General features: G+C 43.3%; 1 protein-coding gene across 1 annotated transcript; it reads right to left on the bottom strand.

Annotated features, from left to right (window-relative positions):
- Positions 1 to 25,612: 25,612 nt before the first annotated feature.
- On the bottom strand, positions 25,613 to 46,663 carry TTC8 (tetratricopeptide repeat domain 8; the record flags this gene model as incomplete). The annotated part of the gene is made up of 13 exons (XM_010191639.1): positions 25,613 to 25,800; positions 27,258 to 27,341; positions 28,028 to 28,150; positions 29,481 to 29,655; positions 30,938 to 31,077; positions 32,620 to 32,730; positions 34,923 to 35,010; positions 36,666 to 36,751; positions 39,039 to 39,083; positions 42,814 to 42,903; positions 44,158 to 44,317; positions 44,468 to 44,531; positions 46,543 to 46,663. Coding segments are annotated over 13 exons (1,404 nt in total), but the record flags the coding sequence as incomplete, so codon positions are not given.
- Positions 46,664 to 58,214: the final 11,551 nt, after the last annotated feature.

Here is a 58,214-nt window from a genome sequence, read left to right as displayed (position 1 = left end):
TGCTGTTTGAGTAGATGAAATCAAAATGACTTGTCATAAGATAAGGAAAGAAACTAGGGGAAGACTGGCATTAACTTAGGTCTTTATGACTAAACCTTTGTTCCAGGATAGAGAGCTAAACAGCATAGAAAGTTGGTGGGTACACCTTTTTGGCAGGATTTTGATGGCCATGGGATGCCTAAGAACCCCAACGCCCCAGTAATCCTCTATTGCATATGCACATCTCTAACTGTGAGTCCTGGTGTTAAGGGATGAATTCTGCCAGGGATCAGACTTCACCCTGGAAACTGCAGGTGCTAAATTCACTTCTTTGGTCTTGCCTTTGCCATCCCTGTGACACTGAATAACCTGGAACATTGTGGTTATCTGTAGGAGGAGAAGACTGCACGAGTGGATAGGTCTTTGTGAGCTCTGTATTTCTGAAGAAAAGCAGCAAATACCTTCTTCTCTCTGTGCTCTGCACACTCCTGCCTTTGGGAAAAGGAGGAACAAAGAGTCAACACAGCACCCACTTTAACAGCTACACTTAATTCACTGTCAAAAATGTTGAAGTCATGACAAAGTTACACAGTCGCATTAGGAAAAATATTGTTCCTATTTCAAAGACTGTCTCCTGAGGATGATCAGTTGTGGAATCCTGCTGCTGTAAGGGAAACCACCCCTGATGAGGGAAGAAGCAAGACGTGAGTTGCTGCACTCACCTGTCAGCCCTGTTGCTCCCTATGGGGTGGAGCAATTGGAGTGGCTTTGCTGTGCTCTGCAGGGACAGTGAGCATGAGGTGCCAGTCTGGAGAAGCCATAAGCTTGTATGGATACTTCAGAGACGTCTTCCTTTTCGACAGAAAAGTTTGAGCAGGTTGCCTGGTGTCCAGAAGGCATGGAGAAAATGTCTTCCTCATCCTGAATGCACAAGACATCACCGTCGTGTGCGTACCTTGGGCAGTTCTATGGGTGCTGCACAAAAGCTGCACCTTCCCTTTGCAACCCAGGTGAAGTACAGTGCTGTTTAGCCTGGGTAAAGGAATTGGAAAACGATCACCTGAAAATCATTTGTCTCCTTGCAGATCAATGGCTGTACCCGCTTCCACCAGCACGTAGAGCAGTCTACAAAAGCTGATACACTGAGCAATTGCCCTTGATTTTCTGTTGTGTATTACAGACAACCGATGTTGAAAACAGATGTGGTTTGAATGCACTTCTGGTAGTGAATGTGACCTCAGATATATGCCAGGTGGCAGCTGTGTTATTGGAATTTTCCAGTCATTACTTGACTTTTGAGAGTCTCGATTTTAAGTTAGTGGCAGGAGCTGCTGTCAGGTTCCTTAGTTTGTCTCTGGCACAGTGAAAGAAAGTAACAGCATTTATTATTGACTCTGCCACCTAAAAGACCAAGGTTCTGCACATGTTTTGACAGCCTCTTTGTATCTCTGGCGACGGTGGAAAACAGCACTGATGTGGATGGGAGCTCCAGCAATAAACATCAAATGTTCTTTATACCTCGCCCAGAAGAGAAGGTGAGCTTTAATGTATTTCTTGAAGCATGTGGAAAGCACTTCTGCACATCACCAGTACCCCTCATCATAAAGCTGCAGCTTTAGGCAGTACTCCATTCCTGATGATGATAATTCAAAGCTACAATGAGTTTTTTCAGACTCTCTGAGAACAGCAGCAAAAGCTCATCAGGAGCAGGAGCTCTGGACGCCCTCGAGCTTTCTTTTGAGCAGGAAACCAAGCAAGGTGTCACGTCCTGAGCTCTCTGCATTTGGTGATTTCCCTGACCTTGCAAGACAGAAGAAATAGCAGTGGTGCCCATCTGCAGGATGGCTTTTAAGGAAACACAAGGAGTAATTTTTTTACCAGTGCCTTAGCTGGGATGTAAATTATTCTGCTGCTTATCAGTAGTAATGCTGATTCCACAGGCATTCTCCTGCCTCAGTAAATAGGCGTAATTTCTGGAGGTATCTGCAGTCAGTGACTGATCAGAGTGTGGGATGGGCCTGGTACCGTGTCTAAAAGAAATGCATTTCGCTTGAGTTGATGCGATGGGGCTGGCACGGGGGTGAGGCACAGGGCTTGTGCTGCTGGGTCAGAACTGGAGCAGCGCTGCCCACTTTGATGCCCTCCCACTCTGGCCCCTGGGGTTTCACAACAAATTAATGCATCTTGTCAGATGTTGGGCCAGAGTCTTCCGTGAGGATTTCCTCCCAGCTGCTCTGGAGCTGATTTCTCATGAAACTTGCTGAGTCTCCGAGCTGTTTCAAGTGCTAAGACTGTCTTAGCTGTTGAGGGACACCCCCTGTCCCCCCAACACAGAGTGACTGTGCTGGAAGCAATGAGTTCATCACTTCAGTGGACTTCATCTAAGCTGAAGTTGTTCTTGTTCATGTGTGTGGGGACGGGAGCTGCTTGGACTTTTTTTTCTGTCTGTTAAAAGTGGGTCAAACCCAAAAAGCTGGGAGCTGCCCCACATGTTGAACATGCCAGGGTGCATGTGGTTGCCATTGGAACATGACCACATCGCATTCACACTCTGAATACTCCCCAGCATGCTCCTCCTTCTGCCTAAAAGCAGCTGGAAGTCTTTTTTTTCGTCAGGTATTGGTGGTGTTTATAGTACTGAAGTTATGTGGGTGGTTACTGAGAATGGTTCATTAAATCCCATTGCAGTGGGGCAATGTTCCATGGCAGTGAGGTACTGTATATGCAGTGAAGCTGTGGTTCAGCTGTGAAACAACACCCCCAAAAGCTGGAAGCCCAGGTACTCCCTGCTCTCCAGAATTTAACTGTGCTCCACATTACTACACTGAAGGAAGTGTTAGTGTGCAAGTGCGATGGAATTCCACATTTTCAGTTTCCCTTTCCAAGGATATTACAGGTGTCTGTTCTGCAAAAGCAATGCAGACGCATGGGACACCGAGAAGCAAGAGCTTCCCTCTCTGGGCTGTGCAGTAGCAGATGGTTCCTTTGGGATTTTCAAGCACAAAATGCAATTGAATATGCTGGGATTGCTGTCTCGTGTCCCTGACAGATCCACAGGATAGTGATGAGGAAATATAGATTATTATGGGATGGCTCATTGCAACCACTTGTGGTGATTCATGAGGCCTCTCCTGGTCTAATCTAGGGGTTCCAGGCAAAACTCTGAATACTGGCGTTTGGACAACTGACCCCATGAATGCAGGTGATGATTTCCAGTGCCATGGCAGTAATCAAAGCAATTGCCAGCTACTTCTCTTTTTTGGACACAAAGCATGCAGACAGACAAGGCAGAAATGCTTTATTGGGCTACAAAAGCATTCAGGAACTGCTCAACATGAAGGTGGTATTCAATGTGTTAAAACAGTCTGTATGAATAAAAACATTCTCCTTCCATCCAGTAACTTGGCACAGATCCTGTTACCTGCTGCACTGGGCCACATCAGCATGTGCTGCATGACCTGATGTGATGTAGCCTGAGAGCAGCGGGCACAGCACTGCTTCTCCCACCAGAGAGGTACCTTGGGTGCTTGGGCAGCAACCGCTGCAGTTGTTACCTCCTCTCTGGTACCTGCAGTTAGGCAAGTGACCCATGCTCTGGAGCATTTGTGTTTAATAGCGAATTGTTCTATTTTCTGCCAGGTTGGGGAAAGGGTTTTCTCACAGGGCACATAGGAAGTCCTGCTGTGCTGTCTGTTGGTGGCTGGCACTGGTGGGGTGCTGCAGAGACAAGGCAGAGCGAGTGTGAGCAGCCCGAGAACACCACAGCGTGGGTGTCATTCCCACTGAACGGGGCTGTTATGCTCCTCCACAGCAACAGCCAAACAAGCAAGGACAAAAACAGAAGCCTCATAGCTATCCATAGGTATTGAGAGCTCTGCACTAGCTCCTTAAAGCGTCACGTTAAACCACTGCAGGAAATAAATGTGAAAACTGTGCTAAGAGGGAACCTTTCAAATATGAAAAGTTTGGGAAACTCTTCCAGATAATGGACGCTTGGTGATTAACCCAGTCACCTCTGGGGTCACCAGCAGTATCACAGCCATGCTCCCATTGATTTAGGATATTGTATAGTTCTGTAGTTCAATAGCTTCTAGGCTGCACAATTTTTGTTATGTCTTATTCTTGTCTGATGGTGCATAAGACCTTGCCGGAAGTCAAGGGTAAATGCTACTCAGAGGTAACAGAGAAGATTGTACCTGTCCTGGTCATTATGATGCTATTTCCAGACTGTAAAAATTTATTATTCTCTAATGATAATATTGGTGTTGAAGTGGAAAAAATATCAGGGCCTGTTCCAAATCCCTTTTGACTTCATTGACGTTAGTGGACATCAAGTGAAGGTACTAGATGGCAAATGCTGCTAATGTAGTATTTTATTTAAGAACAAAAATGTGCCTCACTTTAGATATTTTATGGCTGTTGTAGGTACAGAAGAGTGCATGTAAGGAGTAATGAATGTCAGGCGTTGTAATGAGTCTCATGTGGTCAGGCTAGTGACCTCCCCAGACCTGAACTACAACCCCGAGTTTCTTGGTTCAAAACAAGTTCAGTTACTAGTTTTATTCCCTTATTTTGTTCAGAAGCCTTGATGTTGTCATCTCACCTCAAACAGTGTCTGCTCAGTGTAGCTGCCTGCTTCAATTGCAAGTCTTGCTTTATATGCTTTGAGCTCCTTGGAAGTATATAGGAGAGGAGATTGTATGGCTGCTGCCCACTGGGACCAGCATGGTAGCAGGACAGATGTGCTATGAGGCCACTGTATGAATATTTGAATCAATAATACTCTGCTATAATGAAGGCTCAAGCAATAAAAGAACAAGAGGAAGCACGCTGCACATTGCAGGAGTCAAACGAAATTCGAGGTGGAAAGCACAGACACATGCTGGGCCATAAGATTGCCCGTTTTCTCATTGTATTTGACCCTTTATAAGAAGGGGTCCATTTCTGTGTCCCAACTCCACCACAACCCCTGAGAAAGACCAAATATTCACCAGGTGGGTGCAAACCTTCAGAGGACGGAGCTGTGGCTTGGGTAAAAGTGGGCTCGATTGGAAAATAGAACAGAAGTTGCCCCTACTGTTCTCAGGCCCCATGCATGTGCCCCTCTAAGCAATGTGCATGAATTGGGCAGCTCCCTGCTGGCAGCCCTGGGTTTGTGCTCTGGGGGTGATGAGAATATGTTGGTGTTTCCTAATCAACAGCACCAGGTCTGCAGAAAAGTGAGGATCAAGCCAGGAAGGTAGCATTAGGCTACTGTAAAGGCTATGATGACTATTTTGCATTGAAATTTGAATTGGAGCATCACAGATGGGAGCTGGAAGGGGACTGTGGCTGCAGAGAGACAGAAGTGAACTGAGATGGGGCTCCTGGGCCTGGAGGTTGTGGGCTGAGAGCTCGGTGTGCACATTCTTCTGTGGGCCGCTGATAGCCAAGCCAGAGGGTTTAAAGGAAAATTAAGGTGAAGCCTCAGGGGCAATATTTCCTCTATTAAATTTGTAAGCTGGCTCTTCTTATCTGTGTCGTTGAAGTAACAGAGTGCCCATGATCTGTGCTGGAGTCAGAGGGGACGTGTGGGTCCAGACCCCTTTCTCACCACGTTTAGAGCAGCTACGATAGGAGCACTTGAGATCAAACTGGTGGTGCCACAGCCAAGTAAATATCTAAATCTCTGCTCCCCTGACCCAAGTCTCTGCTCCCTGAGGGGGACTTGTAAATATTTGAGCCATCAGACAGACAAGTTGCAACAAGAAGGAAAAAAAAACAACCCACCCAGGATACTGAATTGCTCTGAAAGCCTGGGGAGGCCTGGTGGCTGAACACGCATGTAAAGCAGGGTAATGCTGCAGTCACCATGGCAGCATCCCAAAATGGTACAGTAATACTTTGAAATGTAATATAGATTCTAATTTTTTTTCAGTCTTAACCCATTAAATCAGTTTTACTATAAATATCCACACTATCCAGTCTCCGAAAGAACTAAGGCTGACGGTTATTTTAAGACTGTCCAACCAAAGACCTAAAAATGCAGTTTGTATTCCCTGCCAAAACGCACTCCTTCAATTAGGAGAACAGAAGGGGTTTGATTTTAGGCAGGCAAAACCAAGGCAATATAGAGACTGCGGGAAGGACGTGATCTGTGCTTCCTCATGTGTCTGGCTTATGGCAGCCTTCGTTTGCCCAGCATCTGAAAACACTGAGGCTTTGTGCACAGGCACGGCTGTCACCAGGACTGGCTACACTATTGATCGACTACAGCTATGAAGGAAAGAAGACACACAATAGCCTAGGTTAGAGTGGAGCATTGAGTTCCTTTAAATTAAATTAAATTCCTTTAAAGTTTGTTAACTTTCACTCAGAGGCCCTGAGCATTGCCCTTTGCAGCCACTGACAAACTTAAATAAGCTTATGTATCAAAACCAAACAAGACACCATGCAAGCATCTTATGAGATGTTACCCATGCACTGTAATGAGCTTGCAGACCCTCCAGAAGTTTTACCCAGTCCTGCTGTCTCCATTTCTCTGTCTGACAGATGGAGATGTGCAGATGGACCTCTCCTCTCCTCCAGCCCCAAAGCTCTATACCTGCAGTAGTGTGGCTTTCTGAGCTAGGTACCCACCCAGGCTTGAGTACCCTCATTTCCTCCTCCAGCTGAGGATGCCTGGCTCCAGACTTCAGTGCATCTACAAGAGAGAGGAACTCACATACTCTGGTCCTTGCTTTCCTTGCCGTGTTCCAGAAGCCATTTCTGCAGGAGTCTGTGGAGTGGTCTCTGCGGGTGCATGTGTGTTTGGATGGAGAAATAGTTACCAGAAAACAGGAGGCTGAAAAGAGGCAAGTAAAGTCTCCCAAGAGCTGATCAACGCCAGAGGTTTATGGTGCTGTTGAATCCACCGGAATTAACAAACTCAGGACACAAAAAAGCCACTGAATCTGTCTGAAGCCCCTAGCACACATCAGTGCCCATCTTGGTGTATAACTCAGACCACATCCACGAATAACAGCATCACAGAATGTGTTAGTTTGGAAGGGACTGAAAGGAAAGTTTGAAAGGTCATCTAATCCAGCCTCAAAGAAGGCAGTGACTGCTATACACAGACAAAATCCACAGGTTTAAATACACACCCAGTGAAAAAAGGGACCCCAAGGGCTCGGCTGAACCCACCGCTGTGTCAGTAACCAGGAACCAGCTGGGGATGGCCTCAAGCAGGTAACTGGGAGCATGTGTGCACACTCAAGGGAAGGTGCACTGTGATGGTTGCCTGGTCTTCACAATCACAGCTGGATGCTGTTCAGAGTAACAGCTTAATTGAGAAAAGGTGCTCTAATGAAAATCAGTTGTGATCTGTGTCTCCACTGACTTCATCCCCTGTCAGGGAAATTCACAATAACCCTACAGGAGCTGCTGAGAAGTTCTGGGTGGAAAACATGCCCTTATTCCTCAATGTGCAAATGTAATGATTATGCAAAGAGCTGTAACTCATCCTGAAGTTATCTGCATCTGTGGAACTCTATGTACAGGTACCACCAGGTCTGAAATATTTGCTGAATCATTGCAGACTATATTTTCTAACCCCAAGTGCAGGCCACCTGGATATCTGAACCCCAGACTGCTCCTGCAGATTGGATGCTCTGAGGCCCAGATGAGAAAAGTTTTGGACAGAAAAAGTGGTGTCCTCTGTAAGCCCAGACTTACCCTCTGACACAAAGCAATGGGCCACAATCTGTCAGTCAGGCATGGCAGCTCTGACCCATGCTAGAATTAGTAATTTAAAAAAAAATAAGCTACTCGTGATCTTGGCAAGTTCTATATTGCCATCTGTAGTAGCAGACACATCACAAACAGCATGTCTTTAGAAAGTGAGAATATTTTATTCTGTCCAATGTCCACAGAAACATTCAGGTGTTGCTAGCAGCTTTGCTGCTAATTACACTTACAACCAAAGCAAAATGAAATGACCAAAGAGAGCATGAGATAATTACAAGGTGCTGAGAATGTCAGATAAATAATAATCAATTTGAGCCAAAGCTCTGCTGAGTGCTCACCAGTGCTTCCCAGCGCAATCGGTGCTCGCAGGATCAGACCCATTTGCGGGGTGATGCATTGCAATGCTTGCAATAAATGAGAAAGGAGGCTTTGACGAGTGCTTGTCCATGGGATTTGGTGGGGTTCAGTGCATCCCGTATGGAGCTGCAGTCATCTCTGGATAAAACATGGCATCCCAATTAGAAAGAGCAGGAAACGACCCAACAGTTTGAAGACAGTGTGGGACTCATTGCTCAACATGAGGAACCTCGCGCCAGCCATGATGCTTGAAAAGATCCCCTTGGTCTCCCAGCGGTCCCATGTTACGTCTGCTGGCCCTGTTCAGACGTTCCAACTACCCAAACATGTATACACAGTCAGCACACACTGAGCAAAGCTAACTGCCAGTGGCATTTTTTTGGTCAAGTATCTTCCCGTTGCACCACAGCCCTGCTGTTTGCATGTGGTCGCTCCTGTGCCCTTGTGTGTCGGTCTCCTTCAGCTCTGAACGGTGGCGGACGTTGCTCCATCATCATCCTCTGGAGAGCCCAGGAGAAATGTGTGCGCTCAAGAGACCGCTCCACCTTCACCAGCAGCAGTGAGGATGGCAGGGACACATCCCATCCTTCGCCTGCCTTTCATCCACAGCCACATAGATGGGACACCCACATCTGCGTGGCTGCTTTGCAAGCACAAGCTCCCTTTCCCTTCAGGGCTGGATTTGTCTAGGGAAGGTCTCCCTGAGCCTGAGGGGTTTTTCTGTGTTTTTGTCCCAGTGGGTGGGCTCCTCCTTCACCTGGTGCCAGTCCCCACCGTGACACAGGGCCTGCCCAAATCCACCCCAGCAGTACCAGCTGCACAGGCCACATGCCAGGAGGGCTGAAAGGCAGTGATGAGAAGGGCAGGGCAGCACGGTAACATGGAGGGCACCGGCTGAGGCCTGTGGGCAGCACAAGCGGTAACCAGCAGCGCCGGCTGATGACTTTTACCTGAGGAGGAGGAGGGAGAGAGCTGATGTGATTGCATTTAAACACGAGCCAAATGCTCGCCCACGGTCACTTGCAGGCAGAACATTTCGATGTGGTCTTCAGTCTTTTTTCTGTTTGTACCACAGATGGTGAATTTATTACCCAGCTTGTCCCATTTCTTAGCGGTGGTTGTGTGTGTTTCCTACACGTTCCTTTGCAGACCCCACTGCAGGTGTTGCTCTCCCCAAAACCTGAGCTGATGGGGAGTTACAATCACACATTTAGTGACTGAAAAAGTGGGGCATGTTAGAAAGTGGGAAGGTCACCATTTCAAAAGCAACTCCCTGTCCCTCCTGCTTCTCATAAGCCCTTGGTATTAAAATCTTCTTTGTCTCCAGGGGCTGATTCTACATCGTTATTTGTGCAGCATCTGGTGTTATCAAATACAAGTGAGGAACCCTTGCCATTACCATTGCATAAACGCTTTCAAAAATGTTCTTGATTTAGGAGAAATGAGATTATTTCTCTCTGTTTATATTCTAAGATCATCTCTCTGACATTTTGGATAATTAAAATATGGATAGCAGAAACAATGATTAATTAGAAGGATTTTTACATTTTTATGCATTTCTGTATAAAACATGAAAAAAATGTGCAAAGAGCAAAGATGTTTCACAGTTCCAGAAATAGTTACAATCACATATTCCTTCTTAATCTCCAGGTCAATCTGGAGCACTAATATGTTCAGTCAGAAAATTCAGTTATCAAAGCAAACCTTACCTCCCAGCTTAACATTAAAACCTAAAAAACAGTGTGTTGATTTAAAATAAGCAGGCACACCCTAGAGGTAAAAATGAAATGCCACAGTTCCATACAGGACTGAATAATAACATGAAATACAATGCAGACAAACATTAAAAATAATTAAAAAATCAAATCCTTTTCTAAAAAGTGCTGCCTTTCCATGTTTATATGTATTTTATCGAGGGATTTATTGTTTACAAAAGAAAAACTGTGAAAATATATGCAGGCTTTTAGCTGTTAAAGGCACTGTGGAGAATTCAAGGCAGACAAACACACGGGTATTTTTGTTGGCAGGGGTGGGGGTGCTTTTCCAGTGTAAGATTTGGGAGCCTTGGAGAAGTGTTTATTTAAGGACAAATCAAGGGCAGGATCGTGGAAAGTCACTTTTTATTCTCTTTTACTTCTCTTCCCTCTGGACGGCCGCCAGGACCTGCAGGACTCCCGTTTTCGGGTGCTGCTCCCGCTCCTTGCATAACCCGGTGCCAGCCCCACAGCGTGAGGCAGCAGCTGGTGCAGAGCAGCCTGATTCACCGGACCTCCTAAATAATTCATGGTGCTGAAATGCCACAGTCCTCGTTTCCAGACACCAGCCATTTCAAGCAGCTCCTCTGGGCATCCTGCGGCGATGGGGTCAGTGTGAGCTGTGGACCCGTGCGTGTCCCTCTGCCCTCCCTGCAGAGTGAGGAGGCGAGGAGCCGGCGCTTGCGGCACCGCTCTCCATGTCTCCTCATCCCTCACTCCCGCCATCACCCTTCTGTCTTTTCCAAAATCTCTGACACCCCATGCGCACCCATCGCTGCTGTCTCACAGCTGCTGCCCAGCACCAGTGCTAGCCTGGGAGGGGTAGCAGCTTCTCACTGCGGCAGCATCAGAAATTCCTCTTGCTTCAAAATCCGTACAAGCTTTCCTGGTGAGATCAGGACCCATTGACCGCAAGTTTCCTATAGACCCAGGGCTTCCAGCTCAGGTGGGCTTTGTGCTTTTGGTATGCACGGCCCGGGGCTGGGCTTTGGACTCTGGGGACAGCTCGGAGAGAATTTGGATTTCCATGTCTCTGGTGGAGATGCAGCATTTAAGCATTAATTTGTTCTGCATGAATTTGCACAGGAGGCAAACACAGAGGTCGGGCTCTGCCACGTTGAATGATGAGGGCTCTTAGTTCTGCCTGCCTGCCTGCTGATCAAGGTTAATGAGAGCTGGCAAGCTCCAGGGGCCCCGTTACACTGATTGCTTTAAAATCCTTCAAAGGCCACCCTGACTATCAGGAGCAGCATCAACCGAGCTGGTCTCACTGGAGTTCTGTTTGCTTGCCCCAGCTGTCAGTTTATCTATTAAATAGGTAAACCTGCTGCTGAAGTAAACCACCTTTCTTAGGTCAATATTGATTTAAGCTGAAACTGCATTGAAAGGGGGCTTGAAAGCGTTTGAATAAATGGGCCGACAGAACGTCTGCTTGTGTTGCAGTTTCCACATTGCACCTTCAAGATCTGCAGAGTAAAGAAAGTTTTAGAACTGAATGAAATCCCATTGTTTTGTGGTTGATACCAGTCACCCACATGACACGAGGACTGAAGAGATCAGTCTTCCTTTCACACGAGAGACATTCCCAAAAAAACTAAAACAGAATTCTTGCTCCATTAAACACATCTACAGAGCACCTTCAGTTCGGCCTAGAGAGGCAACCTCGTCCTTCACAGCTGAGCTAAACTTCTCGAGCCTGTTTTGCCGAATATTCTTGCCTGTATTCTCACAATGAAGGCAGCATTCAAGTCCAAGAGCACAGCCCCACAACCATTGCCTGTGCCCCACACACTCAGAAGTCCAAACCGGGTATTGAGCTTTGAATACCAGGCTTACTTAGGCACCAGCCTCAGGTTACAAGGAAATGGCTGCATTCAGGGGTGAAAACAGGATTTCAAACCCCTCTTCTCAACATTTCTGCCTCCAAGGGCTTCCTCCTCAGCCTGCTGTTTGCAGGAATCCCATTTGGATGTGGCTCACAGCCCCAGCTCTTCTCAGCACAGTCCAGCCACATAAAGCCAGTCAGGTCCTGCATCCAGAGGATGGGGAGGATGGCAGCAAAAATACCCAGTGGGAATTCACAGCAGAGTGCCAAAGGGCCTCATCACAGAATCCCAGAATCCCAGCATGTCAGGAGTTGGCAGGGACCTGGAAAGCTCCCCCAGTGCAACCCCTGCCAGAGCAGGGTCACCAGAGCAGTCACACAGGAACACGGCCAGGGCTTTGGGTGTCTGCACACAAGGAGACTCCACAACCTCTCTGGGCAGCCTGGGCCATGCTCCATAACCCTCACACTCACAAAGTTTGGCCTCATCTTCAGCTTGAACCTCCTGTGCTCCAGCTTGGGACCATTGCCCCTTGTCCTGGCATTGGCCATCCCAGAGCAGAGCCTGGCTCCTTCCTCCTGACACTGCCCTTTCCCAATGGATCCCCAGGAATGAGGGCACCCCTCAGCCTCCTCTATGCAGCAGGGGCCTCATCCCCACACCGACCAGGAGGGTGATCCTCTGTGCTGTGTGAGGCTGCAGGGTGTATCTTCACTTGCAGGGCAGAAGGAGCAGCACCAATTGAGTGTGGCAATGTTACGTTGAGGAGAGCCCACGTGGGAGGGAGCAGGGAACCGCTGGATGCTCGGCACTAATGCTTCTGGTGAAGCATAATCCCGCTGGAGGTCTTTTCAGTGCGGCAGGGTTCAGCGGAGGACTCGCTGAGTGTGCTGGTTCAGAGGGCACTAATGCAATTGTGTGATTAATTGACGTCTGCGCTTTTGTTTGCTGGGGAGGCTGGAGACGGGCGGCGCGGGGCGGCCGGTCACCGCTGCGGCGCTCGCTGTCCTCTGCCACTGATGACTGCTGGCCTCAGCGCCGTCTCCTTCAGAGCAAGGATGAGTCACTGCCCCTGGGTGACAGTGCAAGCTGTGGGGACACGGCTGAGAGACACTGAGGTGGAACAAACAAGGTAATTTCTTCATAAATATTCATTTTGAGGAAGCATATTGGTCTTAATCCTTCCTCCACTGATGCTAACGCAAGTTTTGCATCTGCAAAAGGCACTGCAGCATTTGTAATTTATTTTGACATCTGTGGATGAGAGGTTCTAAATAATAGCTGAGGATTATGTATTCCTCCGTGGGAACATGAGCTAGCCCACTGGGTAAATTAATAAACACATTGTTATGTTAAGTATGGCAAAATGCTTCTGATGCTTCATGTTCAAACCTGACGTGTCAACAAAGGGGAGCTGAGGAGCTTGTTTATTTTACTTCATTTCATCACCTCATTTCATTGTATTAAAATTTCATACTGGGAAGGCTTCTGTGAAAAATCTCCTAGATCTTTCAGTTTCAAGATGTCAAGTCTCCAAACAGACAAATATTTTAGCTCTGTTTCACATGTAGAGCAATTGAGGTCTGCAAACCATCACCGAGACTCTAATGTCATGGGATCTGTGAACCAACGGCTGCACCTCTGGTCATTACAGAGATATAGGAAGAGATATTTGATCATTCTCACCATGCAAAGACCTCAAAACGGTCTCAAGAAAAGAAAGGCACCTTCCTGGTGTAAAAACATCAGAACGCAGATGTTCTCTGGGTTTGGATATTTAATAACGGCCAAGAAAGTGTACCATGCACTCGCTGTGGTCTGTCTTGTATTCTACCCTGAGTCTCACCATGGATGCTCCAAGCGTGAAAGGCCCCCGGTGGCTTTCTCTGCTGTGTGGGATACCCATTGCTGGGCTTTCACCACTCATTTCTTCTGCTCTCTCCTTGCAGCTGAGCTTGCACTTGGAGACACCGTGCAGCACTGCTGGTGGGTGCCAATGCCTGGCCTTGTGTCCAGCCCCAAAGGATGCGGGTCTGCCGAGTGCCACTGTCATTGAGACAAAGCCCTTCCTTTCTCTCCTCTTTCATCTGGATCCCTGAGTTTATTTTAAGGCTTTGCACAGTGGTCCTCACTGGAGAATCTTATAAATACTAAACTTAATCTCAAAACTGGCACCTAAAAGTGATATCTAGTGATAGCACAAACCTGAAATCTGTTTTCAAGCACTAGACTTCATGGTAAATAAGTGGCTGCCATTTGCTACTAAATGCTAGACAGCCTAGTATAGACTACTTATAACAATTTCATAAATACATCATGGAAGTGGTTCTGTTTTGCAGAAGCAGCCAACATCCTTTCTGCAAGGGGAGCCCAGAGAAGTGACCAAGTGTGCGGTCAGTCACCACCAGCCGATGTCCAGTGCTGCTGCCTTGGTCTGGTAGTGTATTCTCTGCACCCCCAGCAGCTCCACGATGACCCTTCTGGGTACAGATTTTAGCACCCTGCCTTCTGTTTCTGGAGCCCTGATCTGTATTTTTATATATGCCCATCAGAAATGAAAGTGAACGATTTCTACCTCCTTCTTTACAAAAACAGTCACCTCATCGAAAATACCCTTGGAAATCAGGTCTGCCTAGTCCCGCTGCTCAGGGATCTGCTTGTTCCCTGCCTTTTGGAAGTGTTTTCTCCACGTAGATGACTCATGGGGACAAGGACTGTCTCTTCATAGGCGTCCGTACCTGGCACAGCGAGTACCAGGCTCAGCTGAGTCAAGGGCTCCTCCATGGCAAAGGCAATTATGCACGGAGAGAGCCCGCTCGCTATGAGACAGCAATACTGGGACCGATCAGGTCGATCACTAACCTTCCTTTTCTTTTCTTAGATACAGATAATGGAGAGTCTGCCTTCCCTTGCTCCGCCGGTATTAGTAAGAAGCATTATTTATTACCGCAGGAAATTAAAAAGCCAAAGATGAGACTGAAACTCATTCCACAATAGCGGAGACTCTGATTCTTCTTTAAGTCTCTTCCACGGGAGATGTAATGCACACAGAAAGGGTGAAGTCAGTGCCATGGGCTGGCAGTTCCAGCTTGCACCGCATTTGCTTGGAGCTAAGGGAGTACAACAACCAAGGGTGGAAGAAAACCGGGCATTTCTCTGTTTCCTCTTTACAAGAGAGGGGCATGGGTTCCCAAATGCACCTTGTTCATCCCACCACAGCGGTCAATCACATCAAAAGCTTTTGCTGTCGAGTTTTCCCGTGTCTGGCAGCTGGGGATGCCTCCTGGAGGTCACAGCCTGTGGATCAGCTGGGATTTTTAGCTTTTAAACAGACGCGCTGTCTGCTGTGGGGTGTTTCTCTCCTCACAAACACGGCAGAGAGCAGCGCTGGCCTCCTCACGGCACAGCAGCCAGCGTGCAGCTCGCTTCCCCGCATCACGCTCCCTTTCCTCCTTTCCAAAATAGCTGCAGACAGAAAGCAATTACTTAATACCGTTGATCTCTGTGCCACTGACCTTTTCCCAGCCCTGGGAGACCAAACAGCCCTTTCTCCTCCCGCTCAGCCCTGCCAAATACAGCATCTGCCTGTGCGGCACCAGGCTCCCGTCACCCTGCCCCTGCCAGTTTTACCTCCCCTTCTCCCCGTGTCCCTCCCCTACATCCCCCTCTCTCTCAGCAGCCCCTTTCCCCACGCAGTCCCCATCCCGTGTCCCCACACCTCACGCTCCAGCTCTGCCCTTCTCGGCGCATTTCGCAAGCCCGCGGCTGCGGTGACCTTTGCAGCGCGTGCAGGGCCGTGTGTGCTGCCCCAAACACGCTCCTCTCCACGTGCCGGCCTCTCGTGAACTCCTGACCCGGGCTCTGCCATCCCCTGCCAGAAACCATGGCCTGGGTTTGGTTACCAGGGGCTGGAGAGCCGGAGAACGCAGGGCTGCAGCTCTCGTTACGCTCACATGGGAGAAAAATACCATTGAGGCAGCAGCTGCCGTGTTCTTGTTTGAATTTGCTTTCTAGGCTGTTTTTTCTTCTTTGATGTGTATTTTCTTTCTTTTTTGCTATTATTTATGTTGCCGCTGAGGAGCCAGCTGTGAAAGGCGATGTCCCTTGCAGAAATACAGCGTAGTGCCTCCCCAAACTGCAGAGGAAGCCCCTGGTGTGGGTGAGGGCAAGGAAGGGCATGGAAACAGAGAGAGGGGGCTGCAGTCCTTTTGGGAGAGAGGGGAGGAGGCAGGAGCAGCAAGTCCCTCTGTCTGGAGACAGTGAATTAAATGATGCTTTTACTGATTCCAGGCAGCTGAAGGATAAACCCTTCCCCAGTCAGACTGCACAGGGCACTGCCCATTGCGTTTTTCCTACTGGGTAATAAATAACAGTGGCTTTCCACTGAGCTCCAGTGCAGCCTGCAGTGCTCTGCTCACTGCTTTGCTCTCCCTATTTGCAGCACATCGTCCTCCTACTGCAGCTGTGCTCTAAACAATTCATAAACTTCAAAGCCTTGCTTAGAAAACATTTTCAAAACCATTATCCTCTCACATACGTATTTTGTTATACAACAGCTTTCTTTTCAGCTCCTGCCACCTTATCATATCAGTCTCAACTTTCAGTGCCAGCTCCTCACTGCATGTCCCACCATTTCTTCCACCCTTTTACAAGGTCCGTGTTGTCTAAGTGACAAACAGCTAAGGAATGCATGGTATCCTCTAAAAGATGCTGCACAGGGCTCATGATACTGCAGAAGGATTGGTTAAATGGCAAAAAAGGCAGAGATGTCTCTGTCACTGGTGCTGTCCAAGTGATAAATCCCAGCAGATGACAAATGAGCACTCAACAGAAACAAGGGGGCAGGCCTCCCTCTGTCAGGAAGTGTTTTACTGGCTACCACAGGGCTCATTTAATGGGCCACGTGCCCTGGGAGTTGTGGGAACCTGGGCAGGGTGTATGGTTCATGGGGCATGTGTGTATACATGCACACTATATATGTGTGTATAGTAAGTGTGCGTGTGTATTTTATATATTATAGTCACCTATCATCATTTCTTTCAGTTATTTCAGACTGGTACCCTGTGCATACTCATTCTTTGCCACCTCTCAACCGTTACTTATCTGCACGTCTCATTTAGAAATAAAGGTGGGACAGCCATTTCTCCTGTTGCTTTGTTTTGTCCTGTGTTTAACCATAAGTGATTTGTTTGAATTGCTCCTCACACCATCTCGAGCAAAGTCCTGAAGCTCCTATCCCAGTTTGCTCTCCCTGTGTAACCAGTGCGTTCATGCAGAGGCTGAAGCCCAGATGAGGCGTCTCTCTGCATCGAAGTCCTTGACAGACCAAACTATACCCCTGGGGCTGCACCCATTTCGGGTAGCGCCGAGGGCAGATGCCTTCATACCCATTTTTCCATCTATAGATGGAAGATGCTGAAGAAGCAGTGCCGGCCTCAGTGCTCTGTGGAGATAGGAGTGAACAGACGCCTGAGGCTGTCTGGTGGCCTGGATGGAGAAAGGGCAATAACAAGTGTTCTCCAATGCTTCTTCCAGGCATGCCCTTGGTGAGTGCATCTCTGTGAGGAAGCTAAACCCAAGGAAGGGCACAGTGCTTCTTCTTACCCGGGTTTATGGCCCAGGAGGTCACCAGTTCCTGTGCCAGGCACATTTAGGCACAGTGCCCACCAGGCCAACAGCCTCTTGGATTGCCCCATTTGCCCTCAATGAGAGAACAAGCGCAGAATTCATCCAAAACCAAACCCACAGGATGTTTCTTGCTCCAGAATAACATAGATCCAAGCTGCTTTACGTTTATATTTGCTTGATTTTGGAGGCGAGGCTGACTCAGGACATTCTGTGCTTGGCTTTTGCCAGCCGGGCTGTGCCTCATGTCTCAGCCTTTGGGTATTTGTCTGCTCCTCTCAGGACACGCACCCCTGCAATGCAGATGATAGGTGGAACACGTTGTTATTTGTTTCTTTTCTACCTGGAAAAAATCTTGTCCTTCTGTGTAGTTCAATGTCATCTAAATAAACTGTTGCTGTCCTCTTGTGCCATTTTGAATCACAGATTGATTCTGCAGACAGGCAGCACACAGCATTCGTGTTTAAACTGCCCATTTATCTGCATCCAGACACCACGGCCTTGAAACGAACACGTTACACCGCAGCATAAACTCACTGCGGAGAAATGAGACCAATTCTAGTTACTGCATTAACAGATTGTATTTACTAAGTATCTGTTTGATCCTCTTCGTTTCTTGTCATATCCTATTCCATTTAAACCTGATATCCTATTTTTTAGCAGAGCAGGTGCCTCAGCTTTAATGCCTGAGACACAGGATCTCGTTATCCTATTAAAAATAAAAACAGCAAAAAAGTTGGCAGCTTATTGTCAGCTTTCAGGACAGAACCTGCAGGCAGAGCACAAAGTGCAGCCAGGTTCAGGAACCCAGTGAGGAATACAGAGAAATGCTAAATAAATTATTACTTATGCATTATTGAAATATAACAGTCACACTTCTATAGCTCCTCTCAGATAATGAACTCAAAGTAATTTATAATTAATTTCACAACTCCACGTAGGTGAAGGAGCTATGCCACGTTGTTTCTATGAGCAAAGGGCTGAGGAGTTAAGTGTTTAAAGTCACGCAGACCCCCTCGAATGGCGCCAGGGCCTTTTTCCCCAAATAAAGAAGGTGAGCACCATCCAGGTTTTGAGCTCCTGGAGCTGGGACTGTCCTGGATTTGGCTGCAATTTGGACCCAGCATCCCGACCTCCGTGGGATCCAGGCTGCTCAGCTCGTCCTCCCGAAACCCGGAGCTGCCAAAAAGATGCTCACAGCGCAGCGCCGTGACAGGGCGCTGAGAGCTCCTGTCACTGCTGTTGAACCTGAGAATTGGGGATGCTGCACTGACGAGGGAAAAGACGGACATGGCGTGGGGAATGCTGATTTCAGCCGTGGATGGGGGAGCTGCTGCGCCTGGTCCCAAAAGGAGGGCAGTGCTTGTCCACTCTGCTGACCCGCAGAGAGGACAGCGTTCATCTGCTTCCAACCCATGAGGAAATTAAACACTCACCCCAAAGGGTTTTCTAACGTGGTATATTCCAAAACACAAGCAATGACATTTACTGGCAGGCTGACAGTAACAGGAGCGTTGCACATAGCACAGCCGAGCGTTCATCAGAGCTGAAGTCAACTGTGAGCCCACATTACTTCCACCTTTGTAGACTGCATCACAGGGAGTGCTGTGGGAAGCAGTATTTTGGGAAACAGCAGAGGTAGAGAATCTGCACCCCACGACTTGCCCTCTTTTCCCCTGTGCTGCTTGGGCTTGCGAATGGCAGATGTGTCCTTTTCCCAGCTTTCAGCCTTATTTTATTTCTCATTGGCAACTGACTCAAACTACACTGTATGTGTGGTATCCTATGACTGTGTTCCTTATTGGGCAGTGGGGACCTTTCTGTGAAAAAACACATCTACCTATTTCCATCTACATCTATGTATTTCCATCTGCATCTATGTATGTCAATATACATCTGTGTATCACAGAATCACAGAATCGCTCGGTTGGAAAAGCCCTCTGAGATCATCACGTCCAACTGTTCCTGTCTACCCCCTAAATCATATCCTTAAGTACCTCATCTACCCGCTCTTTAAACACATCCAGGGATGGTGACTCCACCACCTCCCTGGGCAGCCTGTGCCAGCTTCTGACAATCCTCTCAGTAAAGAACTTCCTCCTTATCTCTAACCTGAACCTCCCTTGGCACACCTATGTCCATCTACATCTACCTATTTCCATCTACATCTCCCTATTTCCATCTACATCTCCCTATGTCCATCTACATCTACCTATTTCCATCTACATCTCCCGATTTCCATCTACATCTACCTGTTTCCATCTACATCTACCTATTTCCATCTACATCTACCTGTTTCCATCTACATCTCCCTATGTCCATCTACATCTACCTATTTCCATCTACATCTCCCTATTTCCATCTACATCTCCCTATTTCCATCTACATCTACCTACCTTCTTAATAATCCGAATAGTTGACTCTTAATAATCTGAATTAATAAACTGAGTAGTCAACTCTTATCTCTGTGTGTATGTGAAAGAGCATGAAGAGAGGAAATCTCTGGGCACTGGCCATGTGAACAGTGTATTTGACACAAAACCATTTTGTATCTCGACAAGAGCCTTGTATCCCTTTGGAAGCAGAAGTTACTGAGGCAGCACAGTTTGCCTATGAGCAATAGGCTTTTTTCTCATCTTCTTTTCTCCTTTTGGAGTTACAATCCTATTTACTCCAGTAGAAGTCATCAGAAGTTTTCAGCAATTATTTTGCCGTTATGCACTGCACATTTCTAGGGCGAACAATAGACTGGATTTTCCATGTTTTGTAATAAATGTATGGCAAGAAAACATTTTTTGTGAATAAGAATGGATGTAAGACCCGAGCAACAGAATGATGTACGGGTTTGGGATTTGATTGCACTTTTACCGAGTGAAAAACAACATTAGGATTAAAAGGATAACATGTTCTGGAAATAAGAAATGGTTACCTAGACTTTTGTTGTAGATACAATAGTATTCTAAAGAGGTATTTTGGTACCCATCAGGAGCCATCCGGGGCTTATGCAGATTTGACATTTCCTTCTTCCTTCGTTGTCTGTACCCAGAGCCTCTCTGTTTGCTCTCCCTAAATGCCTGTGTCCGGGCAGCCGTTGACTCAGGCCCTGTGATAAACCACATGAGGAGCACCTCCTGCGTGATCTGAAAAGAAATGGCATTGTCTGAGCCCCGACTTGCCATTTGTTCGAGCTGTCTTAGACAAACGAGCGGCCTCTGCTCCCTCTGCAGAGGCATCGGCTTTTCCCTCGCAGGAGCCGCAGCCAGGGAGCTTTCCTGACGTTAATGGGAGGTGGCGGCGGGCAAGGGGAGGTGCTGCCTTGGTCCAAGAGGAGGATAAGTGCTGGGAGCCCGCTGGCTTCTCTTCCCCAATGCTTGTGAGTGTTACCGAGGGAAATCACAGCCAAAATCCTTCACGGGTTCAGTTCTGTCACCCCCTCCGCACACTGCCCCTCATCATCGCTTAAGGAGGGCTATTCACACACGGAAAAAGTGTTCACCCAGTAAAAGTGTTGAAAAAGGGGGTCAGCTGGTAGAAAATGCATTAATTTATAACAGTAATAGCAGCAGTGATCCCATTAGCCTCATTTTACACATATGGAAATGGAGGCATGGAAAAGCACAAGGTGCTGGGGCTGGGACGTGGGTGCTGCTCTTTCCAGGTCCCTCTTCTAACGACTACACCAAATTGTGTCTGAGCCCCTTTTTACATCCCATTAATGTGTCTGAGGGCCGCCGTGCTGACTGTACCCTGTGCGGTGCCGTTCCTCTCACACAGTCCAAGCCTGGGGCAAGGAGAGGGCAAGGACAAAACCACAGTGACAATATGCCACACCGCTGGGGATGGCAGGACATGTTTGGTACTGAAAGATGCGAGTTATTTTAAGGTTGAAGGTGCTAAAAGCATCACTAAAAGAGCTGAGCATCCTCAGCGCCTCTTGCCCTCAGCAGGAGAAGAGATGCTCAACTTCTCTTAGAGGACACCAAGCACTCCACCTTGATAACAAGCTCAGACAAATCCATGCTCCTTGGCTGGAGATGTGTTAGTTCCTGTTACTCAGCATGACCAATTAAATGAAATTTAATTAGCTTTCCAAACGTGTGCTCAGGACAAACCCAAAGCATGCGGCTGATGAGCCCAATCAAAAGGGATTCGTCTGCGTTGCTCTTCAGGCAAATGGCAAAGCTGGGCCATACCCAGAGCTGTTGATGGCAGCGCTGGCCTGAGATGGTGACAGCTCGAGGGGACGGAGCTGAGGCTCGTCCAAGGGATGGGTTCCTTAGGAAAAGCCAGGCTTGCACAGTTGGCAGCTGCAGGAGGAGGGGGATGCTGTGGGGTGATGCAGAGCAAACTGCCTGCAAACAGAACGTGGAGGGAAGGGGAGTGCAAGTGCAGCCTGGCAGGATGAACACGTCCTGGGAGAAGAGAGGAAACCAGCTGTCCTGGTTTGAGCTCAACAGAACTGATTTTCTATTCAGTGATTTCACTTTTCAGCTCAGTCTTTTCCAAGTGCCTGAACTTGCTGAAACCAGCACCATGGTTTTCCAGTATGTGCTGCTACAAGTGATCATCTCAAGGCCACTGTCTCACCATGGGGGCTGTGTCTGCACCTACAGGAGGAGCAGACCCAAACCTGCCCAACCAGGGATTGCATCCCACACACGCCACACTCAGTGCAAAGCCCAGGGATCACCAGGGGCTGGACCCTTCCAGCTTGGACCCTTCCTTCCCTCTCCACCCCTGCAATGGCCCAAGGCCCAGCAGACCCTGCTGCTTCGCCTGCCTCTGATCCTGAGCCCTGTGCTCCTGCATCACCTCCCACTGCTGCTGGGGCCGCACTGGGACTTTTCCAGTGCTCCCAGAGCCTCTGGTGCCGTCATGGTCATTGGGGGAGGATTTTATCTTGGTTTTGTAGATATATTTGTACATGTCTGTATATATTCCATTATTTCCCTATTTACATGATTATCCTGTAGTATCATTATTATTGTTCATTAAACCTGTTAGTTTTATTTTCCAACCCGTAAAGTCTCTCTCCCTTCTTCTCTTTTCTCTTCCCTTCTGGGGAGGGCAGAGGGGTTCACAGAGAGCGTCTGGGCAGGGTTTAGTGCCCAGCCCAGCCCTATACCACAAGAAACTTCAAGACCTCCCAGCAATCTGCTTTGAGCTTCCTTGCAGGCAGTGATGTTGTGCACACCATCTCCCCTGCAGCTTAAAAAATTGCGTTGCATTTTATTTCTATTCCTAAGCTTCATAAATGCTTGCAGGACATATGCTCCAAGTTAGGGGGAAAATGTTTTCTATATTACAGAAATGCTGCTTGCAATATTAAGGTCACACCGTCCTAACGTGATGAGCACAGACTGTGATGCCCTGTGCTGTTAACGTGGTCCTGGTGCAGCGATGAGCACAGACTGTGATGCACTGTGCTGTTAACGTGGTCCTGGTGCAGCGATGAGCACAGACTGTGATGCCCTGTGCTGTTAACGTGGTCCTGGTGCAGCAGTGAGCACAGACTGTGATGCCCTGTGCTGTTAACGTGGTCCTGGTGCAGCAGTGAGCACAGACTGTGATGCCCTGTGCTGTGAACGTGGTCCTGGTGCAGCGATGAGCACAGACTGTGATGCACTGTGCTGTTAACGTGGTCCTGGTGCAGCGATAAGCAGACTGTGATGCCCTCGCTGTGCTGTGCCATCCTCAGTCGACTGCAGGCGCTGTGCCCCAGGCCCTGCCGATTCAGCTGCTCGCTGGAGCCCGCATGGAGCCGACACAACAAAATCGACAGATCCTCTTGTGACCAACAGCCTGCTCACTCATCTGGTGTTCCACTGCCGTGCTGTCCTCATTGCTGCCTCCGGTCTGATCCGTACGTGTGCCGAAATACCCCCGTACTCTTGCTTTGGGGCGTGAAAGGTCAGCAGAGCAAACAGCTGCTGCCTTTTGGGGCAATCAGAACACAGCTTGTAAGGCAAATTTGGAATGGCTTGCAGATGCTGCGCATTAGGGAGCTAAACAGGTTTTAATCCTGATTTAGAACTTCGTGTGTTTACACGTTGGGTGTTTTGGGTTTTTTTAATAATTAATTTGCAGAAGCATCTTGTGTAAAAGGTTCCTTACCATACAGAAGCCTTTTCCCTTTCAATCTCCACACGTCCCCCAAAATTAAAAGAAGAATCGTGTCAGATCTATGTTCTACGGAGCACCCTCTGCTAAAAAGGAGAGTTATTCAGATCATTACCTTCAGCAGCGATCACAGCGAGTGGGATCTTAGAGGAACTAATGAGCTGCCACACTGGATTAAAACCTGAAGCTGTATCATGATTTTCTGTTCCAGTTCATGTAGAAATAATCTTATTTACTATGCAATTTTAAAAATACTTGGAGTTATTAATATGACAGTCAGAGATTCTCAACAGTTGTGTTTAAACTGCCAAGACAAACAAAGCTTTTCTGGTAGCTCCCTAAGTTTAGTGCTGTCAACTGAAAAGACGCAAGTACAGCAGATCAAAGGAAGGAAATTCCCCATCAATTCTTCCCTTTTAACAGCAAGTAAAATCTTATTTAGGCAATGAAAATCACTGATAACTGAGGTGTCTCTTGATTTGTTTGGGACCAGTTTCTGACAGTGTAAAGATCAACGTGGAAAAAATGCAACTTCCATTAAAGATGCTGCATCTCCTCAGCCAGCAATGCCGCTGCACTTCACAGCACGATGTGACACCACCACGAACAGTAAAAAGGATGCCGTGATATTCCTGAGCATGTTTAGGGTTGTTCCCCAAGCCAAGACCCCTTAACAGATCAGAGCAACACGGAAAGATTTTAAAGGCCCTGTTTCAGGATGTGCCATTTCTGGATGCCTTAACAGCCTACATTTCTTAAAGGTCTTTAAAAAGGTCAAGTTGGGAAATAATGAAAATGTATCCCTTTCAGTAAGAGCACAAAGATTCACAACAAAGCCTGTGTTGCTATGAGTAGTATTCTTGTAGTTAGGATGATCCAAATATTCATTTAGTGATTATGTGGTAGCATATGTAACTGTCAACGACTTGGTTGAGTCGGCTTAACATGAGCCAGCACTGTGCCCACGTGGCCAGAAGAGCCAATGGCATCTTGGCCTGTATTAAAAACAGTGTGACCAGCAGGTCCAGGGAGGTGATCATCCCCCTGTACTTGGCACTGGTGAGGCCGCACCTCGAGTGCTGTGTTCAGTTCTGGGCCCCTCACTATAGAAGGATGTTGAGATTCTGGAGGGTGTTCAGAGAAGAGCCACAAGGATGGTGAGGGCTCTGGAGAACAAGGCTGATGAGGAGCGGCTGAGGGAACTGGGCTTGTTTAGCCTGGAGAAGAGAAGGCTGAGGGGAGACCTCATCACCACCTACAACTGCCTCAAGGGAGCTTGTAGAGAGGTGGGTGCTGGGCTCTTCTCCCAGGTGATGGGGGATAGAACAAGGGGAAACGGCACCAAGCTGTGCCAAGGGAGGTTCAGGTTAGAGAGAAGGAGGAAGTTCTTGACTGAGAGGGTCGTCAGAGGCTGGAACAGGCTGCCCAGGGAGGTGGTGGAGTCACCATCCCTGGATGTGTTTAAAGAGCGGGTAGACGAGGTACTTAAGGATATGGTTTAGGGGGTAGACAGGAGCGGTTGGACGCGATGATCTCAGAGGGCTTTTCCAACCGAGCCATTCTGTGATTCTGTGATTCTTCTCAGTTATAGTACTTAACTCTGTGAGCTCCCAAACGTTCCCTTCCCTCAGTGAGATCCAGAACAAACTCTCCTGGGTAGAGAGGAACACACACATTTATGCCATTTTCCACTTTCAAAGTACATTACGATCGCCGACTCTTAATTCTCATGGCAAAAAGGATGTAATCTTAACTTACACAAACAAATGAGACAAACCATACAAACTGGAATTTATTTAACTCACACAGTACTACAAGGAATGTAAGAACTTCTGCTTTACATACGTATTTTAAATTGTTTTTAGGTATTTACTTAAAAAATGTAACATTCAGTAAGAAAGCACACTATCAAAAGCCAAGTTTGCAGACCAGATACGAAGTGCTCTTTACTCTGCGTCACTTGACAGATTGTAACACAGGAATATTTAAAAACACCTTTTTCTGCAGAAAAGCCAGAAAAAAAATGCTTTAAAATTTTCATTAATATTAAATGGAGACTTGCTCATTTCAGAGCCGTCACTCCTGCAATCTCTTGTGTACGCAGCTGCAACGTGTTCTAGCTCTATTTTAATGAGCGATATGGTTTTAAGATGACACAAACTAATTAGGACTCTCAAACCTTTCCTGCTACTCAGGTAACACAGGCTTTTCTGAGGAATGCATTAAGCGTAGTTGATCTGCTCTGAGCTGGTATTCTCCAGAAGATGTATGGGACATTCGCTCCAGCTGTTTTTGCATAATAAAAAATAAGCTCACTAGAGCGTAGCAAAGTGCTGTTTTAACTGTTTGAGGAGCTGCTGTGTGTCAACATGGCCTGGAAATGCTTCTTCTGACTTCTGAGCAGCTGTGTAACTCCTCTGAAGATCTCCAACCTGTAAGAAACACACAGACTATTCTGTAAATCCAAGCACGGCAGTATTTGCATCACCTATAGTGTGCGGTGCATGTCTGATGCTCACACATGGTTTGACATTGCTGGTCCTGAGAGGGAACAAATGAAGTGGAGTCAGTACAGAGGCTTCTGAACTCAGTCATGCCCCCCTTACGTCAAGGAACGAGAAGAAAAAGACAGAAATGTGATTTCAATAGGAAAGATGCTCCAGGATGGTAAATTTGTACCCATTCCACCTGACTTCTTGGGGAATGGACAAGAAGCTGCTTTTAGAAGTGCGTTTCCACACTGTTCCCTACTTAGGGAACTTGATTTTTCCCTAAGCAGCCATCATTTTTTGAAATGAGGAAGTGTATGCAAGGAGAGCATCTCAGAAAGTGGGTTCAGCAAACAAGAACCCAAAAGTTTGGGTTACCCCTAGTAACAGTGATGGCTCCTGGGTGAAAAGGAAGCAATGGGAAGTGTCAGCAGGAGGCTGTGCATGAGTCAACACAGAGCTTCAGTGCAGCAAGAGTTCCCTGAAGGGCAAGAAACCATGGTCCTGGCCAGAGGAGCTGTGATCTGTACCATGGGCTCACACCAAACCTAAGGACTGCATCACCAGACCGCATCCAGAGCTACCTGATCCAGCCATCTGTCTTCTCCCACAGCCTCCGCAGCTTCTCTGTGTGAGAGATGAGGATGTACTCCTTAATTGGCAAGTACAGGATGCAAGTTTTCAAAACTATCCCATGTTTCACAATGGAGAGGATATGCTTACAAATTAATGGGTTCTTCTCTCCTTGACGCATGTACTTCAGTATCTGTGGGAGTTGGGCTGCCCACACAACACAGACTCATAACAGAGTCTCAAGGGAGGAGGCACAAGCAAAGGAGAAATTTTTTTCCTGTGAAGAATGCAAGGACTCGTACCAGTTTCTCCTCATTAGCAGGATTGATGGGCACGCTGTTAATTCAGCATCTGAGACACTCGGTATGAAAGAAATCATTAACACACAAAAGTCAAAGGTTGTAAAGCTGAAGAGCAGGCTTTCCTTTTGAGATCAGTAAAATCATGGGATGAATAAATGATGCTCTTTCTGTAATTACTGATAAAACGTGATACTGGTTCACTTCACATCCTGAAAAAGCCAATGGCTGTGAAGACTGTTGATGGAATTGTTAATGGATAGTTCATCTTCTGGGCATTTGGAAAATTATGAAGTTACTTCATAGCTTGGTGGCTTCACTTATTCTCAAAAGCACTGCTCTGAATGACTACTTTCACACACCAAGCTTCCAGGTATTAAAATGGAAATGTAACTTCAGTTTTCCCTGCGTTTATGCCCTCTGTGTTCTTTTGTTTTACCTATTTGGAATTCTCAGTAATAACAGTAAAAACCCAACTGCCCCACCAAGGCTCAGCTTTTCGATTACAAGGACAGGATGGTGCATTACCTTCTCTGAGAGAACTGCAAAATTGAAATGGGGCTCATACATGTGAGGTGCCAAGGATGAAGCAGTCTGCAGCAAAGCTCTTGCCTATGGAGAAAAAGGAAAAAAAAAACCAGTTAAACCTGTGAGGGAGGGAGGGTAACAAGAATCTGATGCAGTTTTCATCATTCTTAAAAGAAATAATCCGATGTTTGCTTTACTAGGCCTTTACTAAGAAAGTCATCTTCAACTATGTATGTGTTACACCAATAGTACATTTAGGCATAATACAGTTAATAAAGTTAACTTTGAGAACTTGCTCTTAAAAACAGTATTTACAAGTCTTTCTATCGTACTGTAGCTCTGATGAATGCATGAATCCATCAGAATAGGCCTGCTCCCATGAGGATTAAAACAAGCCCACAGCAGTTCAAACTGATCTTCCCTGCATGCGTATAAAAAGTGAATGCATTTAATCCACTGCGCACGTCAATTATACATCTAAGTGCAATACAACTTAGCATAGTCATACTGGGTGAGATGAACTGTCAAACCTATTGATGCAAACGTATTTACCAAGAACCTGCTGTTCTGGAACAACACGCTTTGTTGAACAAACTCCTTTAAGAGCTGATCCAATTGCTGTCTTCTGCCACCAAACAAAAGCATATGATCTACGTTTATAAACTGAATATGTAGTCAAAGCTGTAATTTAAGTGACGATTCCAGAGTGGTGTGCTTTGTGAAAAAGGGCCAAAGGAAGCGTCCTGCTCAGGCTGAGATCCAACACCAACCTGCTCAACGTGACCTTTCCGCATCTCCAGCACAGCCAAGTTGTTGTAAGCTTCCGCGTGGTTGTTATTGCTGACCAACGTCAGCCTGAAACACTGGTAAGCCAGATTCAGGTCTCCTATCCCCTACAAGTAAGATGACATGTTAATTTGTGAAGAGATTGGAAACAACACACATCTGTTTTGTTGTCTGCAGGATCTTTTCACCCATATGCACTACCACGGAATACAAATTACGACAAAAACACACTGATGAGAACCATATGTGCCTTCTGCCCAGACCCTCTTGTTTGGTTCTTCCTCCTCCTCCAGACAGAATCATTTCTCTCCAGCACAAACTTCCATGCTCCAAGCGATATCCACTTCCTCTAATTTAACTTTGAGATGACTAAAGCGTCATCTAAAGACCATGCTATCCGTTACTATCTATAGCAGGGTAAGAAAAGCAGAGGTGTCTCCAGAGGGGAAGTCATCTTGCCTCTCTGTCTACACAGATTTAAAAAACAAATCACACATAATCCAAGTTTTTAGAAGACAAAAATCAAGGGAGATTAATTCCTTTGTGTGGAGCAGCTATTTAATGCTCTAGTGTTACGACCAACGCTGATACAGCATCAGGTCAAACAGTAAAAGTGACAAATGCTAAAAAATATAAGATATATAAAAAATATATATAAAAATATAAACATTTTAATGTTTCAATTAATTAATTGAATTAGTTTATTATAGCTGCAGTACAATCAAGATGAACAACTGAGTTTCTCTCTGATTTAAGTTCAATTATAGTCAGCATTTGAAGACAACTCATATTAGAAAGCTGTCAAGAACTACTTGGTAGCCTGATTCTGGGCATGCAGCTAAACAGAAATCTGATACAACTTCTGGAAGAACATCTGCAAAAATGGGCAACGAACGCAAATTAGTGTAGAAACTTAAAAAACTCGCATATATTGCAGTATTTCTCTAGCTGTCCATAAGAGAGAGGATCATGCCTTCTCAGCCATGCCAGACAGGGGGCTTTAGTGCCTGTTACATGCTGCTGAATGCATGTTTTCATGACAACAGAATTGGCCTAATGCTTCACGTAACACAATAACAGAGAAAAATATCATTAATTCAGAGGGTTTTATGCCAGAGTCTCTTGTATTGCAGCAAAGGCCTTCAAGGGCTGGTACGTACTGCAGCTTTTAGTAGCAAGAAGGGATGGTTAAAGACAGTGGGGAGGCAGCACCTTTTGGCAGATGGAAGCCACATTCTGTGAAGACACACAGAACTTTTTCTTCTGCCTCTTTCTCTCTCCTGAAGGGCAAATAAAGATTTACTCTGCACTGCGCTTAACCCTGTACACTGTCGTGTTTCGTATTTCAAAGAAGGGCAATGCTTCCTTCCAGGTTACCATTTGCCCAGTTTTTGTAACATTACATTTATTCAGAAAGGCTGTTAATGTCATTCATACCACAGCCACGTGTCCCAGGTTGTACCACACATCTGCCGTCTCCTCCTCATTCTCAGCCAAAAACAGCGCGCGTTCAAACGAGGACAGCGTCATGTCGTATTGCTGGGCGTAGAAGCAACAGAGGCCCAGGTTGTTGAAAAGCTGGCAGTTATAAACACCCATCTGCAGGAGCCGTCTAGGTCGACAGAAGACATTTGGTTAATTGATTTTTTTAGATTAATTTCAAATTGGAGTTCTATTCTAAATTACCAAGTTCTCTCCTTCTTTCTCCCTATTCCGAGAGGGTGAAATAACCAAGTGTTATAGTCTTACACGTGGTAAAAGTGGCATTTTTGACCAGTAGAACCAAAGCTGTGCAAAACCATCATGTAAATTAGAGAACTCCGACTGATGGCACACAACCTGACTTTACCATAAGACAGAGCTGTTCGTAGACTTTCTCCATTTCCTCTTTCCAATTCCAAGCTGTGATTTGTTGCAGTTACTTCTTACAACTCTCCAGAGCTCAATTTTTTGCTTGATTTCTGTCCTTCAGCACTAATCAGTACATCTAGTATGTGAATCTACACTAATCCTACTTTTGAAGCACAACTCGGATTTTGATTCAAATTGATGTTACCTAATGTGTCTTTTAGAACGGAGTTGCTTTATAAAAATTCTGTTTATTAATAATTATAGGGAAAACAGATATGCCAAGAGGACCAGAGAAAAAGAGGGCTGCTGTCTGCAGCACAATAGTTGAGTTTCTGAATCTAAAGTAGAAAAGAGTCCAGGCCCAGCAGAAACGAGATGGCAGTGCTCATATAGTGCTTATACTGACTTCATCTGCTCGTAGGCTTAAGAACACGAGTCAGGCTCCTTTGCACTCCATCTCCACTGCAGTAAAAAGAAAGCAGCACCGTTTAACACTGTATTTTCATTGCTAACACTATATATTTATATTTATTTATTTATATATTTATATATTGATGTATTTCATCTACTGACAGTAAAACATGGGGGAAGCCCAGCCCCCATTCAAGGAAGGGTTTTGTGGTCACAACTGCTCTGGACTTCAGGAGGAGTGTTTCAAAGACTGCTCTCTTTGAAAGGGCTAAATAGGAAGTCCCTGTGCCTTACGAATGTGAGTCGAGAGTAAAGTCCAGTGCTCTCAACCTGCCTCATGCTGTGAGAGATCATTTCTTGTTTATCAATCAAGTAACAACTGTTTAGATAATCTCTGTTGATACCTCTAGGTACCCCACAGGTAGTGATGACACGTTTCTGAGAGAGAGATGTAATTATCTCTGGCTGAGAAGATCCGTAAGTTTTTATGGTGATATTTGTCCAAACGCTCAATCACCCTCCCATCCCAAACTCCTAATGTTCTTGTTTTGTGATCGGCATCACAAAAATCAACTCTTTACATTACCCTCCCACACATGCAGCTCCCCCTTCCTCCCCACAAGTGCAGGTACCTATAAAAGCGCAAAGCTATCTCGGGCTGGTCTGAGTAAAAGTGGTTACTGCCGATGCATGCAATGGCTTCCACGTGAGTGTTGTCTTGTTTTAGGACGTCTTTGTAGTGCTCTGCAGCCGTGGAGATGTTGTTCATTTCCTATACGAGTGGAAAAGAATTCAGATCAATGCTACTTTTTATCACAAAACAAATTAAAATGTCAGCCTACTGAGTGCTTTGTCTATGCCCTGTACAGCACTTTACTGAGATTCATTATCTATGCTCTTACAGTGCTCTGATGGTGCAATGCAACACCACTGATGGGCATCTTCATAAGCGACACACACATCCACAAGGAGAATGTGTATTAATTTATCAGTGCTAGCTGTACCTGCCGTTAACGCCACGCCACAGCTACCAAATTTATTTGTTTTTTATTTTTCCGAAAAAGAAACTGGTGTTTGCTTTCTGCACGACACCTTGTGACACACAGCACTGGGCAGCTTTTACTTAACCTCAGCAGCGTATTTAGCTATGGAAAAATGTATTTCTCATTATTAAAGGAAACGGTACTAAAGCAGTCCCTTTAAAAATAATGTGGTTTATTTTAATTATAAACCAGAAAAGTTCTACAACTCTTCCTACTGTCAAAAGACAGTGACAAAAAAGCAAAGCTCTGATTAAGGTGCCTGATATTCCACTTGTGAGTCTATGCAATGAGAGCAGGGCTGTGCTGCAGTACAAATCTCTGCTAATGAAGATTATTTGCTATAATCCCGCACTCAGGTGTCAGTGCCACACTAGATCCTGTCAGCTGTATGCTGCTCTTTAATAACTCCTTAAAGGGTTATGCAATGTTATCTATGGCTCTGCAAAGTGATATCCATATTAAAAACTCTTTAACAATTCAGAAAGAAAAGCCTCCGAAAATTATGCAGCTGTTTTCTTCCTTGCTGAAGGACAAACAGGATTTAATATGAAAATGGATTAATGCTTAGGGGTTAGATGAGAATGATGAGAGCAGGAAAGAATGCCAAGTATGAATGTAGACCAGAAAAAATACACTCATGTCTTTGTTTAAAACAGTTGTGCTGGAATAGCATCATTACCAACTTTCAGTTAAGCGATGTTAAGTCCACTGTTTGACATGAAAATGCACACTTTTAAAATACAAAATACTGAGTTACCAAGCCAAAATGAAAATACTTTAAAAATTAACCTTCTTAAAGTAACATCTACTGTCTAAACCAAGAGACGTTCACATCCCAACTGTTCCCACTGGCTTAAGAAACCAACAGTAACACACAGTGCTAGTAAAGACACACTGATGAGCAGGCTATTTGGCTGTTCAATGCTGCTGGCAGGCTGCTGGTGACCTGAGCAGTTCCAGCACGATGAACCAGATATAAACCAGACCCAGCTACAGGGACAACATCTGGACCACTCAACGTGGACCTGCTTCTGTGTGTCAAGGGTAAACAGCATCTCACCGGTGTGCTTAACCACTTAAACAAATAAGCCCGAAAGGCTCCCCTGATATCTTGGTATCTTTGTGTCGTATGACATGTTTTGCATTAATTATACTGAAAATCAGAGCAGTTAATTTCCAATGACCTTACAGTTCTATTCAACTCTTGGCTCTCTTTTCTTGCTCAGGCAGACAACCTTGGCCACGATAAGGATTGCACAGCAGGGGCTTACCTCGTAGATCCTGGCGATTCCACAGATAAGAGCCACTTCTCCAGGAAACCGATCCAGCCCTTGCTTGAAAAGGTTCAGAGCTGTTACAGGCTGATCCAAGCGCAAATACACCTAAGCCAATCAGAAGTGTACATAAACGTCTGACTCTGATACTGCTGTTTAATAGGGGAGATAAATAAAAGGGATAACGCCTCTATGCAGTAAACCATTAGCTGGGACGGTGAATACTGGGAGAATAACGAATACTAAATAAATCTCTGTAATGAAGATAAAATTGGCTAATTAGGATAATTAAATTTGCATGCGTATCATCTAGACGTTATTAATTTATCTGGACATTACTAATAAACCAAAAAAGTATCTTGTTATCTATTATCATATCAAGATAATACACTTTGACACTGAGGTGAAGGTATCATCTTGAATGTTTTCCTCTTTAATATATGTTTTAAAACTTATGTTTAGGCTTGAAAGAACCGGGTCTTCAGGTTGACAGTGCTGGAATACCAATTAAATTAAAATTACATCTTACATTTTAAATAACTGTCTCCACCGTGGCTGTCATGCTCCTTATTTTCTTCCAGCAACAGTTTTCTACAACTAAACCACTCTGTAAAGAGGTTCAGTGGAAAGCAGACAGATGAAAGAGAACACATGACAGCTGGATATGACTTCTTAATTGAGAAGAGCTTTGTCTGGTTGTTTTACTCCCAAGTATCACCTGTGTGAGTGACTTGTACAATTTATCCTAAATAAGAGCAGTAAGCCAGTGCACACTGCCATACCTGCAAATAATGTCATGTTTTCTTTGTTTGAACTGAGAGAAAATTTCAATTAGCTGGGGTTTTTTGCTCCATTTTCTTTTCAGTGTATCTCCTATCTCTGGTAAAAATATCCCATTTCCAGCTCTTCTGGGTCATGAAATGCTTTGTAACTTCTCAGCAGCCCTAACTTCTTTACAGACACTTTATTTTTTAGTTTCCTTTTGGTCTTTTATGCTCTCATAAACTACATTTCAAGGGAGTTAGATTTCGGAGAAAGCACTTCTTATAAAAGATAGCTGTTGTAATAATGAATGTAAACAGAAAGCTAATTGGTACCGCAGCACCAGTCTGTTTGCACAGAACTTGGCAGAACCCTGTTATTTTTTAATGGCTGCTTAACTCAGGTCTCATCCTTTCAGCACTGTCAGACTGAGCTGTATCTCAGTGCCCTACTCCACTGCCTGTCCACCCACAGTCACTAAATCACGCTGTGCAATGTGTTACACTTGAGCAAGCCGGTCCATGGAGTAGGAGGTGGAAGTTCAACTGCAGCTCCTGCTTGAGCTGCTAACAATGTGGGGGGACGTGCGTCTCCCATAGCAAACCCCTGCTTGTAATCCAAATACTCTGCCGATTTAATTACCCTGCGCAGCTCACGTGTTTTGCAGGATGACTGCTGGTAGTGACAGAAATCTAAAATTACTCAGCTGAGTAAACTAACTCCAACTGCTGTATCGAAGACAAGTCCAGATAGCAACCACCATCATTTAAATACAAAACATAAACTGCTCAAGGAATGTAAAGGTAAAGCAAGTACCATAATCTGAATATCTGAATTATCCACTTATAGTGATGACTTCTGGATAGGCCTGTGACAGCTGGCTTAAAGGCAGCTGATAAGGAGCAATTGATTTCACCTCTTTCTAGGACAAGAAATATGCAGCTTTAGCTTCGCACAGGCCACCTTCTCTTGAATGTCTTGGAAAGTGTTTAGAATCTGATGTGTACTCTGGTAAACAAGTAATTCTGAGGCTTAGCTGTACCACTGGTTCTTGTAAAGCTTTCAATGCCTTTATTTTGACAGAACATTCTCTGTTTCAAGGTCTCCAATTGCTTCCTTTCAGCTCACTTTGTTTTGCTTTTGCTTGTGAAACCAGGATTTGGAGCTGGATCAGCTTCACTTACTGATTTATTGCATTAGTTTCCTAGGAGACCATGTGCAGCCACACTGTTCTTCATACCGGAACTCCAGTAAATCTTTAGCTATGTAATCCTCACTGGAGTTCAGAGCAAAGAAGACAGTAATGTAGGAGATTTTTTTGGTGAAATCTGGAAGCTCCAAAATCTTTTTGTAAACTACAGACTTCCATTTCAACTGTTAGCATATCTTGCCTCAGTTCTATGTGGAGATCACACACTATTAAACTTGATGGTGTCTCAAGCTCAATACTCAACTAAATGGGTGCATGGACTTCTCAGTCCATAGTCTGACAGTCTGGAATTTCATTTCATTCTTAAATAAGCAAATCTATGACTTACTTTTGCCAAATACAAGATGGTATCAACCATGTCCTGTTGCTTGAGAGCTGACTTAAATTGCTTTTCGGCTTCACGATATAATCCTAACCTAAAGAGATGACAGATAGATATAGAAGATATTTGTTTCTTTGTTTTTAAAAAGCCTATTAAATAATGAAGCAGCGCACACTAAACCAAACATGAACTGCCCAAAAGCATACTTTAAGATCGTGTATTTGTGTGCATGTTAACAAAGACCATGCTGTTAAATATATGAAGGTTACAAAGGCAACCACTCAAAACTATGAAAAAGGCAAATTCATAAGATTTTGCCCCCTTTTGTACACACAGCCTTCTGGTGCTGAGTGAATCATGAAATCCTGCTCTTTGTACAGGATGGGCAGTAGAAAATGAGCAATTCAAGTCATGCTTCAACCTCTACCCACATGGTTTTGGAGCTGCATTTCTTCACTCATGGCGAAGATGATGTAGTTTAGGGAATGCAAACTCATCTATAAAACACTTCATCCTAGCCTCGTATGAGAAATGGTGAAAATCCTGTTGCCGATAGGAAAAATCTTTAACTGTGTGTTGAAAATATGCTGCACTGTTAACGGCACCACAACTTAAAACCGTCCAAACAGATCACTTGGAAGGGGCACATGAACCTTACGGAAGTCTGGTTTGCCGTATTACTGTAGAATATTTTGCAGTAATAGATAAATCCTATATAGACAACAAAATTAAGAGGATTGTACCATTTCAACAACAGCAGAAAGTACACTTCCTCATACGGAAACTGCCTTTTCTTTCCTTCAGCCAAAGAGCACATATATTAGTTAAGAAACACAAAACACAGCCAGAACCAGCCAGCCAAATCAAAGCAGCACAGCCAATGGGGACAGAAGGTAATGTTGGATCCTGGAAGTACATGGCCCTGCTTGGGTGCTTCAGTTTCTAGAACACTATTCATAAAAACCCTGAAAGTGATCAATGCCGTCTAAGCTAAAAAAATAGACCACAAAAACCAGTCTAATTTTCCAAAGACTGTCAAATAGAAGTAAAGGATAGCGAAGAATTTCATTAGCGTGGGCATCTAAAATGAAGCAATAGCTTCCAGCCAAGATACAACACGGAATTTTAAAGGGCTAACTGCTTTGCATTGTCAGCCTGTTCATACAAGAATTGCTTATAGACTTGTAAAGCCTGCAGATGATGCTTCAGTTTTTAAACAATCAACATCTGTATGTTGTAATAATGTCATGTTTTAATAATGTAATGCTTTAACAACCAGTATGTCTCTAATATGTGTCTAATATGAATATTTAATTGTTTATTATGCCATCAATCTGAAGCCCTCATTGACAGTTAATACTGTAATATCCATTTTGTGTGGTCTGTTTTAACAATAGGTCTTAGTGTTTATTTACTGGCTTTTCAAACAATGACTTTGAAACACATGAACGCAGGTGAAGATGCAATTAACTCAGTTTCTTAAAAGTACTCACTGTTGATGCCTTCCCCTCGAGCAGTTGAACATAATCTCCTTGTATATTAAATGTATCATACTCACTGATCACAGAAGAAATGAACAGCTTACCTATAGTAGCACTTACTTACCTATAGTAGCACTTACCTATAGTAGCACTTATCTATAGCAGCACTTACCTATAGCAGCACTTATCTATAGCAGCACTTACCTATAGCAGCACTTACCTATAGTAGCACTTACCTATAGCAGCACTTACCTATAGCAGCACTTACCTATAGTAGCACTTCCCAATCTGGACTTTCCACCACCAGTCCTTAAACTGTGCATGCTCAGTGGCAAGGGCTGCCAAATCCAGAGCCTTCCAAAACAAACCCATCATCTTAACATTAATACCTTCAGTGTTTACACAAAGAAAAAGAACATAAAGTAGCTGAACGGATAATTTGTCCCTACAAGAACATGTAATCCAAAGAGCTTCTAGTAATTCAGAGAGAAAATACCTCATTAATTTGATCAGACTCCGAAGTCCTTCAGAGTACACAAAATATTTGTGTAAGCTGACACACTTGTTCCAAGCTTCCCATTCTTGCAGGGTTGTGGTAATTTACTATTGTATTGCAAGATCAAATTGGTACATGTACATTTGTTTGAAACTTAGTAATTTCATATATAGTATTACATGCACCAAGAAATTAGATAGATGGAAGCGATAGCGAGCATCTGCTGCTTCTTTCAGGTGCTGCTGAATGGCAGTAATTCTCCCAGCAAGTCTTATCTGTAGACAAATCAACACAGAATATTCTACAAGATAGCTGAGTAAATGACATGATCCACAGACAATTTAATATAATTTCTTCTGGTGAGTGTCTTCCAGATTTCTACAGTTTGTAAATCTAACTTAATTGTATTATAAGTAGATTTTGATCAGAGAGTATAAAGAAGAACTAAGGGAACACCAGAGGTCAGGAGTGGTGGCCCCACGTATATAATGTACACGTGCTGTTCTTCCTCAGGACCAAGGGTCTTGTCTCTCTTACAGCATTTAGCCCACAAAACAGCTTTTAGAAGTAGCTCAAGGGGTGCAGACAGTCAGTTATTAACTATATGTGTTCAAAAGGAAACGCATCAAGAACAGTAATGGATAGGGTAATAGTAATTCCTTCAGAGAAGTGTTTAATTTTTCATTGAATGATATAAAAGACTTCTGAATACATTTTCAAGTGCTGAAAAAGCTCGGTGCTTCTCTCCTCTTCTTGCATCGCCACGTTTCTGATAATTGATAGATTACAGATGTATTCACCATTAATCTGAACTGAGTTCCTAGCATTATTTGTCCAGCTGAAAGCACACTGATTAATGATCTTTCTCAACTGAAATTGCTGAGGTATTTTTTTGTCATTTCTATATACTGGCTGAATACCAGACAGAAGATAAATAATAAATCTGCCTTTCCTTCTTAAATAATAATACTGCAGTTGAGAACAGTACAGTCTGTTCCAGATCAGCACAGTGGCAAAGGAAGGAAATTGTCAGTACTGCTTTTGTGGTTGGTATGCAAAACTGCAGGAACAGCTCTTGCAGTGCTACCCATGCAGAAAGTCCCAGTACTGAGAATGGTGTGGAGAGCACAGAAAAAAAGAGGAACGAAAGCAAACTGAACAAACATCTCTTCAGAAATACACACTGCATTAAAAACACACCTCGTACAGTGGAGTGTGACATAACTGTTTTCATACAAGTTGCTATCAATAACCGAACACCTTGGTCTCCTTCTCGTTACACAATAAATCAAGGTGACTAAGCCGACACTTCTTTGCTTATGGATATTTATTCAAGGGGGTAGGGTGTGTTAAAAAATACAGGCAAAACTTCTGCAAGACAGTGGTTTGGGATTCTCAGCAAGGATTTCAAACACATGCAGTACAGTGTAAAAACACCTTCCTTATTTTTTTTAGAATGCTTCGAAAATTCCTCGCATTATAGGAAATCATCTGTCTGGCCCAGAGATCCTACATGTCCTTAAAGTGCAGGTCACAAGCACGTGTGGCATCTTAGCAAGTGACCCTTTTATTCTTAGTGAACTGAGTTCTTAGTAACAAACAACGTAAACTGTAATTATTAGTGGCACAAAACCCAGGCACTTTCTTCATATTGAGTATCAGAATATGTAAATATTAACTGCTATTTCCCTCTGACATTTCTGACACTTGCACTTACTGTTTCAGCCATATTTTGGATTAATAATGCATTGCAATTCAATCCTCTTAAGAAGAACTTTAAGCAATAAATTGACAGTGACTATAATCATTTGAGACTAGATTAAAGAGCTTCACACAGCAGTACATTTGGAAATGCTTCTGGTATGTGCCAACAACAAAAACATACTTTTCAAGTGTTATTAACTGGAGAGTTTAACCTCAGGCCTACACCAGTTCAGTAGTGCTGTTTATCTTGGTATTTGCAAATTATCATCCCTGATTATCACCCCTGTAAGTAAGGATTTCTCTCTATTAAACAACTCCCAATGCTTTGCTTCTGTACTCAGATGAGATGTACTACCTGCATCCTGATTTTCACAGAGTACTGACAGAAACAACTGAATGATACTTAATAAAAACTGAAAATGGAACATAGGAGTTACTCACATTTTTTACATCATTTTCGTGGTGAAAAATGTATTCGAACAATGCCTGTCAGAAGAATATTTAAAACATTGTCATGTTTGAGGATAAAAACTGATAATGCTATTTTAGAGGAATACAGAATCTTTGTTACGGTAGGCAGAAATTAATTCTTTGTGAAAGCAATCACATTCACACATCACAACTGCTGACATTTACATTAATTAAAGACCTGAATAGACAAACCTACATAGTCAATACAGGAAAGCCTTTACATTCTTAATTTGTTGCAAGAGATTAGTGGAATTGTCTCTTATCTTTGATCCTTAAAGCCACTTAAAAGAAATGCAGCAATAGTTTGAAAGTGAATATAGATTTGAAAACCTGGTACCATTTTCATGACTTTTTAACTGCAAAATCAACAAGTGATCTGGCAACAGCTTCTTGAAATGTATAGTTAGGTGCTTCTGTAATGTAAAATCTAGTTAATTAAGCACATGTTTATTAAGGATGTAAGCTGAGCAAATTTTGCCTTGGAGGGAAAAAATCTAAACCCTATGGATTTTGGGATCTGTAAATGAAAAACTTGGTTTTTATTTGTGAATGATAAATATTGCGCTTCTTAATAATACCAAATACTTTCATAATACCAAAGTTCAAAGAAGTTACATGCATCAGATGTGCCCTGGTAACTGTTCATAAGCCTAAAACAATTGCATGGCAATATAACTGTATATAGTACTACGTAATCTGTATATAATAATAATATAATCTTTGTTTACTCCCTTATAAAGCTAAAGTCATACGACCCTGTGGCTGTTCTGCACTAGATTACAGAAGGGCACATAACAGGTAATGGGGATGGCATCTGAAGTGGATAAAATGATGTCGAAAGGTACTGGATACAGAAATGCAGACTGGAAGCCTCTACTCCCAGCAGCGTAGTACAGGTGCCAGTAACACAGCGTTCAACTGAGCTGAACCTTCATCTTTATCTGCATCCAAACCCCAGGTCTTCACTGCTTCAAAAGAACAGAATGAGTTTCTAAATTCTTATTATTCATTATAAAAAAGCCTACAATAAAATAAAAATGGACTTCCATGGCTCTTCTGCCAGCTTTTCTTAGATAAAATTATTAAAATAATTACCATAAAGATACTAGAGAATGACCAATGAATTGTATGTCTGGTGAGGAAAGTCAACCACAACCCACTTTTCTTCTACTTCTGGTGAGAAAAGACTCTGAAGAGATGATTAAAACACTAAAGACTTATAAATAAAAACAACTTCATAGGGAGACTTGAACAGGCAGATAACAGAAGATAAAGAAGTAGTGAAACATGTCCTCCTCTCATTCAGTAAAAGTGAGTACATCTAAAGTGATAAAAATGATGTGTTCTTGCACGGCTGGCGTGAGGAATAGATTGCTGTTATCTATAGGCCCTGACCTTCAGAAGGATTAAATGACTGAGCATTCACTTGGATAAAAATATCCAGAGTTGTCTTAGTAACTCTACTAAAAATCCACAGGCTAAAGAAGATCAAACTTCCTGTTTGGTGCCATAAACCAGTCGCTGACTGAGATTGACCAGTGGCTCTCTCTGGCGAGAGGTGATACCCCGTATGCCTACCATGGATTTTCCTGCATAGTCCTTAACACGGCTGATGCTCGTCAGAGAGAGCCACATTGCTGCATAGTTCAAAACATCGGGAGACCGAGCCATGCAATGGAAATACAGATAATCTAACCTAAGAAAAAAGATGCAAGGAGTATACTTTGCAAACACATAAAGAAGAAGTACATAGGAGGAGTATATACCACCATGAATACCCAGGCTAGCTATGGGAATGTAATAGTTGAAAGATTTATCATCATTTTGCACCTGGGAGAGGTGACAGCTCAAAGAGTTTTAGAACTTTAATCAATGATTTTGAACACAGAGTGCAGTCTGCAGCCTCATCTCCTGCTTTGGCTTTAGCCTTAATGCTGGCTTGTTTAAAAAAAGGTTATAAATCCATGGAGCTCCAAATTTAAACTTAGATCTTACATTCTGCGTGCAACGATAATGTCACCATGTATTAGCTTCATAATACTGACAAGTACACTTGCTGCCTATGGATGTTTCCATGGCTCTTGCTTTACATTTTTTGGCTTAAGCCTCTTCTCATACAAAACCGAAGGAAGACAGAGCTACCCCACTGTCCCAGAAATGCTAATTAAAACCCAAAATTGTTAAAAATATGTATGTTTCCTGTTCCTGAGAGCTGTTGCTGAGAATAAATATTTCATGTGAAAGCCAACCTACCTACTTAAAGAGTATACAGAGTTACCAAATACAATCAAAAGCCAGCTGTCTTCAAGCATAAGAACCAAACCTAGTTCACCTAGTTCACCTGGTTTCTTATGGATGTGTCTTGTGTCCTTCCCAGATTTCTTATATTCTTCCCCGTGACGGGTTTAGAATAATGTGAGCGTTGGCTGATTGCTGGCAAGGTGTAACTGGACCAAAGGCCTGCGGTTTTTTCAGGCCTGATAAAGAACTGACTCAAAACTTCTCTCAGATGACGTTGAGTCTTTCATTACCTCACCAGACTAAAACTTACTGGATTTGGTATCTAGATTGGTTCAGAGGCCAAGGGCAGAGATGTAAGGAGCAGGTGCAGAACACAGTGCAATCACACAGAATTTATTTCCTATGAAACCACCACTGAAAAGCGATGCCCTGCATCCGTCTAGACCAGGTTTTAAAAAGCAAAGGAATTAGCTAATTGTTTATGAAAAAATATTAACTAAAGTCTTGGACCAGCAGATTATTAGGTACTGTCAGTCTTCTAACAGCGTTCACCACTACGTTTCTCAAAGTAGACTGGATATATACAGGTTCTTTGAACTTTATGTTGAATATATAAAAATATAATGGATTACAATATATATAATTACATATAATAACATACAACATATAATATATATCATATATCATATTTATTTATATAAATATTTAAATACAGCTCCCAAGAGTGTGTCTGATAGCTTTTGATACCTTGTGCAAAACGAGCTGTTGGTCTCAGCCCAGCAGTTGTTTTTTTGTGAACAAAGTACGCACAGAAAAGAAGGAAATCTCAATCTGCACAACTAACTGGATGTGTAGGGGTAAGATTCAACTGAAAGTGATAAATCATTACACAACCTTTAGGTCCCCTCCACTCAGAACTGAAACCCGTAAGCTGGGCAAGTACCCTGGATAAACGTGTTCTACTGGCAGACAGTCTCAGTTTCAGAGCCTGTCAATCTGAACGTCTTAACTGAAAATGAAGAAGAATCCTCAACAAAAAGTTGAAATACTTGTATATAAAAAGTGTTAACTCTCGCCATAAAATCAAAGGGAAAAATACAAAATATTTGGACATTTTTAGGCCAGTTTAGCCATCTATTTGTACACTGAACCACATTTCCATGCACTAGGGATGCTTTTGCTGATTTTTTACCTCCTGGCTGTTTTATTTTAGTTGCCCTTCATCACTGCTATATGCACAATTCAAATTTATTAACCAGTGGAACATTTTACTCTATACAGATGTTTTTCCTAGGCTATACTTTCAACATAACCCCTTCAGACACCTTTTCCATTTCAACTCTGGTCACCACTATCAAAAGACAAGTAACACTATTTTTCTTAACTTTACACCTACAACATAGTTCATCGTTGTTTGTATCCCCAATCCCATGTACAGTTACATTAGAATGATGCCAGAAAATAAGAAAAATATATCACAACGTTAACCAAAATAGTTACATACCTTTGCCAGTTTGGGTTTTTGAGCATATTTTGCTAAATTCAATCGAGACAGATTTATAAAAGGGCCATCTGGATTTGTGAGCATTGAAGCCTGAAGGGGAGAAATAAGTTTTTAAGTGGGAAGATCTCCATCACTTTTTCTGAAAATTTTTGAAATATTAGTAGTATACAAAAAATAACGCCAACCTAACCAAAAAATCAATTGTAGATGCACTGTTCTACTGTGCAGTACAGACTCTTCCTACTGAATTTCATCTGTTCTGAAAGCCAGGAGTTTGTCCCACTCCCACACAGCCCCTGAAGGAGGTGGTGTGAATTACCTTCTGGAATAACCTTTCTCTTCCCTTTCTCCCCTATTTCCACAATGTGCCTAAGCACGTAGCTTGGACTCACTGTTAGAGAGACTGAAGGTACTTGGGATGCTGAGGGAGCTGGGGCTCTTGAGCTTGGAGCAGAGGAGACTGAGGGGTGCCCTCATTCCTGGGGATCCATTGGCAAAGGGCAGTGTCAGGAGGAAGGAGCCAGGCTCTGCTCTGGGATGGCCAATGCCAGGACAAGGGGCAATGGTCCCAAGCTGGAGCACAGGAGGCTCAAGCTGAAGAGGAGGAAAAGCTTTGTGAGTGTGAGGGTTCTGGAGCATGGCCCAGGCTGCCCAGAGAGGTTGTGGAGTCTCCTTGTGTGGAGACACCCAAAGCCCTGGCCGTGTTCCTGTGTGACTGCTCTGGTGATCCTGCTCTGGCAGGGGTTGCACTGGGGGAGCTTTCCAGGGCCCTTCCAGCTCCTCATATTCTGTGATTTTGTGATTCTGTGATGCAGAACAAAAACATCTTCAAGAAAGATTTAGGAAGATCAGTTCATGCCTGCAATGGTTTTGCCATTAATGTGATGTTACTCTGTATTACCTATTTGTGCCAATTGCAGTTTATGAATTTTGCCAGTAGAACAGGATAAAACTAGTACGGTTTATTTTTCTTATCTTCTGAAGTGACAGACACTGAAAATCAGTAATTGTGTTGTGGTAAAACCTGGAGAAAGTTTCAAATACATAAATGAAATGTGAATGAAATCACATCACAGTCTCCTCATGGCCTGCAGTGAATAGAAGTGAGTCTCACAGAAATGGTGAATTTGAAATTTATGTGAATTGTTGTGAACTTGCGAGTTTATGTACATGTTTTTATACAAACAGACACCAAACTAACAAGAAGTAACATTTTCAAGCTTTAGAAATGCTCTCCTCCTTCAAAGTTCAGCTTAGATGTAGCTTTTAATTCAACTACGAAGTCACTGCTCCAGATACTGTGACCAAGAAAGCCATGGCTGTGAGAAGAGTCAACCAACTCACCGTTCCCAGCCGGCCGTACCTCCCAGAGGCACTAGTGATGGGACGAGCCGTGAGGGACGTTCGAGGTGTTTTTATGGCCTGTTCCACTGTACTTGGCCGTCCGCTTTGCGTGCTGGGTCTCACAAATCCTGTAATAGGTCTTCCCGATTGAGTTACTGGCCTGAAGATGTTAAGCACATTATCCTTACGTGGAGTTGTTATCAATAGAGAATGTAAACATTTATATCTGAAGCATTTAATTTTCAGAAGTTAAATTTGGGATTTGCTCGTTTGTTGCTAGTCACACTTTATAAAATAAACCATCACCTACCTAACAGCTGGGCTGGGGCCCACACCTTGGCTCGTTCCAGGGAGTTTCAAAGATGTTCCTGGTCCTATAAAATAAGAGCATAGCTCACTTCACGTTGAGATACTACACCCGTGTAGAGGGGACTTAAATAAATTACTGCTTTACAATAAACTGGAAATTTCTTTGGTTAAACTGAGGGGACATAGCACTAGACAAAACCAAATACTGCACTGTAGTACTGATAAATGGTCAGATTATTGCAAGAAACCTGCCACAACAAACATGGTTTCCCCACTTTTACCCTTCCCATCTTCTCCCCCATCACAAAGTGAGCAGCAGCCTGCAAGGGTTAACCCACACCAATTCTCAAGAACATCTTAGGACCAAGAGATAGCACTGAAGCAAGAGAAGTCACTGCAGAATGCTTACAGGGTTTGGTTCCCTTGATGTCCCCCCAGCCAACCCAGTCCTTACTTGGAGAATCCCAACTGAACACAGGCATCAAGAGGCCACAGCAGAGCACGTGGCCACTAACAGCGACAGAAATTAAGAGCCTAATTCCAGCAGTTAGTGATGACTCCTTTAACTCCCCAGTTAATGGAATAGCTGTGATTATCCATAATGCCAATTAGCGCGAGTTTGTGACAAATATGTTGTCAAGGTAACACTTTTAAACAAGATTACAACTTTAGCTGATGAAATTGATGGTGTTAAAGAGCCCAAAAGTAACAACGCAAAAATTAAAATATGTATTTCAGAATAAGAAGATTGTTTAGCTTATCAAATAAAAGATCACTGGATGACTTAATGGCACTTTTAACCATTGACTTTGGAAAGATACCTTTGAAAATAAAGACTTCTTATCAGGCATAAAACGTGCAAAAAGAAAGAACAGCCGGAGCTGATAATTCCCACTAAAGATAAGGCATACACTGATAAAAGCTGGCAAATTTAATAGTTTACTGAAGACTTCAGAGGGTTCTTTCTCTCTGGAAAGTTCTTACACTTTCTGAAAAACTACATATTAGCTCAGGCAAATCTAGTGCATCTGAAGCACAAATAGCCAAGTCTTATCTCAGTGATTCAGGAGTGCAGTCCAGAGTATTATAACGATTTTCTATGGCTTTGAAATCTGTGTCACACTATCCAGAAAGTCACCTTTTCCCAGTTTAAATATAGTATGATTGCATTTTTCCAGAATGCCTTATTTCTCAATAATCCTCAGCAAATGATTTTTCTTGGCAGATGGTCTCTACCACAGGGGGCACAAAATCAAATAACAGGCTAAATTATATTATCATGCTGTTTTAAGATAGATACATTTAATTATATTATCGTAACGTATAAACACAACTCGAATACTGCTTGACTCTTTCTATGTGACCAAGCATGTAATGACAATTTTAAAGAAGTGTAAGCAGACAGATATGCAATTGCCTACTTCTGTCCACATGAGAAAAGCTTTCAATGGGTCAAGTATCAGTTCTGGTCTACGTCCAGTTCTGCCCTTGAATTCTTTGACATGGTAGGTGGTTGAGAACCACTTCTAGTAAGATGCATAAAATTCCCATGTGGACTGTACTAAGGAAACAGAAAAATAGAAATGATGCTAGAAAGTAGTGGAAGACTTCTAGTGACTGCCCACTTAGAGAGGAACCAGTGATGCTGAAAAGAGCAGTGCACATGACATTGTGATAGGGCTGAAGAACTGCCCTGAGAAGGAAGAGAGGAAAAAGCAGAGAAAAGCACAAGAGAGAAAATCAGAAAAAGAAGAAAGGCTGAAGAAGCCAGAAAGGAGTAAAAGAAATCAATGTGCTGATTGGAAAGAGCAGGTGAGCGCAGAGATGCAGAGGAAAAGCTGACAAAATGCTTTTTTATTTCTCCGAACACCCTCTGAGAGGCCTAAGCACCACCTCAAGATCAGGTGGTGCATCTCAACATTGCCATGCAACCATACACCAATCCAAAACTCCTCTTGCAGCAATAGCTAAAAGCCAGATCTCGTCACCTCAGTATGTATTATTTTATGCTACGTGACAATTCTGACCAGAAGAGCTCCTGTTGCTTCAATGTATTTGAGTGAAAGTCGTTCTTACGTGCAACTTGAGCAATGGCATTTTCATCCAGCATCATCTCTGCGATTCCCTCTTCATCCATATCGATTTCATCCACGTACACCATTTCTGTCAAGGCTCGTGTCTTCAGGCTCCAGGCAGCCTGAACAGGGATAAAATAAAAAGATCTTCAGGACACCAAGTACATAATCTATTCAGCAATTTTGCCATGTTTTAATTATTATTTTCTTTACAGTTTTGATTGGCTTGAATAAAGGATTGACCTAAACAGCTGGGTATATCCATCAGTTGCCTGATGGAGGTGGAAAGGGTACCAAGACTTTAGACAGCTCTTCTGCAGTGGAACAGCTACAGTCACTGAGTTTGGAGGCCGGGATCTCCTGCCTCTCAGCAGCTATTACTAATTTAGGTCACAGGCACTCTATGGGATCTTGTGGATCCTTCTTTGCAGGAATCCTCAGCTACCAATGCCATTCAAATCCCAAACTGGGACAGGAGAGGAAGGTAAGTAAACCACTGTGATGTAAAGTAATGCCCTTCACAAGCATCTGTAGAGAAAGAAGGAAACTCTTTTACCCAGCAGTTAGAGATGCAGTAGATTACTCTGACGGTTTTAGTGAAGACAATCTAAAACTCCTTTGTTCAAAGCACCAGCTGTAAAAGATGTGTAAATGTATAGATTGAGCATCTTGGATTGGGGAGCACTGGAGTACTTGTTAGAGAACTGAACTGACAAATTACTACATTAAATGTCTTGGAGGATTATGCAGGCAGTGGAAAGGCAAGCACCATTCCAGCCACTGTGACAAGCTCTGTGTAGACTGTGGAGACACCAAATCAATGGGGAAAAGAAAAACCCATGGCACAAGTACCTACAAAATAAGGGCAGATCCAACCACTCTGATAACTCAATATGCCTATAATGTACTCCTAGAGCTGACATGATAAAGGGAGCCACAAGACCTGATCTTCCTTCATACATTGAATAGATTTTCCCGAGTAAAAACACGGCCAAAACAATTTGTTCCTTTCCTGACAGTCTGGTGGAAAAGCATCTGTAATATTTGCTATGGAAACATTTCAAAATAGAAACAGACCGATGCTACTTGAATGGAACGAAAGGTCAAACACATGGAAACATTTGTTCTTTAAGTAAGAGGTAGATCAGGAGCTTAGGCTTATTTAATAATTTAAGTAATCATTTAATGGGACACTTCTCATTCACCCTGCCTCAGACCACCCCTTCCTCTGCACTTCTCTCATATTTCTATGCAATTTTATAGCTGCCTATCAGGAAAGTCTATCTAATATTTAAGTCTCCTTTTGAAAAGTGCTTTCTTCCAAGCAGAAGCCAAGGAGGGATTTAGCCAGCCAGTTCAACCACAATTAGACACCTTTGTTCAAGTATGGAGAGAAAGGAGCAGGGCAGGATGATGTGAATCTAGGCCAGACAGGCATAATCCAGATCTGCTTTGTTATCTGGTAGTTTCTTCTTATGGAGTAGGGTGACAGCCTTTAATTACCATCGAGGTTTGCAGCTGGGTGTTCAACGCCCTTCGTGGTTTTTCATTATCCTATGGAAGCATTTAGTTTGCTGAATGTTTAACACCTTGACGGCACTCTGCTTTGTTCAAACACGATTATCTCTGAACTCTGCATAACCCTGTTCGCATTGGGAATATGCTGAAATGAGATCTCTCAGTACAGCCAAACACAGGCTAATTTCCTAGTAGAGATAAGAAAAGCTGCCCGTAGTAATGGTCTTTTTCCTGGGAATTGAAAGTAGCAACTTCTCTACACTAATTGCTGAAACTGGGGCCGGTTCTCAACACAGATACAAGTACAGAATTGTGATTTGACCAATCAAAACAAGAGAGAATGTGTTTTTATAATCAACGTTTGTCTTTGTCATTATTGTATAAATATCTGTCATGCAAAAATAGACTCCTTAGGCTGCTCTTTCTTACGCTCCAAGCCTGAGACTTCACAGCCAACAAAAATCTCAAATACCACATATTATTCTTTAATTAAACACCAGTCTGTAGATCGGAGCATTGCCTGCAGCAGTGGTTGTTACAGGACTTCTGATCAAAATAGTAAGAGAGAGAAAAATGCCAAATTCACTAATTAAACTACAGAAAGATGACCTTTACCTTGGGAGACAAGGACACAACTCAAAATCCCTACCTACCAGCCACAAGAGCCAGATGAAACATAAGTCTAATTTCTACGTATGCAGAGTTATGCTGAATGTCTGCAAAGTGGAGGTATGGGAAAAGGAATATAAATGTATAGTGACAAACAAATGCAAGGGAGATATAGGGAGAAGGTCTTTTTTCAAAAGGATTAAATGACATTTCTGACACTCCTTTTATTAATAAAAAATGTGTGACTTATTCCTAAAATGTCACATAGGACTTTATTAGGACTATGGCATATGGCTGTTGTCTTACTTTTTAAAAGAAAATCTGGGTCACGGTAAAACAGACCTTCCCCAGCAAAATGTTGTTGTTCATAAAGTAAAGGTGTCTTTTACCATGAGACATAAAAGTCACGCAAGGGTCAAAGATTTTCCTAACGACTCAGTGCTTTCAACTTCTGCTGGCTTTCTGTACAGAATCTGTACCAGTAGCCCGGGTATTTCCTGCAGCTACTTTATCCTTGCATGAAGCTGCTTTCTGTGTTGCAGTTTTTAGTTATCCAGAAAAAAATGAACACTTCCGTTCACAAGAAAGCACGCAGGTTTAGTAATTCATCATAGTGCAATGCACAGATTTTTCACTCGCTGAAAACCTGTAAGGGTTTGATCTGAAACTAATGCAGAACTTCAGCTGAAAAACTTCACTTAAAATGAACAGAAGCAGCGCAAAACTGGAGGAGCCACACTGCCAACAGCCAGAGAAAGGCTCCCTTATAATCACAAGACTCCCTAAAAATAAATGCATGCATTTCTAAGTATCCATATAACAATGTTATTTACACCTTGACCTAGCACAGGTTTCTCCACTCAAATTGCTGCCTCAGATTCCATTTATGTTATCTGGTCTCTCTTCGTGGGATCGATCATTTTGTTTTGTGACAAGCAACGTGTCTGGCACTGGTGAAGAAGATTTGTACATTTGTGAGATGGGCACTTAAACAGCAGGGACAAGAAAGGGACAGTTCATTTCAGACAACCCACACATACATGACATCTTAACAGATTCAGCTTGCTTAACTCACAGTCAGAATTTTACAATAACTAACAGTAACTAAAGAGGCAACCAATATCTTAAGTACTGCAAGTACAGAAATGTGATATAGTATCTCATAAGAAGCCTAAAATTCCAGAAAGAAAAGTGACAAAGTGTTTTCCACTGAGTTCCTGAGAACTGGTTTGTCAGTGAATCGAGTACATTCCTCTTGTTCCTGAAAAGTCCAAACACCAGGTTAAAAAAGATTAAATCCAAATGTATTTTCTGAATCCAGTAACACACATTTCTCAGAGGTTTCGTTCTCCAATAACCCTTTCCATTATCACAAATGTTCTCCCATACACAATGAAAACCCCACCTTGTGAAGCGCAATCTTTCCAGTCAAGAAGAAATCTGGCAGTATTTCACCCAAACCACCTTGTATACAAACAATCTGCACGACTTCATTGGAATGTAACTGGGGACTTGTAAAACAGGTTATTGAGCTGTATATAAAGATGCAATTTCACATTGCATTTAATCTCTTCTGACTGTGGACTGCAGCCAACAGATGCCACCACCTGCACATTCAAATCCTTCCCATTGCAGTAACCTGGAGCTGATGTGGACACAGTGAAAACGAATCCATTACTCCCAGTCTTCCATTGCTTACTCAAAGCATCACCACGCAGCTTCAAGACATCCAGGCTCTACACGAGGTAGGCAGTGGGAATGAGCTGGAGGAGCAGGAAGGGCACGAACAGCAGCCCAGCACTACAGCACATTAAATGAAATATGAAAGTGAGCCCTGAGAGCATAAACATGTTTTGTCTGTGAAATACACGTTGGCTTCTTCCTAATTTCACCAGTAGATGAAGGTCATTCAGTTCAGGATAGATTCAATTTAGCTTTTAGAAGGCACTAAGCTACTGAGAATATAGAGATATATAAGAGAAATAAACTTATATCAAATATAAAAGCTGACCATTTAAAACACCCTTTATCAAACGTACTGCCTTGCCAACGATGAAAAGCAAATTTATGCCATTAAGGATTCAACAACAAAACAAGTTTTATTCAGTGCATCAGAAATTCTTCCTAATGAACGTATCTAATAATTGTATTTATGAGAAGAATTTTACCTGAAACACAGAGTATTCAGAATCAGGATCCTGCAAAGAGAGGAAACAGAAATTGAGGAATGGAAATGCCAAGGGGTAAAAAGAACAATGAAAATCTGGAATTTTGCTCTGCGACCACCTCATTTTGCACAAACAATGAATTCCCATTTCATTCCATTATCTCAACTTACATTACGGAGCTAATCAATGATTTCATTTACACTTGGAAGACGTAAGCGACCTCTCACAAGTTAACCAGACTGTTAGGCCGTGGGCTTTATAATGCCTAAGGAACAGAACCCTTCTCTGTTCATTGTTAGCTGCTGAGGGTGGTCACACTGGTAACACAGAAGCACATACATGAAAAATTCTGCCCTTACTGAATTTTTTGGTGTAATTTTATGATGAAAATGATGTATTTATTGTATTCTGGACAGTAATGCTCTAAGTGGAATCAATTACGAGCTAATGGCTTATTGCACCATCCAATCAACAGAAGGAAAACTACCAGGTGAAGTTTACTACAAGCCGAAAACCAGGAGCTTGCATGTGCTTTAAAACTTGAGGTAAAAGTGATTAAATATTAACAGTAAATGTAGGGTTGTCATCATTTACTGTGTAATTATCATGCTTATATCATATTTAAACCAGCCTGCAGGTCTGCTGCTGCTCACTTTCAAGGACTGCAGAGGAATTTTTCCTCTCGAATGTATTGCTTAGCTTGGGGGAAAAGAAAAGGAAGGTGGGAGATAGATGTTACTTTCTCTAAGTCACTCTTAGTCTTGTAGAGTCAGATCATTTCTGCTCCTAGAGGCACTGGGAAATGTCTTACATATCTGGTCTTGTGTAAATCTGTCACAGTGAAGCCAGCTATATTAAACTGAATAGAGAACCTTGGAGCAATTCAGGCTAGAAAGGGACTTGAGGGGGTCTCCGGTCCAACGCTGTGCTCCAGGCAAGGTCAGCAACGAGGTCAGCGGAGGCTGCTCAGAGCTTCGTCCTGCTGGGTCTTGAAAACTTCCAGGATGGAGACCGCACAATGTCCTTGCACAACCTGACTGTCTTCACGGAGGGTGCTTTTCCTTGTATCGAGCCAAAGCTTCTTCATTTCAATTTACGCTCGCTGTCTCTCACTCCATGCCTCATCGAACCTGGCCTTGAACACCTCCAGGGAGGGGACATCCACAGCTTCTCTGGGCAACCTGGGCCAGGGCCTCACAGTCAAGAATTTCCTCCTAATATCCAGTCTGAATCTCTTCCAGTTCACAGTATTTGTCTTTTTAAAAAGGAACTGTTCTAGTTTTCCAAGTAAGAAATAAAAGGCCAATGAGATATTTCAGCTTGCATTTTATTCACTCCATTGTGTCCGAGCGTTACAGCACATATGGTGCACTAGAAAATGGTTTAAGAGCAGTAGGTGATCTTCCATACCATATGTGCTACAGTAACTAATGAGGACAAGGTTAGGAACTAACTCAAAGATGCTGTCATGTTACAGATGTGCATCTTACTTTAGGCACTGTTCATTAGTTTAAAAAAATAATTTAAAAAATAAAATTATGTAGGAGCATCCCTCATCACTTTAGGAAAAAGTGGAGTTCATCAACAGCGCTTACCAAAAACCCTGCTCTCTCATAATGGTAGATGATGGCATGCACTGGTCATGCATCCCAGTGTGTTGTTTCCATTCTTGACAACCAGTAACTTAAGCTTTTAAATGACCCTCAAGCAGCTGATAGCACCCTCCCATTAAACACAAGTCTGGAACAACAAAACCTAACATTAAAACATATTCTATTTTAACACGGGTGGATCGAGCAGTTGCTGCTCATGCAAGTAATCCACTGGAACCAGATTCCGAATAAAGATGTCTTTGAGAGGATTAACAAATAGCGCTGCCCTGTAAGCTTGTAGCTCAAAACAAAAGGTCAAATTTATTCTTCATTTACACATATAAAGCTCCTTTGAAATTAATAAGATTGTAAAAGCAGTGAAGGAAGGATTTAACCCAGATTTCTAAATCCACCGAGGGCATTTTAAAATTAAAGTCAACGTGTAAAGTCAGTTTATCTGAAGACCAAAAATATTTAGAAAAATTAAGTCTTCTGATGCTTATAGCCTAGACGAGGGAATGAAACAAGATTACATACCTTGTGTTCTAGCAAAGCTTCATTCTACAATTAACTTCAGGTAAGGATGATTTAATGCACACAGAATATCAAAATGAGTATACTCGGAAAATGCTCCTCGAATGATGAAGAGCAGAAACACAGAAGAAACGCCAGGCAGGAACAATGACAGCACTGCGTCTATTTTTATGCACAAACACAATAACTACAGTCTCTTGAACCAACAGCTGCTTTCAGTTGAAGATGCTTTTTGGAGTCAAGATCCATGTACATAAACACAGCCGTGATAATTTTATTACAAAAAGCACTACACGAGTAATGGCAGCTGAAAGTTCACCGTGGGAGAAGAAAGGGCACACGGACAGAAGCAAATCCTCGGAGCAGACCATTAATCAAGTCAAAGGCAGGACATCCACTGTATGTCTATTCATTACATTAGGCAATATTTATTTCTGCTGTTAAACTACAGCAGGCCTTACACACCGGTGCTGGTTATTGCCCTGAATCTGACATATGGAACACAAAGAGGAGTAATCAGATTAGGTAACTAATCAGGATGATCAACAGAGACAGCCCTGGATTGTATTTCCCCTAGGTCATGCTATTACTATAAACACAGAAGACAACGCCTGTTCGTGCACAATAGGACGGAATTAGACCGCACATCAGCGGTTTATGTTGTCTGTGTGCCCCAACGCTGGTCATGGAAAACACAGCTTTCATCTATCCTGAGATGACATCGTCAGCACAGAAGGGAATTCCACCAATAAAATTTGTATTTCTAATTCTTAAATGAAGAAATGCACAGGACATTTTATAGAAAGAAATATTGCAGTCTTCCATAACCTCTAACCCAGTAGCAGCTAGTTGTTCTTCTACCCAAAAGTTCAGCACATTCCATTCATTCAGAACTCTTCATGAGGACACAGCTGATGTTAAAATGTTTTGATTGCATTGCTGTGTTCTTGAAGAACCCAAGTTTATAATAATAAAGTTCTGATACTGTTGCAGAAAATTCCTGATTCATGCCCAGTTGGCTGAAAGGTCAACACCGCATCTTAAAAACCTCCTAGGGCTTCACTGCATCTGTGACAGAGTTCAAAGAGAGTTCTGCACCAATTAAGACAGCTTCTAAATGTATGCACATGCAGCTATTGACTGGATCGTCAGTACACTTATTTTTGAGACCTTCAAATCCCCTTTTACCATGTCTTTAAAGGAGAACTTCCTGAACATCATCATACTTGTGGTGAAAACATACTCTGAATACTAATCTATATGTAAAGGGAGTGCCAAATGAAGAGATATATCAGGATGTACTGATCAAGAAGATTTCTTATTACCTTTATACGTGTGACTACTGGTAGGGCTATTGTAGAAGGCTGATGTCAGCCGCCCATAGTTTAGCGACAGCGTCGCAGATGCAATGGAGCAGCAGGGATGTTATCATTCAGCTGACAGCTGGGAAAAACGTCCTGGCTTTCAGACAAGCAAGGTCATCTCTTTCAGGCATGAAAACACCCTCAGATGATGCACTGTGAGTCTCCTCCTCTCCTTATTATTGCATTGCACGTCTTAGAAGGGAGAAGGCTAAGCATAAAGAAGTTCTGACCTGTAACAGCCACGGTGTAACTCAACTGATCCTGAGCACCTCTTTGCAGGATGCCACCTCCCGTGGCTTGGTTTGAATCAAACCCTAACGCACGCTGCTCAAAGCAGCGCATCCCTGAGCAGGGACGGCGGCTCCTGGTCTCACAGGAGCCTTCTTTCCCCGGGTGCAGAGGTTGGGAGACACACACTGAGCAGAATATGGGACGAGAGGATGGGAACAGATGGCACGGCGATTACAGCAGCTGAGGATTCCCTTGTGCTGCACAGCAGATCACTTAATCCAAACTTTCCAGAAGTGTCGTCCTTTGTTTGCCTTCCCGGTGCCCAACAGGACACATCTTGGGCCTGGTTTGCAGAAGTGCTCCCACGAAGGGTTTGACCATTAAATGTTCCGAAATGGCTACGTGTTTCACAAGCATAATACACCACACACATTTGGTTAGGTACCAAAAATGAAACATACTTAATTTTAGCTATTTCTCCAGGTTATACTAAGAGACTACTGATGTAATTCACACAGATGGAGACAGCACCGTTTTCTGGTAGGTGGCCGAAGAAGACAGAAATAGTTTGATCAAAATATTTAGCAACTACTTGATTTCATTAACACGCCACCTTCAGAAGTAACTCAGACTTCAGGAATCGGCAGTTAATGTGCCTGAGAATGGTCTTGGATTCTTAATTAACTTAAAAATAAAAGTAATATTAGACCACTTTTCTATTCACAACTACAGCAACTTAACTGCTCTGCTTTCATTAGAATAAATAGAGAACAATGTGAAATAGCATTAGACTAGGCAAGCTGGGAGAATGAAGTAATATAAGTCACTTATTTGAGTTCTAATTACCTCACTGTTCAGCCTTGGAGTTCAGTATCTTTCAAAGGTCTTACAAACATAATGGTTCTATTAAACACAAAGTAAACACGCTGCAATACACAAACATGACTTGTGTTTTCATTCTGTTGGATTAAGCAGGTTCTGAATAATGTGTAAGGTTTCAACTACATCTAAAACACATTCCTGAGGCACACAACTTCATTTACTCTGTGGCTGAACTCTAGCAGGGCAAACCTGGTACCTGAAAGCAGCAAGCGTTAGAAAGTAATAAGGTGAAAGTGCCACAACGTAGCCAGCAAGGCTTTACCAACGAGAAGCAGCATAATAAAACACAAGCTTGCTTGCACAGATAACCAGGAAATATTAAGATTTAGTGTTGATTTCAACCAAAAGTGTAAAATCGAAAACACCACGAGTACAGCCGACTGAAGAGAAATGCCACTCCATGCTAGGTCTGCCATAAATGATAAAGCTATATTTTAACCAGCAAGTTCTACTTGAAGAGATTTCAAGTGTAAGACTGTGGATGTTGAGTTGGTTTGAGTTTGGTTCAGGCTGCACTCTCAGACGTTATTTAACTGACGTCCTGGTTTCTGTACCAAAATACACACGTGGTGTAGATGATGCTCCTGGCAGGAGCTGTGCTCTTTTTTCTGGACTAACAGAGAGGAACGATGGGCACTTTTAAAATATTGAAGAGGAATACTGGAATACTAAAGTAGATATATTTTTATATTTCTTTAAAAGTCATTAGTTCCTGCTTAAAAAGAGCTCTTAATAAGGTTTCCTCAAGAAGATCATATGGGGCTAGAGCCAAACTCACCATATTTCAAGTCTGCCTCTACAGAAAGCAAACACATTTCTCTTCCATCTAAACTTCCAGGTAGGTTTGAAATACGCTGCTGATGAAGAGAACTGTTTGCACACAAAACTGAGAACAGGAATACAGCTCTGAAACGAGCTCACTGAGGTGATAAATTTCAGCCCTTTGCAGGCAACCAAGACCTGGAAGACTTTTCAAAATGCTGATGAAACTTGATGTTAAAATTCAGAGACTTCATATAGGACCTCTTCTAACAGCTTGTGATTTGATGTACTACAGACACCACTCATAACCCCACCCTCCACTGCTTCCCAAAGCAGAATTATCTTAAATGTTTTCACTCTTTTCTTCTTATATTTATGAAGCTTATAGGCTGGTGTGGTCATTTCAAAGATTAAATCAAGTGATCAATTGTTTGTCCCAACTTTATGTAGTATCTGGAAAAACTCTTATATTTCTGGTATTGTAAGGGCCTTGTTCTCTAAGCAGAACGTGTAGCTTTATCTAAGAAAACAATTCAACTTGTATACATCAATGTTTGCAGTATGTGTGGTCAATATTTGGAAGAAAGAAGGAAAACCAAATGGGATCTACATCCTCTTGCTGCTATTTTGTTATTTCCCAGCCTGGCACACCTGTTCCTTACCCCGCTTCTGTCCATTGCCGACGTCTTCAAGCTCTCCAGTGCTACCTGAAACTTCCCGGCAAAAGTTTGGAGATGCCAGTAACAAACCAATTTTACACTTGAGCTTCAGCACACAGCAGCAATGCAGTTGTCTTTATATTTCCAAGTTGAGATTATAGACTGGAAAACATTTTACTAATTAAAAAAATTATAAACTAATAGCAACGGGAGCACTATGATCTTTACAACTCTGATTTACTGTTATTATCTGTACTGTCTCAAGAGTTTCTATCACAAATCAAGTGCTGTACTTCCACGTGCAAGGACTGTGTGTACCAAGAGCCAATAACGTAAACACACACAAATTATGCTGGACGTGCACAGAACCAATACTCAGTTCCATTTAGTGTTCAAGACCAATTTTCTCTCAATATTTTTCTGCTGACAGGTCCTCGTTGGTGTCTTCCAGTACAGAACATTAAAAAAAGCATCTTTTAAATATATTTCCTAAACCAGTTTAAACAATACTGTGCTTGACATTTACACAATTGTGCAACTGTGTGGCCTTCTTTCCCTCTGCGATGAAAAGAACTGCCTTCAAGATTCCCAAAATATGTAGCTGTAAGATGCTTTGAGTGACTTATTTACTGTGAAGTATTAATGATTAAGTAAAAGTCCATTCAATTACTGTTTTCCAAATACGGCAGTAAAAATGTTTATATGCATACAAATATTAACCCAGAAACAACATTCTCAAATCCTTCTTTCCTGCAGAAGGGTGAGAAAATATGTAGGTACTAAACAACACATGCCAACATTTCCAGAAACTTTGCAGCTGGAGAAAAAGCAAAGAGAGAGAAATGGGAATACCTTCTGTGCCTCCTGTATGGACAAAACTGAGCTATAACTGAACTTAACCTCATGAGATTGAGTCCTTACAGCAACTGTGATATCTGATATCTATGATACCTGTGTAAAATCATAGAGTCATACAATGGTTTGGGTCAGAAGGGACCTTAAAGATTCAACCCCCTTGCCATGGGCAGGGACACCTCCACCAGCCCAGGCTGCTCCAGGCCCCGTCCAACCTGGCCTTGGGCACTGCCAGGGAGGGGGCACCCACAGCTTCTCTGGGCAACCTGGGCCAGGGCCTCACCACCTCACAGGGAAGGATTTCTTCCCAATATCCAGTCTGAATCTGCCCTCATGATTTTTAGTCATGGCTTTCTTCCTTGAACCCCGCAATTGTTGTGGGGACTCCTGGGACCCCACGGCTGTCACGGCTCCGCTCCCAGCAGCACAACGTCCCCATGGCACAGCTCCCCCCTCCTCACTGGGCTGGGGCAGGAGGGTACTACCAAGGCGTGTCTGA

Source organism: Mesitornis unicolor, unplaced genomic scaffold, assembly GCF_000695765.1.
Source record: "Mesitornis unicolor isolate BGI_N332 unplaced genomic scaffold, ASM69576v1 scaffold45249, whole genome shotgun sequence".
In the NCBI taxonomy this organism is placed as follows: Eukaryota; Metazoa; Chordata; class Aves; order Mesitornithiformes; family Mesitornithidae; genus Mesitornis; species Mesitornis unicolor.
This window is presented reverse-complemented; position numbering and strand designations above follow the sequence as displayed.